The 72089-nt window shown below is 45.4% G+C and overlaps 1 non-coding gene and 1 pseudogene across 1 annotated transcript; one reads left to right on the top strand and one right to left on the bottom strand.

Annotated features, from left to right (window-relative positions):
* Positions 1 to 35839: 35839 nt before the first annotated feature.
* Positions 35840 to 36003, bottom strand: LOC142435715 (U1 spliceosomal RNA). The gene has a single exon (XR_012781600.1). It is a non-coding gene; the product is annotated as a U1 spliceosomal RNA (small nuclear RNA).
* A 20135-nt stretch (positions 36004 to 56138) lies between these two features.
* LOC142435641 (glyceraldehyde-3-phosphate dehydrogenase-like) lies at positions 56139 to 57291 on the top strand (annotated as a pseudogene).
* The last annotated feature ends 14798 nt before the right edge of the window (positions 57292 to 72089 follow it).

The raw sequence follows: 72089 nt of genomic DNA, 5'->3' as shown, positions 1-72089 counted from the left end.
GGTTAGCAAAAAGTTCACAAACATTCAAAATGCTCAGTCATTCACCATCTGGGAGCTGCAAATCCAAGCAACCATGAGGTATCCCCTTGCACCAACAACGACAACCTGATTATAAAACATGGGAGCAACAAATGCTGGGGAATGCAGGATGAGATTGGAACTCTCATCTGTGTCCATATTTATATACGCTGTAAAGATGTACAGCCACTGTGGAAAGTGGTGTGGAGACACCTCAAATGAGGTAGTTAGTTTATTGTGCCAACCTGGACGATAAACACACGTGGGATTAATTGAAGGGCAGAGAGATAAATGGCTTGGCGAGCCTCGCCTCTTTTGTGTGTCGCTCTTTGATCATCGGACCAGTGTGAGGCTGCCTTGCTTGTTCTTTCCCTCAATTTGCAAGCTACACTTCCTGTGGGACACCAAACCCGTGGCCTGTGTCGCTGTAATCTAAGGTTCCTTCAAGACCTGCTTCGCGACATCACTGGAATTTACATCTCTTGAGCTATAGATTGTCGGATGCTGTCATCTGGCTGACCGCTGGTGACCTGCCTTGCTGTTTGCTGCCTGTGTCCAAATAGTCTGAATTGCTCTACAGAGGACTACCCAACGGCCCTTAAGACTCGAAGGACTGCCAGTGTCTCACAACTGTCTTACAGGAGAGAGTTTACCTGAGCCATTTGTATTGCTTTATAATTTAATTAACTTTTAATTTCTTATGTCATACATCTATCTGCATGAATATATAAAAATTATTAGCATTCTGGTTTTGTTTCTCTAGAGAAGCCAGTCTAACACATCAAATTATTGGGTTAGATTCTCCATAGGAACCAGCAATACCTCTGCTGAGTATATACCCTAAACAACTAAGAGTGATCACATGCACCAGACAGTATGCACTCAAATGATAACTTCAGCATTGTTCACTGAGCAAGACGATGCAACAGGCCAAATGACTATCAGTAAAGAATGATCCAAAATAACCTCTGGTACATGCACAATAGAATACTGAAAAAAAGGAGGTACCTCATTATTTCAGCGGACCAAGAGAACATGAGGCTGAATAAAGGCAGTCAGTGATGAAAAGAAAGATAATGTATGAGAACACTAGTACAAGATAACACCCAAGACAGAGACTGTCAATCCAAAGAGAACAGGCTGTAGAGGTTTCCAGGGACAGGAAGGGAAAGATGGAAAGATGAAGCAATGCACAGGAGGTTGACAGGGACTGATGGGGTGAAAGGGTGACTAGAGGCACCTAAGAGGGAGAAGAGACGATGGCGAGGGTGGTAGCATCTCAGTGGACTGAGGGATGGTTTAAACTGTTATATGCAGAGCGGATGGTCGAAAATGAAAACCACCCCTCACCTAAATCACAATAGAAAAATCATTTCAAAGTTAGTCATCTGAAGGAGGAATCGATTACAAGGATCTACATACATGTAACTGCCTCCATGGGGGGTGGACAATAGAAAAGTGGGTAAAGGAAGACACCAGACAGGGTAAGATATGATGAAAAAATAACAATTTATAAAGTATCAAGGGTTCATGAAGGAAGGGGAACGGGGACAGAGGGTGGAAAACGAGGAGCTCATACCAAGGGCTTAAGTAGAAAGCAAATGTTTTGAGAATGATGATGGCAACAAATGTACAAATGTGCTTGACACAGTGGATGTATGTATGGATTGTGCTAAGAGTCTTACGAGCCCCCAATAAAATGATTTTAAAACATTAGTCATCAGGGCTTATAAACATATTTCTCAAGAATCGTTTATGCTTAAGTATTGCCGACTCTTCCATGATAATAATTTACTTTAAAAACCAAAGAATATGAACGAACTACAAGCCTTTCTTCTATGAAAAAAAACAAAACAAAAAACCAAAGAATAACACCGGGAAATCAAACATCATTTTTGATGCTAAATGCAATTCCTCTCTTCTGAATCGCTTCATTCCTATGAAAAATGAAGGTTTTCATAAAGGATGTCTATGTAGCACAGGTCTAGTCAGAACTATGGTTTTCCTGTGAGTCAAAATCAACTGAGGACGACATTTTGGGATTGTGTTATAGAACCATGGTCCTTGTCTTCAAAATACAACCAAATAGCTTTTCACACTTTGCTGCTGCTCACGTGGTCTTTGAATCAACTCTGACTCAGGTTTGACACTAGGTGTGCGGCACACAAGATGATAACCATGGAATTGTTAAGGCAGTGAATTGTCGAAAGTAGATTGTCAGCCTTACAGCACAAGACATGGTATTTTCAGTCACTTTAAATACATGTATAAGTTGTATACTGAATAAGGAAGACCAAAAAAAAAGAAGGTAATACATTTGATAATGGTATTGATCAACAGTATTGAACACTATGGACTGGCAAACGAACAAACAATCTGTGTGGAAGAAGGGAAGACATACTGCTCCCCGGAGGTGAGACGTTGCAGAGTAGTGATCCGGAAAGACCAGTCTCTGGAGAAGGACATCATGCTGGGTGACGTGCAGGGGAAGCGAGAAAGGAGGAAGACCCTTGATGAAACAGGCCGACACAGTGGCGGCAACAATGGCTCAGGAATAAGAACAAGTGTCTGACAGGGCAGGACTGGGAAGTGTTTCCTTCTGTTGTGCACCAGGTCCCCAGGAGTCAAAACTGGCACCTGAGAACAACAACATGGTGATAAAGCAGACAACAAGGTCCATTGTCTGCCATGCTTCCATTGAGACTCACAATAGCCTGGTAGTTCTCTCCATATTGTGAGCGAGAGAGCGAGAGCGAGAGCGAGAGCGAGAGCGAGAGCGAGAGCGAGAGAGAGAGAGAGAGAGAGAGAGAGAGCGAGTGGTGAAGGAGGAGGGGAGGAGGGGGAGGAAGAGGAGGGGAAGAAGAGGAAGAGGAAGGCAAAGGGTACAGGGAAAGGAAAAAGAAGTCAGTCAGGAAGGGGAGCAATGAGAGAGCGGGAAACAAGTACCTGAAGTCACCCCTTGTCTAAAGATTCACAGGTATTTACGTGACTTGTGAGACCAGATGGTCTCTGACATTACTCACATCTCATGTGTTTATTCTCCACGGTAAACACCCTCAAGATATTTGTCTCAAAGGGAACATCAATGTTTTCAGTTCTGATTTAATGGACAGATGAGTGTAATTCATAGGCCATCTTGTTGACTCATGGGTCTAGGCTCCAGGGAATCCCACAGCCTCACATCTACTATCAAGATTTGACCAAGAAAACTTAAAGGGGGCACAGTTCTACCCTCCAATCAATCAACATTAGGATACGCACACACATGGTCCTGTCTGCCCCCTCAGATGTGCCTCTCAGCTCCCTGAAGCTTCCCTCCATAAATGTCCTGAAGGTATTTACTCAAGTCAACCTCAATACCTGGAAATGTTTGGCCTTCAAGTGTGTTTACTTAAGATATTCTTTCCCAGTTTTCTCTCAAGCAGGTCTACCAGTCCCTAGCCAACTAGGAAAGCTCTCCACCGAGAAAGCTTCAGTTGCACGTATTGTATAACCTTTGATTTTTTTATTCTGTTCGCCTTTAGGTCCAACTATGAATGAGGAACCCCACAGGTTTTCTTCTTCCATAAAGACTGACACACTCTGAAACCCAAAGGGGCAGTTCTGCTGTCGTACGGGGCTATGAGTCAGAATTGACTAGGTAGCTGCAACGAGTTTGCCCCTCTTTATTTTCAGATGCAGGTCTCTGGTCATGCGATGGGTTCAGTATGTTTCTCTCCTCTATAATCACCTTGTGGAACTAGAGAGTTTTGTTTGTTTTTTAATTGATTCTATTGTTTTGTTGTACATAGTTTAAATTTAAAGGGTTAGTCAAGGACGCCAAGCCACTCTGTTCTAAAGAGACAGAGACCAAATAACCAATGATAGTCTAGAAGGTCAAGCATTTCAGCAAAAATAGAGGTCAGAACTGGACATCCCTTGCAGAGGGGTAGTGGGGAGATGAGTCTCCCAGGGTTCAGTGTAGCAATAATGAAACTCACAACCTTCCTCTAGTTCTTAAACGCTTCCTCCCGTCAATTATCACGATCCCAAATCTACCTTGCAAACCTGGTTAGACCAGAGGATGCACAGCGGTACAGTTGGGATCTGGAAACACAGGGAACCGAGGACAGATGAACCACTCAGGACCAGCAGTGAGAGTGGCGATACTGGGAGGGAAGGGGGTGTAGAAATGGGAACCGATCTCCAGGATCTACATATAACCTCCTCTCTGGGGGATGGGCAGCAGGAAAAGTGGGTGAAGGAAGACACCGGGCATTGTAAGATAAGATAAAATCATAATGTATAAATTATTAAGGGTTCATGAGGGAGGGGGGAGCGGGGAGGGAGGGGGAAGGAAAAAGGAACCTGAGCTGATTCCAGGAACCCAAGTGGAAGGCGGATTTTGAGAATGTGGGCAGCAAATGTATCAGGGTGCTTTACTCAATTGATATATGTATGGATTGTGATAAGAGTAGCATGAGCCCCAATAAAATGATGTATAAGAAAAAACAGAGGTCAGAAGGAAGAAGAACTTCTAAGCAGAGGGGCAAAGTGCTGTTGTGTTTTGAGGATTGTCATCCAAGTCACCAAATGTATAGTGTTTGTTGGCTGGTAATCCACTTTATTCTTTCCACAGCGAATCCTTGATTTGGTTTCTAATTCTATTATTTTAGTTATAGAAAGGCATCATGCAAAAAAAAAGATATAAGTGTGTGTATGTATGTGTATATGTATATATATACCATATTAAATGAAGGGGGAAGTGCAGAGTGGAGACCCAAGGCCCAAGTGTCGGCCAATGGAGATCCCCTCATACAGGGGTTTAGGAGAGGAGATGGGTTAATTAGGGTGTGAGGTAGTACCGACGAAGAGCACAGCTTTCCCCCAGATCCTGGTTGCTTCCTCGCCCCAACTACCATGATCCGAATTCTACCTTGCAGGGCTGGATAGGGCAGAGGCTATACACTGGTACATATGAGGGCTGGAGGCACAGGGAATCCAGGGTGGATGATACCTTCAGGACCAAGGGTGTGAGGGGCGATGCTGGGAGAGTGTAGGGTGAGTGGGTTGGAAAGGGGGAACTGATTACAGGGATCCACATGTGACTTCCTCCCTGGGAGAGGGACGGCAGAGAAGGGGGGAAGGGAGACTCCGGATAGGGCAAGATATGACAAAATAACGATGTATAAATTACCAAGGGCACATGAGGGAGGGGGGAGAGGGGAGGGAGGGGAAAAAAAAGAGAACCTGATGCAAAGGGCTTAAGTGGAGAGCAAATGCTTTGAGAATGATTGGGGCAGGGAATGTGCAGATGTGCTTTATACAATTGATGTATGTATATGTATGGATAGTGATAAGAGTTGTATGAGTCCCTAATAAAATGTAAAAAAAGAAAAGAGAAAAAATGATTAGGGCAAAGACTGTACAGATGTGCTTTATACAATTGATGTATGTATATGTATGAACTGTGATAAGAATTGTATGAGCCCCAATAAATTGATTAAAAAAAAAAAGAAATATTTCAAGAATCTCCTGGTGTAGGCCGAACGCTCTTGCGGTAACAGGTCTCAGTGAACTAGGAGGAGGAGACCAGGAATTAAGGAGTGGGTGCAAATGGGGGATCAGCTCAGGGGAGGAGAGTGAGACTGGTTCCACAATTTGAACAACAGCATCATTGTCCCTCAGTGGGTTATAAATAATTTGTGTCGTTGGCATATGATCTACTGGGTACGTTCTCAAGAACAATGAGAACAGACAAAAAGTGCATAAAAGCACACTCAAGCTCTTGATGCATATATATTCCCAAGGATTAAGAGACATTATTACAAAAGAGTGAAAGAGTTAGCTTGTTGTTCATCAAAATACTTATAGTAAAATTAAGACTTAGCTGTTGGGAAACCAAGTAAAAAGAATAAAGGCACCCACCATCTCTTTGCTGCATAACCGCCCACCAGATGTAAGGGACATAATCACAGGAGGGTGGAAGACGTAACATGCTCTTGATAAAAATACCCAGTATTTAATAAAATTAAGCTGTAGTTAGATGTTGTAATCCCTAAGTGTAGTCACCCCTTCCAGTGCAGGAAGAAAATATTTTGTGACTTATGTCAGCGATGTCCTAACTCAGGAAGGGGGTGGGCAATGCCATTGAGATGAAGCTCCAGTGATTTCTCATGATCCAGAACAGAGGGATGTGAAGATCCTGGTTACCAAACAAAGTGCTTTGGGAAGATGAGTACAGGTAATGCGAGGGATAAGCCTGACTGGCATGGCTAAAACCTTGTCAGTTGATCCCCACTATGATCCAACTGGGACTGATCTAGTTATTTTCATTTTCTGTATTTCTTTGTTCATGTTGGGGTTCACAACAGATGTGTTTAGTCATTGGGGGCTGACCCTGCTGAATTTGTGTTATGTGTTTCTCTGATGGTCAGTATACGATACCCAGGACTACGGGGAAAGCAAGTAGGATAATGGTGTCTGGGGAGGGGGTGGGGCGGTGTACAGAAGGGGGAGGAACGGGGCTGGTAAAAGGCACCTGATGTCAAGGAGTTCCAGAACACAAAGAATGTCTTAAAACTGACCGTAGTATTAATTGTATAATACTGCCTGATGTGATTAAACTGTGGAATGATATGATATCTGCATTCACATCCAACAAAACAGTTTAGAGAGAAAAAAGAAAAGTCAGATCCAAAGCCTCCTCCATTTAGATCAACAAGAGACTACAGGGCTTCAGGGATGGTGTGATAACCACTGGGGACACAAGCTGCTGTTCCTGGGACATGGCATTGAGAAGGTTACAATCCATAGCAACTCCCTGCACCAGAACAACAAACATGGGCCCTCCTGCACCCTCCTCACATTGTTCCCGTGTCTTAGCCTATTATTACAGCCAGTGAGGATTCAGCTTGTCGGGGGTCTTCCTCTCCTTCACGGCCCCTCTACTTCACCAAGCCTGATGCCCTTCTCCAGGGACTTGTCCCTCCCGACAGCAAGTCCAGAGTATATGAGACAAAATCTGACCATCCTTCTAGCTAAAGTACCCTCTGTCCCTACTTCCAACTCAGATCTGTGTCCTCTTCTCAATCAATGTTACTTGCAATATTCTTTGACGATTCAAACAAATCTGTTCTTCTTCAGTTTTCTTTACTTAATGCCCAAGTTTCACAGGCACCCGAGGCAGTTAGGAGTCCTAGTGGCAGGATGGTTTTACATTCGCTTGTGATCCGAAAGGTCCACAGGTTGCAATCACCAACCACTCCTCAGAACAAAGGCAGGACTTTCTGGCCCACAGAGAGTTGCAGGCTGAGAAAGTCACAGCGGTTATTTTCCCCCCAGCTGATAAGGGTCGCTAGGAGTAGCATTGACTCCATGGCAGTTAGTAGGAGACACTGAAAGTAACGTGACTGGGGTGAGGCCATGAGAGAGCTACGTATGGGTAACTGTTTCCTAGGTTAGCAGCTAAACCTGCTCTTTGTCACACTCTTAGGGGTATCAAGAGTCTCCTGTTTTATTTATGTTGTATTTTTGCCAGGAACAAGGATCCTAACGTCCTTGTCACAGTTTGAGCTGTAACAAAGATCAGGTTGATTAAATAAACTCAAAAGTTTCCTCTGCAAGCACGAGGCAGAAGGAAACTTAGGTTTGCTTCCTCCAAACTACTCAGAAAAAGCAAGGGAAAATCAATTTATAGACCTTAAATTAAGTGTCAAAGTGTCATGGTCATTTCCAAATGAATCTTCACCAACAGTGCTGTCTGTGAAAGGATTATATTCATCCACCATCAAGGTAATCTAATCAAGGTACCTATTATTCAAATTTACGCACCAACCACAAAGGCTGTTCCTGAAGAAGTTGGAGAATTGTATCAACATCCTCAATCAGAGGCACTGATAATTATTAGTGACTGGAATGCAAAAAGTCAAAACAAAGAAAAAGGAACAGTAGTTGGGAAATATGGACCTGGTGACAGGAACTAAACCGAAGGTCCCATAATAGAATTTTGGAAGTGTGAGGGTTTGTTCATCGCAAATGTGTTCTCTTAACTACAAATATGTTCTTTTAACACTATACACATGGAATTCTCCTGACAGAATGCACACAAACTAGACTGAGGACGTCTGTGGAAAGTGATGACGCAGAATCTCAGCATCAGCAGCTGAAACCTGGCCAGGGGCTGAATGTGAACAGGAACCTCAATTGCTCATATGCAAGTTCAAGGTGAAGCCAAAGAAAAGTCACAGCAATCCAGGCGAGCCAAAATTCGACTTTAAGTCTGTCCTTTCTGAATATCAAGAACATCTCGAGCAGAGATTAGCTGCACTGGAAGCTAATTCCAACAGCTCATGCTGAGATGTGGAAGGACTTGAAGAACATCATTCATGGAAAAATGAAAGTTCATTAAAAAAGACAAGAAAGAAAATATCACAGGGGATGTCAGAAGAGACTCGGGAAATTACACTCAATAGTGGAGCAGCCACACAAATGGACGAAAGGATGAATGAAGTCACAGTGTGAGAGAGAACATTGCAAAGGGTAGCTCGAAAAGACAATGGAAAATCTTGTAATGAAATGTGCAAGACCTTTGCTACACTGCACCCTGACTGACTCATCTCCTCCCTGAGACCCCTGTACTAGGGCATCTCCAGTGGCCTACAAATGGGCTTTTTTGAGTCTCCACTCCGCACTCTCCCCCTCATTCACTATGGTAAGATATTTTGTTCTGATGATGCCTGATACTTGGTCCCTCTGACACCTAGTGATTGCACAGGCTGGTGTTCTTCTTCCATGTGGGCTTTGTTGCTTCTGAGCTACATGGCTGCTTGTTTACCTTCAAGCCTTTAAGACCCCAGATGCTGTATCTTCTGACAGCCGGGCACCATCAGCTTTCTTTGCCACAATTCCTTATGTGCTGAATTGTCTTCAGCAATTCTATCATGGAGGTGAGTACACAGTGATATGATTTTTCTTTCTCTGATGCCTCATTAACTGATCCCTTCGGACCCTCGTGAACACACAGGCTTTTGTGCTTCTTCCATGTGGGCTTTGTTGCTTCTGAGCTAGATGGCTGCTTGTTTACCTTCAAGCTTTTAAGACCCCAGATGCTGTATCATTTGATAGCCGGGCACCATCAGCTTTCTTCACCGCATTTGCTTACTCATCCGCTTTGCCTTCAGCAGTTGTGTCGGGAAGGTGAGCATCATAGAATGCCAATTTAATAGAAGAAAATATTCTTGCATTGAGGGAGTGCTTGAGTGGAGGCCCAATGTCCTTCTGCTACCTTAATACTAAACCTATAAACATAGATATTGTATTTTTATCTCTAGATGTATAGATGGGAAAACAAAGATGTATTTCCCCATCCTCATACACAAATATATTTGCATATGTAATGTCTTTATCTAGACCTCTATAAATGCCCTTTGCCTCCCAGCTCTTTCCTCTATTTCCCTTGACTTCCCTCCTGGTTCACTATCACGCTCAGTCCCCACCAGGGTTTCAGCAATTCCTCTTGGTTACATTACCCTTGATCATGCCCTATCAGGCCTCCCACACCCACCTCACCATCAATTTGGATCACTTGTTGTTCCCTTGTCCCTGGGTTTGTTAACAATACTTCCTTTCTCCCCTCCCCCTCTCCCCTGCCCCCCCAGAACTGTTGGTCCCGTTGTTTTCTCCTCCAGATTGTGCATCCAGCCTATTTTCCTTAGACAGACCTGCAGAGATAATAACATGCACAAAAACAAGACAGAGAAAAACCAAGTAACAATATACAACTAAACAAAAGCAATGCAAAAAAACCCAAAACACAAGAAAGAAAAGCTTGCAGTTAAAGAGCGTTTGTTGGCCTTAAGAGTGTTTTTCAGTCTAGTCTGTGGGGGCACCATGCCCTGGCCCCAAAGTCCACATTCAGCATTCCCTTAGGACCTCGCCGCTCCATTCCCTTGCTGTTCTGTTCCACCCTCTTAAGTGTTTTGCCTCGGTGAGGCGGGATAGGGACCACCCCCCACTATCATGATCCGAATTCTCCCTTGCCAGTCTGGCTAGACCAGAGGATGTACACTGGTACAGATAGGAACTGGAAATACAGGGAATCCAGGGCAGATGATCCCCTTAGGACGAGTGGTGTGACTGGTGATACTGGGAGTAAAGATAGAGGGTGGACTGGAATGGAGGAACCCATAACAAGGATCTATATGTGACCTCCTCCCTGGGGGACTGACAACAAAAAAGTGGGGGAAGGGATACGTCGGACAGGGCAAGATATGACAAAATAATAATTTATAAATTATCAAGGGTTCACGAGGGAGGGGGATCAGGAATGGAGGGGGGAAAATAAGAATCTGATGCCAGAGACTTAAGTGGAGAGCAAATGTTTTGAGAATGATGAGGGCAATGAATGTACAAATGTGCTTTACACAATTGATGTATGATAGATTGTGATAAGAATCATATGAACTCTTAATAAAATGATTAAAAAAAGAAGAAATACAAAAGACCTAAAGTTAGAAAACCAAAAGGGAAGAATACACGCAGCACAACTTAAACTGAAAGAATTCACAAAAAAGTTCAAGACTTGAGTTACAATGTTGACAGATTCTATAAGGAAAATACTGAATGGTGCAGGAACCCTGAAAAGAAGATGGAAACACTATACGAAGTCACTGTACCAAAAAGTATTCGTCCTTTACCTACCATTTCCAGAGGGAGTAGGAACCAACGGAACTGAAGGAAACCCTTCAAGCTGCACTAAAAGCATTAGCTCGTAACCGGTCTCCAGGAATGGGTAGAATACCAACTGAAATGTTTCAACAAGTTCGTGAGACATTGAAGACTTATTCATCAATGGCAGGAAATTTGGGAGGCAGCAACCTGGCCAACTTACTGGAAGGCAACCAATATCGTTCCCATCCCCAAGAAAGGTGACCCAACAGAAGGCTCCCATTCAAGAACAATGTCCTTTAAAAAGCACATGCATGTAAGGTTTTGCTGAAGATCATCCAACAATGGTTGCAGCAATGCAGTGACAGGGGAGCTGCCATGGGATTCAGAAGAGGGTGTGAAACAAGGGATATCACTGCTGACACCAAATGATCCTTGCGTCAAAGCAGATAATCCCAGAAAGATGTTTATTTGTGTACCCATGACTATGCAAAGGCATTCAAGTGCAAGGACCTTAACAAGGTGAGTAGCCTTGAGAAGAATGGGAATTCCAGAACTCCTGGTTGTGTTCCCACAGCCCAAGGGCATGCTGCACCTGCCTGGCATTCACGAAAGGTGTATGTCTCTGTTGTGTGCCATCACCATACATTTCCATACGAATGTCAAGCAAGTCATCAGAGGAGCAAGATTATATGAGGAAGAATGAAGCATCAGAACTGAAGAAAAGCTTATGAACCACTTGGCTTGCTAAAAGTGAGCAGGAGTTGAAATACTGGCTTATGAAGATCAAGGATTGCATCCTCCATAACAGGTTACAACTCTGTCAAGAAGACCAACGTCTTCACAGGTAGTCCAATAGGTGACACCATGAAAAACCCAGCGTAAAAAGTTGAAGTGCGGAATTATTTTGTTACGCATGGATACATAATCGATGACATGGAAGCGGCAGAAAGTTATGAAAAGATGTATTAGGCATATTTTCGAAACAAGCTGTTGAAAGCAAAGATGATACTTTGTGAACGAAGGTACACCTGACCCAAGCCATGGTATTTCCAATGTCTTCATTTGTATGTGAACATTTCACAAAGGAAGCCCACAGAAGAAGTCATGCATTTGAATCATGTTACAAGAAAGCACCTCCGACTTCCAGAGGACAAGTGTATCTTGCAAGAATTAAGGCCAGTGTGCTACTTAAAGAACAGGATGGCAATGATTCCTCTTACAGACTTTGGACATGTTTTCAGGAGCGACCCATCCTTGGAGACGGATGACATGTTTGGAAAGTAGAAGGGCAGAGAGAGAGGGGAAGGCCCTCGATACGATGGACTGACACAGAGGCTTCAACACTGGATACACGAAAGAATAACTGTGAATGGCACAGGGCCAGTGCTGCTGCCTTCTCTTACGCACAGGATCATTGTGGGTCGGAACTGACTGGCGGGCCCTAACATCTGTATGAAAATGCACTGTGGGCCATGGTCACAGGACCAATGATTAACTTATTCCAGTGGCTGATTAACTCTAGTCTGGAAGCCAGAGTGACAAGAGGGACTCCTGTCTCCATATGAAGTCATGTTGTAGGAGCTTTACACAAAGAAGGCATCTGTGGTTCTCCATGAATGGCTCAGAGGAGACACTGAGAAGACAGTGACAAGTGCAGGTTCTCCTCCCCAACACCGAGTCACACCCACAGACAACACTCCAGATCCTACAGACGGTGACCATGAGCAAGTCCCTCACTGGCTTTGAGGCAAAAGTGACCCCAAAGACCAAGGTTTTCCTCCTCAGAGTTGGCACTTCCATCACTCTCTCTCAGGAATCACGGAACAGACATTGCTGCCCTTTCACAAGAAACCTGGGGGAACAGATCTTGAGCTAAAAGGGTTTTTGTTTTGTTTTGTTAGAGAAATAGAGTGGAAAAAATGAACTGCAAAGAGTCTAAATGTCCTTAAAGAATTGCCAACCAGGATGTTTACGATTGCTGTTTCAAGATGATGTCTTCGGGAACCCCATGATAAAGAGTCACATGGAAACACAGGAGGCATAATAGGAGGGAAGAATACACAACCTCTACAGCAGGTTACCTTCTACTGGCTCTTCAGAAGGCAAGTGAACAACACAGCAAGATGAGGACTCTACTCCTGATGCTGGGACTCGCCCTCACCTGCGCTGCACTGGACACTGCCTAAAGAAAAACTCTCAATGGTAATGAGGAAATCCCAGCACAGGGGAGGGGGGGGTCTTCTTTTGTGCACGTGCATGTAGCTTTGAGGGATTGTATTGGTGTTTCCAAATGTGTGCACCTGGGTCTACACCTGTAACTCCCCAAAGCACAGTCTTTTGATTTATTGGGTAATGATAAGTTTCTAAGACCAAGCCCCACGAGAGAATGCTGATGCAGGACACTTTGATGCCTTGCTCGGCAGAAATATGCTCCATATGGTTTTGCGTGGCTGGTTTTTCAGAAATAGGTAACTGGAACTTTCTGGTGGGGTCTCTTCTGGGCAGAGTCTGTCCGGCAACTCTCTGGTTTGAATGGAGTGCTGAAACACAGACACCATGAGCAACATGCTGCGTTTCTACTTTCTCCCTCTGTACTTCACATGAAATAACACAGTGGATGTGAGTTGGAACCGCAAACAACATCAAGGGCATGCTGCATTTCTACCTGTCTCCCTCTGTACTTGCCCTAGAAATAGACACTGGTTGTCAGGTGGATAAGTAGGTGATGAAATGGCGAAAACTGCTGCAGAGATTTCTTACTTTTGTTTCCTATGTTGGCATTTGTTGTTTTTATTGTTATAAGCTTTTTATATTCAACACATGCAGTGTTTGCTCTAATGCAAACAATGGGCAGCATTACTGTAGATGATGTTCAAGAAAAAATAAGTCCTGTGCCAACATTTCTTACCTAAAAGTCACTTTCAGGTCAAAGGAAATTATAAACACCTGTACGTTGCCTCCACCATCCCAAAGAAGTCAATGGAAGGTGGTGAATTCAGTTCTTTTATCCGTCAGATTGACTATTTCCTGGTCAATCAGCTCATCAGTTTTGGATTCTATATCAAGTAAGTAGACATTTCATGGAATGAAAATGAACACAACAATCTGGTTACCAAGGGAGAATCCACCTTCCTTGGTTGCAGAGAAATCTCAGGGTTCTGGGCGGTGGGTTTGGAAGACTCTGTACAGTCGGAGATTTAGGACCCAAAGCCTTACCAAATATTAGAGTGAGACAAATGAAGAGTCCCCTCAAATCCTGACGTTTCCAATGGAATCCTTCATGTATCACTTTCGAGACACCTATCAAATTTCACAGAACCTGAGGTAGTTTTAAAAGCTGAGGGCAGAGCATAAAAACACAACATAACCTCTCTCAACAAAACCGACTCCTGGCTACTTTGAATACATTGCTGTGTGCGTGGGCGGGTTGAGGTGGAATTGTGGGTAGGACAGGTAGCCTAGAGAAATCAATCCAGTGGCACTCACATGTCTGTGAGACAGAGCTTGAGATCAACAAGCAATCTCACACCCACAGAACGCATCCCAGCCCAGTCCTACTCAGACCAACAATGAGAGGCAAACCAGGGCCCCCTTCACCTGCAAGTAGCTGCAGGGTGTGGATGCAGAAATGTGATGTGGACTGTAGCAGGATCACAGGCCAGTAGGTGTAGTCAGTCGCCTAGATCCAAGGTCAGTAGAGATATGACAGACGACTGTCAGCAAACAGTGACCCAGATGGGCCACCCTTAAAAACAGAATCCCACCAAACAGAAAGCTGAAGTCGTGGGGTGAGGGTTATGTAGGTTCTCAGCTTCCCCTGCTTATCAGAATCTGGTGTGCAGAAAGCTATGGATGACAGTGGGAGCCCAACATCCACTTGTGGAACAAATCTCCTCTATTGACAACTGACAGATTAGAGGAAGGGGGTTCCCAAATAGAGTGCTTTGGAGGAATGAGTATAGAAGATTAAAGGCACAGATCTGACTTGAACAGCTAATATTTTGTCCGTTGATTTCCTCTCCCACCACCCCCCTTGATACATGCTATATCTAATTTATTTTCTAAAACTTTTGCTATCTTTGGTTTGTATTCTCACGTTTGTTTTTGGCTTTCAAATCAGGGTGTATCTCAGAGGTGTTATGTCATTGAAGTTGTGTTAAGTTTTTCCTTTTTATTTTCCTTTTGTATATGAAACCCAGGATTGATGTACCTACAGACACAGGAAGTAGACTATCGGTTTGGGGAGGAGGGAGTTACAGTGGTCAGGAGAAGGGGAGAGGCAGTAACAGAGTCCATGAACAGAAAGAATGCTTGGAAACTGAGGGAGCAATTGTACAATTCTGCTTGGCTTGACTGAATTATGGAATGCTGTGATATATGCGTTAAATTTAAAAAAAGAAAGTCACACTGTAAGGAAGCAACTTAAGGCTTTGACCCATTTGACAGCGGGAATTCCACCTTGGATGTAACATAGCCTACATGATATAAAGTCTCACTCCCATGAGGTGGAAAAGGTTTCATTACCTCAAGGATTATTGATATGACTGGTATTTTGCACACCTTTGGTAAGAACTCAAGTCAATAATGAAAGAAGTGGAAATATTTTTCGCTTCTTTGGATTCCTAGTTCAGATTCATAAAGAGATAATGGAATTTGGGTGGATTATACCTGGGTTTCTACAGGTATGGAAGGCCTTTGGAGGAGGAATTGAATTTGGAAGTTAGGAATTAAGAAGCAGGGAAAGGATTCTGTTCTGAAACACTCAAGTCTATTAAAAAAAATACTTAACACTTCTGTGTTCAAAAAATGTGCGTGGAAGAGTGGGATGGAGGGGTCCAGGGAACTGTATACAGGAAGTAGGGTGATGGCAGCAGAAGATCAAAGTTCTCAAAAAGGAGGAGGTAGCATTTATTCTGTAGACGATTGTCTGTTGGTGATTTGATTTGAACTCAGCACCTCCAGGCCCCAGTTCTCCACAGAAGGTGACAGGTGGCTACATTCTCTCCTTCCTGATCATGTCACTTCTGTGAAGACTGGGGCAGAGAAGGCAGACGAACACCCAATAAAAGACAATTTCTGAAAATTGATTGCGTAAGTCAGAAACAATGAGGTCTTAAGTCTAACATAGAGAAATAGATCTACTGAAAAAGATTTGGACTTGTGCTGGGGATATACAATGACCCAAGTTGTCAACTTGAAATTAACTTGTGAAATTTTTATTTGACTGTAGAACTTTGTCTTTATTTTTCTCTGTATCTGTGGTAGACAGACGTACAGTCACAAACATTCCAATACCATAGCCGTATGTCGAGAGCCATTCCTTTTGCTTAAATTTAAAAAAAAAAGGATGAACAGGGTATTAGTTGCCTTGTCGTGTTGAGAATGTAAGGTTTGTACTATATTTAACTCCTCCGTACGTGTGGACACATGCTTTTAGTCAGATTTACTGAGGATCAATTTTCTCTCCATTGATCAGAATTGGCTCACATTTCAGTTGTGACAATTGTCTGTCTGCCTGTAAATACCATCCTACTAAACATGCAGAAGAGTGTCTACAACCCACAGAGGAAGGCGGTCCTTTGTGTTGATCCATGGAGCCACTGGTGACGATGCTGATGGTGTGACTCAGCGGTTCTACAGTTGTCACATAATGGAACAGGCCTGCAGAGTCACACCTTGTTTGATTTCACTCGGTCTTGCTGCATCTCACCAGTTGCTTTTTATTCCGAACGGAAGGTCTTTGGTAACTCCATGAAGTAAAGTGTACAGATGCTGTTTTGTAGATAAGGGGGCTATGCGGATATTGTTGATGCATGCAAGGCCAGGCACAAAATCCTTGTCATCCGGGTTATGTATTGAATGGTTTTATTGCATTCACTAAATCAACTGACCATGTTTTCCGTTCTAGGTTTAAAGGGAAATGCCTTCCCCATTATTCATACACACAGAAAAAAGTAGCCAATGAATTTGTTCTTGTTGGTAAGTACTAAGGTGTTTCTGTTGGCAATGGGCGTGTTCAGATTGGATAGATGGCCACAGCTTCAAAGACTGTTGATCTGAACTCTGCTTCTGCTAAGCATCACAGGTCAAGCCGGGTAGAATCCCAGGTATTTTTCTAGCATGTTAACGTGTTATGCAAGGAGATAAGTGATATTACAGGAAGTGCCTCTTGCAACTTTAAATATTCTGAGGAGAAACTGAAAACAAATGCTCAGAGCATCTCCTTCATGTCAGCGCCAGGCAAAGGGCAAGGTCCTGGGCTCCTTAACAACAACCTAAATGGAGCTGTGGAGGACCCGTGGCTGCAGACCTGGGGACCTTGGGGGACTTCGCGCCTCTCCCAGGAAGCATGGAGCCACGCAGACACCTGGGACGTAGAGGTCAAAGGGAAGCGTGGGCGCAGGGCCCGGCCCCGCCCGCTCGGAGCACCAGAGACAGAGGAGCCTCCTGGATTCCGAGGATCGGCCCCAGGTGCTCCTCACCTGCCAGGGCGGCGCTTCAGCGCGCAGCGACTCCAGAGCTCGGTCCACGCGCCTCGCGGACCACAGGAGTCAATGGAAGCGCCTGCGCAGCCAAGTCCCCGCCAGAGCCAGAGCCCCGCCCCCGCAGCGCTGCCCCAGCGCGGCGACGTCGCCACGTGCACGTCGGCACGACGCACGGCGGCAGCCTCGGCGCGCGCATGCGCCAAAGCGGCTCCTCCTCCCGCCGCGCGACCCCGGGCCTGCGTGGCCTCTGAGGGCGCGCTGAGGTAAAAGGCGCGGCGGGGCGCCCGTCCGTCCGCCGGAGCAGCAGGTGGGCCGCGCGGCTGCAGGCGGGGAGCGGGGCGCCGGGAGGCCGCGGGGGCTGCGCTCGCGCCCCGCCGAGCACCCTGCGGCCGGCGGCCCGGCCTCCTCACGCCGCGCTGGACCCGCCGCCGTCCCGACGCGCCGCCCCGGCCCCGACCCCGGAGACGACCCGTTACCGGCTGCGACGTCGTCGGGGGTCCCGGAGAACCGGACCCACGGGACCTCCAGGCCCGCGCTGAGGCCTGAACACGGCCCCGCTGCCGCCACCGTCGCCCGCCGGCCGCGTAAGTTCACTTGCGCTTTCCGGAAGTCCCGCCCCACGACCCCGGTGACCCGGAAGTGCCCACATACCTGCTACTGCAGCCAATGGTGCCCTGGAGGCCTTGGCTGGGCTGGCTTCTGACCTGCCCGAGGGGCGTGGCTTCTGGAGGCCCTGCAGACTGATGGCTTGTGGTGAGATGGGGAACCCGCTCTGGGCCCCGAGGTCTTCCCGTGCAGCCTTTACCTGGGAGCGGTGCCCCGGAGACGTGCGCGACCCGATCTGGAACAGGCAGCGTGCACCCCCACAGGGGCTTTCCTTCTGCCCCCTGCCCGGCCTTGGATCCCCTGGAATGGGCAGTAGCTGCTTCCTTGGGAGTTTTGGGAGGCCGGGTTGTTTCCTGGTTCTGTCTCTGCCACCTGGGTTTTGATTTGGGGGCCGGGTGTGCAAGGCATTCTGAAGCGCTTCTAACCTAAAGCCATGTTGAAAATGTCCCTCCTCTGTTCCCCAACCCAATGCAAACTCAACTCAAACGATGCACTAACTAGGTTTTTTGTTCCCCTCTCCTGAGGTAAATCGACTTGTTTTTTCCTTCCTACTTGGGCCCTTTGTTTTCATTTACTGACTGCATGAGCCAGTAGCTTGCATTAATTTCAGTTCAAGTCACTGGTAAAAACTTCGTCCAAAAGAGCTGCCCAAGCTGACGGAAGTCGTCTTGCCTATTCGCTGTGAAATTCAAGTCCTCTTTCAAAGTTGGGGGATGCACCCTCATGACAACTATGCACGTAGAAGACAAGATTTCTGTCGTCACCCACCCAGTAGCCACTTGTGGTTTGCACCAGCAGCGTCTTAGAAATGTCAGCACCTGTGACAAATGGTATCTCAAAGCTTGTCTTTCCTGTCAATCCCCAGATCTGTGAGTTGAGCAAATAGGCTTCAGATTCACCTTTAATGCAAAGACTGTTATCCTCAAATGATGTTTTCTCCTTTTAGAGTAGTTGTTTTAATCATTTTATTGGGGGCTCGTACACTTATCACAATCCTTACATACATCCATTGTGTCAAGCACATATGTACATTTGTTGCCATCATCATTCTCAAAACATTTGCCTTCTACTGGAGCCCTTAATATCCGCTCCTAAGAGGCTATGGGGTAGTTCGATTTTCTAACCGGAGATTCAGAGATGCTGACTCCGTAATGCTTCCATATACCCGAATGTAGAATCCCCCTAGCCAGCTGTGGAACTTGATAGCCCAATGCTTCCAGTATATCCTGCAAAAAAATAAGTTGAGGGATGTTTCATATTCTCTCGGGAATGCTGATGTTCCACAGCGCTGATGGTTGCAGCACAACTGTTGCTGTCAGTGGTAGCTTAGAACCTCAAGCTTGAAGACGTGAGGGCTGGCATCATCTGAGGTGATTTGCTGTGAGAAGAGAAGGCACAGATGACTGAGCCCAGAAACTTGAAAATTAGCTCTGGTTGCGGTCATTCAGGCATCTCAACTTGGAAGTAAACACTTCCCACCCTATCCTTGAGGTTAGCGGTTTTGTTGTCTGTGACTACTTTTATTTTTGCCCTTTAAGTAGGCGGAGCACCCTCACCTGGTTTACAGATGTATTGACACCCATCTGCTTCAAGCATGGGAGCACTAACAGTTTCCCCCTTTTTACTATTTATAGGATTTCCTTCTTCACAAAACTTCTGTTGAAGACAAACTGTAGCCATAAACACTTGAAAGTGTTTCCTGCTATCAAACAAATAAAAACCAACCTTAAGAACTAAAGCCTAAGGGATCCAGCTAGAGTATCGATACCAAGGCCATCTTGTCATGAGCAGTGTAGATTTTCAAAGCAATCCCAATCAATCATTTGAGGTATAAGCTGATAAGACTGGAGGAAACTATGCCAGTCTCCATGGTCCTTTCTCCACGTCAGATATTTGGTTACAAATCAGGTGTGGGTTCAGATTTCTTGTCCACATTTTGCTTGTTTTTGCTTAATGTTTTAATGTTCCTGAAGAATATTCTGAATTTTCAGTGGCTCAGCATAGAATATCTGATGAAAATTGAGTAGCAGCACAGTGAAATGGAAATAACAAACTAGTAACTGAACTGATGCGCCCCATTGGGTGCCCTACATATCAAGTTTACCTCTGCCCTCTGTAACCCTTATCCTTTTCAAATACTCCCACTCAAATCTTCAAATCAAACAGACAAGCAAATCACCAGGAAACCAACATGCTGCCATTGAGTCATCGCTGACTCCTAGTGACCTTGTACAGGATGTCTGAGTCTTTGGAAACCTTTCTAAGAGCAGATGGCTTTATTCATCTCAAAAGGAGGGCAGGAATAGGTGGAACCACCAACTTTGCAATTAGCAGACCCAAACTCACTTAGCATCACCATACTGGGAAAACGGGGGAACCAATCACAATGATATACATATAATTCCCTCTCTGGGAGATAGACAGCAGAAAAAAAATGGGTGAAGGGAGACAATGGTCAGTGTAAGACATTAAAAATTTCTTTTTAAATTAATAATTTCTAAATTATCGGGGGTTCATGAGGGAGGGTGGGGGAGGGAACAGATGAGGAGTTCCCTTCACCCACATTTCTGTTATTGGTCCCCTTTGGGGGGATGGGGAGAGGTTATATACCCAACCTTGTGATGGGTTCCCCTTTTTTTCTCCCCCTTCCTCAACCATACTCCTCTCCTCATGGTATCGCTACTCTCAGTACTGTTCCTGAGGGGTTTATCTGTCCTGAATTCCATGTGCTGAGAACTCCTATCTGTACCAATGTGTGTTCTCTGGCCTAGCCAGCTTTATAACGTAGAGGTGGGTCACGGTAGGGGTGCATGTGTGAGAAAGCATGCAGGAACTTGAGGAACGATGTGTGTTTGTTGGTGCTGTGCAGCACCCTGGTTGAATCTCCCCTTCCTTGTAACACTTCTGTGGGGGGGTGGGGGGTGTCCAGTTAGAAGGGAGAATTGGCCTTTGAAGCAAAAAAGGAAGAGGAGGGGGCATTTGTTCAGAATCATCCAGTTACCTTTATAGAACCTATATTCAACCAGGTGAGATTGTTCCAGGAAGTTTCCTAGACAGGTGGTTGGACAAGATAGAGGGTTGGTTTTGGGAGTAAATAGCATACTCTAGGATATCACCTCTGGGTATATTAAGTCTGACCCTGCACTACCCAGCACTTGTTACTTCATCTCCGCCCTGCCTCTTCTAAGAACCCTTGGGCGGAGCGTGTTCAAACACTCAGTAGGAGACCCCTGGGGAAAGTAAGAAGTAACAAGTTCTACCATCTAAAGTGCATGGAGATCCTTACATTTTATGTGGCATTTAAGGGTGTGCTGTGGGTGTAGAAGAAGCAGCATTTCCAGGGTGGATTTTAATTCAAAAGTTTCCACTTGAGCGTTTCTATCCTTGGAAACGCACTCAAATGAAATGAAGTAATTTCATGGACTCCACTATCTGCATCTTCCCTCTCTGTTTCTCACTCTCTTTCCTCCTTCTCTGTTTCTCTCTCTTACAGATAGCAAAACACACACACACAAGCACACACGTACGTGCACACACACACATCTAAATAAACACAGAATTGGAAGGAATGAAAAACTCAGCCCACATGGGCGACATGCCTAACCCAGTCTCTGACAGTGAATGATGGTGACCAGGAGACCAAGGCCTATTCAGCTTGGCGAGCATCAATTAGCCCTCCTCCAATGGAATGGCCATCAGTTGTCTTTTTTCTTTTAAGCAGAAGGTTATCTTTCTCTGTCAGGACAATTTTACTTCCTTCTATTGTTAAATGCCCTCAGAAGTCGACATACCTTAAGTACTAAACCACCCTTACTGGGGAAGAATTTCCATATACTAAGAAACACGCATCTGAAGTACACAGTTGAGATTTCACCAGTACATAATCCTGTGCCAACACCCCCACATTCAAGATGTAGAGCATCCTCTGCAGCCCCCAAAGCAACTTTTATTACAGTTCCTCATGTTGTGTTGACCCCCCCAACCGTAAAATTATTTTCTCTGCTTCTTCATCACTGTAATTTTTCTACTGTTATGAATCAGGTGACCCCTGTGAAAGGGTCGTTCAACCCCCAAAGGGGTCACGACCCACAGGTTTGAGAACTGGTCTAGAATTTCTGGGACCATGAAGGCTGGATGTGCCCTTGAACCTATTGCCAGATATCCTCTTTGAACCTAAATTCTTAAAAAGACAATAACTCCTGAAGTCTTGCTGAAAATCAAACTCGTGTGTAGCTTACCTGCAAAAGACTCCCTGCCTTGAACATTGTGCTCTTTCAAAGACCTAGCCCTGTGGGATCCAACTGACCATGGCAACCGGAGAGGCGTGATGAAAATGAGGAGCTAATGCCAAGGGCTGAAGTAGAAAGAAAATGCTTTGAGAATGATGATGGCAACAAATGTCCAAATGTGATTGACACGATGGATTGATTGATGGACTGTGATAAGAGTTGTACAAGCCCCCAATAAAAGGATGTTTAAAAAAGTAACAAAAAACACAGTACCTTAAAGGAGGGAAAGATTTCTTATATGTGCGACAAATGTACTAATCATAAAATAAGTTATTGGAAAATTCATCTCTGTTATATACTAAAACTCTTTTTCATTCAAAAGAGAATTTTTAAAAAGGTTAAGGAGGAAAGACTATGTTTAGGAGGAAGAACTCAGGTCAGGAGGAGTAGATTGCAGCACCATGTGAAGTGAAACATCTGTGTAAAAGTTTTTTACTTGCTTTGCTTTCATCTGTGTGCATTCTCAAGAACAATGCAAATAGAACTCATTACTTAAGAAAGAGGGAAGGGCAGAGGGTGCTGGGAAGTGAATGAGCCAAGGGATGCTTTGTTATCTGTTTTCAAGAATGGCTGGTGGATGCTTCCAGGTTTCAGTCTGGAGAATAAGGTCTGAGATCAATGAGGTATGTAACTGACCGCGGATGCCTTCTCTCCAGGTGCCTGTGAGTCCTTACCAACCCCCACCATGAAAGGGTCGTGCAGTTGGCTCTGACCAGGTGAAACCCAGAGGTCTGTAATTCATCAGAACCCCTGTTCCTCATTGCAAAAATCCCCAGAAAACCACGGGAATAACAAAATCCTTTGTTTTGTTCTCAAAGACCATCCAATTTAGCGTTACCACAGTCAGTTTCAATTCTGGGTGCCCGCAGGTGTTTCTGTGTACAACTATGATGATATGGTTGTTTTAAATTTTATGTTTTCTAAATTAAAGCACCACATCTTCCTTCAAAGCAATTGTGGGCGAGCAGACACTTCCAAATTTTTATTTAGTAGTCAAGGGACACTATAAAATGACCGTGTTGACAGATGCAAAAGTATGAATGGATGGGGGAAAATAGTCTGATTGACAGGAAGTTAAACATTAGGACTTACTTCCTAGGTACCCACTGATGTTCTGGAAACACCAACCTCTCAGTGCACAGAGGAGTGCCTGACCTGTGAGTGACACTCATGGTCTGGAAGGCACCAGTGTGAAATACTAGTGATTAATGCAGTGTGTTAGACCAGGTAGACTAGAGCAAGAAATCCAGGACACTCAGCTATGTGTAAGAGAGAGCTTTACATCCAGAAATAATTACGTATCCAGCAAACATCCCAGCCTGGTGCCGAACAAGTCTATACTAATCCATAAGTCTGATACTAGACCAATCCCTCTTCAGGCCCCTGCAGCCAGGGTCAGTGATTCAGAATGCAGGCACGTCACAGGCTGAAGGATGTAGAGTTGTGTGAGTCCAATGACATGGTCTCTCAGCTCTCCGAGGGACGTGACAGCAGGCAGGTGAAGCCATAGAGACTGGGGGAGGTTCTCAGGACCCTCCTATGGGAGGTCACGCACACCAGGAGGCACCATCCAGCCGTGACCTGATTGACAGGCTAAACTCCACCCCTACACTTCAAGTTGGTACGAGATCATGTAACTCCAATATGCACCGAAGAATACAAGCAACTACATTACTCTAGCACATCTCTCAGGATTACGGAAATGGTTACAATTCCTTTCAATGATACCCATTCCTCACAAACCGGCTCCTCTTTTACTAGACCAGCATGACTGTTGTCTTATATCTACTCTGTAAATATCAGAGGTTACTTTTCAGATATGCATTCAACATTTAAAAAAGTAATTTTATTGGGAGCTTATACAATGCTTATCACAATCTATAAATACATCCTTTGTGTCAAGCACATTTGTACATTTGTTGACATCATTGTCTTTCTACTTGAGCTTTTGGTATCAACTCATTTACCCCCCTCTCCCCTACCTTCCCTCCTTCCTAACCCTTGATAGTTCATAAATTATTACTATTATTTCGTGTCTTACACTGTCCGATGCCTCCCTTCACCCACTTTTCTCTTGTCCATCCCCCAGCGAGGGGTTTGTATGTAGATCCTTGGGATCAGTTCCCCCTTTCTTCCCCACCTCATCCTTAGCCTCCTGGTATCACTTTGGAGTTTTCAGTCCTGTCCTTACATCCTATTGTTTCTTCCATTTCCCTTAGCTACTCCTGCTGATAGCAAATGTCAGAGTCTCTTCTTTATTTTCTTTTTTGTCTCTTGAACGACCTTCTACTTTCTACAGATATGATGATCTTCAAAGAAAGAAGAAGAAGAAAATTATGATGTTCTTGGTGTCATAACACAGCTCCCGAGGTCTTCTACCAGCACTGTTAAGTGCATCCAATCTGCTCTTGCAATTCAGGTGGGATAGAATTCAGGTACTGTTTTGGATCTTAGGCAATAATTTTCATTTTCTTCAACTTCAACTGGAGCTTACATAGGAACAATTGATGGTCTGTTCCACAATCAGCTCCCGGTGTCATGTTAGGTGCTGATATCGGTCTTCTCTATCATCTCTTCCCACAAATATAGCCCATTTCATTTCTGTGGATTCAACTGGAGGAATGCATGTGTACAGACAGCTGAGTGCTCCCTCAGGCAAGGCAGGAAGGGTGCCACCAATGGGCAGCAACCAGCAGGGTGAGTCACCAACAGTCAGCAGCTCAGGAGTTTAGGGAAACAGGCTCAGGTGGGATATCGAACACAAGCAATGCAAGAAGACAGGATCCACCAACCTCAAGTTCAACCAATGTACAAATCAGCAGCATGGCAAAGCAGATCTGTACAGAGCCTTAAGCTCTAGCGACATGATCCACAGGTTGAGGCAGAAAACTAGCTAAAGCAACAGCACACTAGTCTGATCACCAGAGAGCAAGAGAGAAGGGGCCAGGCCTTGCCCATCAACCTGCCTGCGACCTTGATTAATCCCACATGTTCCTATTGGCCAGGTTGGCACAATAAACCTACCTATTTCAGCGTCCCTGTTGGTATTTGAAATACTTGTGTCTAGGGGTGGGATACAATTAATTTAACAGCTCGTTTGCTGCCCTAATGACGGTTTTAAGGATTCGAAAACAATATACTGAAAGGTAGTTTCTTATTTCATTCAGTTAGTACTTAAATAAGAACAACATAAGAGGTAGAGAAAATTAGATTGTTGTAAGAAATAGTTTAAAAATATTAATGAAAAATATTAAATCATATCGGACCCCAAACCAATAGACTGTTATTAAAGGTGTTTCATATTTCCCTGGATTGGCATTCTCACTTGCAATATTCTTCAGTTTCATTTGAGCTTCATCATCTGTGTGATTCATCCTTAACCATCGTTTAGTGATAGGTCAGTGAGACAATAGTCATTATGTTTGGTATCTTAGAAATCGTTATAAAAAAAAAAGAAATCGTTAGACGACCTCTTTCATCTGAACATTTTACGTTTGTCTTTGGAAAGAAACCTTTCTGCTTCTTCTGAAGTGATTCAATTGCTCTGACAGGAATTTTAGCTCATTGAACACATTCAGGAACAGTATGATTCACTCATACCATTTGTGGGGATTTGGGGCAAAACACAAAGCTGAAGTGCATGGCAGCACGTCACCCTCGGGTTGTCTGCCACCTTTCCTCTTTACATTCTATATCCATTAACTGAATTAACAAACAGGAGGTAATGGAAATGTACAGTTTCATCCAAAGTATGAATAAAAGATGTGATACATACTGTTCTATCTAGTTGATCTAGACCTGTGGATACAATGGACATTATCAGTATGGGCCCTTAGAAGATGCTGTTTCCCAAATGAATGGCAAAAAAAAAAAAGTAAGGCAAGCCCTCCCTCAATGCAAGCGCACTTTGTTGTCATAACTCAACATTCTGTGATGCTCACCTTCCCGACACAATTGCATAATGAAGACAAAATAAGTATAGAAGCAAATGTGGTGAAGAAAGGTGATAGTGCCTGACCATCAAAAGATGGTCTTGGGTCTTGAAGACTTGAAGATAAACAAACGACCATCTAGCTGAGAAGCAAGAAAGCCCACATGGAAGAAGCATATCAGCCTGTGTGACCACGAGGTGTCGATGGCATCAGGTATCATGCATCAAAGACCCAGAACAAAAAAATCATATTGATGTGAATGAGGGGGAGTGCGCAGACAAGTGGACATCCCCTTACAGAGGGATCACAAGGAAGAGAAGAGGCCATTAGCGTGGAGTATAGCACCTATGAAACGTACAAATTTCCTCTAGTTCTTTAATGCTCCCTCCCCACCCACCCACTATCATGATCCCAATTCTACCTTACAAACCCGGCTAGACCAGCACATGTACAGTGGTATAGATAAGAGCTGGAAACACGGGGAATCCAGGACAGATAAGCCCCTCAGGACCAATATTAAGAGTAGTGATACCAGGAAGGTAAGGGGAAAGTAGGGGGATAAAGGGTGAACTGAATACAATGATCGACATAAACACCCTTCCAGGGCATATGGACAGTAGAAAAGTGGGTGGAGGGAGACAACAGTTGGTGTAAGCCATGAACATTTTTTTTTTTTTTACAAATAAGGGTTCAAGAGAGTGGTGGAGGTAGGGGAGGAAAATGAGCTGATACCACGTGCTCAAGTAGAGAAATGATGACAACCTATGTACAAACGTGCTTGACGATGGATTGTGATAAGAGCTATTCTTAGAGCTTATCCCCCAATGAATATGATTAAAAAACAAATAGAGTAAGGAATATGAATTCGTGTCTTTTACACTGAGCAGCTACCCAGCCATCCAGCTGACAAGAGAACCCTGATTACCAGGGCCATTCTAACAACCTGTTTGTTGACTCAATAAAACTCTAGGCATGAGTTCTGGAGGTGGGAATGGGCTGAAACCCACTGCTACCTGTGAACACATAGTTTTTAGAGTCGCAAAACCCCAGCCAGCACAGGAACACAAACTGAAAGACCAGTAGTGGCAAGTTTAGGCTGTCACATACAAAGTAGAATGATACTGTGGTGGAAGGAGTAAGAATTTCTGCTTTGGGGACATTGAATTTATGTCAATGATAGTGAAATGATTGGGAAAAGGTTGTGCAAGGGTATAATCCAGGGCACTGAATTACACATGGAGACGTTGAATTGGAGAATGTTTTGTGTGTATTTTCCCGATATTTAAACAAAATTAATAATTGCATGAAAAACAATGAGTACTAGGAAGAGCGAAATGTTCTAAAATAGAGTATGGTAGCCATTGTACAACTTGATATGATTGAGCTGTGAATTTTTCACTGAGTGCTACCTTGGCTGCATCCTCTAAGTTTGCTGGATTTTCTTGATTTCATTGGATTTTGTTGTTGAACGGCAAATATTTATATAATGTTTATAGTTGGTGGGGAGCCCTGGTGGCATCTTGTGCTGGGATCTCCAGAGTCCACAGTTCAGAACCCCAGGCGACTTCAAGGGAGAAAGACAGGCTTCTCTGCTCCAGTAAACAGTGACTGTCTCAGAAACTGCTCACAGTAGTAGTTTGACTCGCCCTACAGTTGGCATCAGCTTGATGGAAGTGAATATCACAGTGTTGAAGGGGAGCCACTGATTAAGTGCTCAGGTGCTAACTGCAAGGGTCAGAGGGTCAAGTCCACCCGAGTCTCCACAAGAGAATGACCGGGCCAATCTCTTCCCATAAAGATCACTGCTTGGGGGATCCCGTGGAGCAGTTCTGCTTGGTCACATGGGTCACGGGCCCCTAACAACAGCAACGAGACAAGGACAAAAGAAGGTTCACGGTACGATTCAGCAGACATGGCATTGCATGTATCCCTCTCTCATGACCACCACTGCAGAAAGTCTGCTCACTCCAAATGACGAGATCGATCGCCGAGTCACAGACACCATTTCATAGAGATCTGCATGCAAATAGATATTTTGATGCACTGCTCATTATATGTTAGTATGTGTTCTATGAACTCTGGCAGTGGTGCCTAGGAAGCATTGATTGCTAACTGCAAGGTCGGTGGTTCAAAATAACCAGCCTCTTCAAGGGAGAAAGAGGAGGCTCTCTGCTTCCATCAATATGAGAGTCAGAATCCCTACACTACATGGGGGTCGCTGTAAGAGCAAATTGACTCTGTGGCAGTGTGTTTATTCTTTAAAGAGCCCTGGCAGTACCGGGTGAAAGCACTTGGATCCTAACCACAATGTCAGTGGTCAGACCCACCATTATCTTCTAGGGAGAAACCTGCAATAGTCTGCTTCCATAAACAGATACAGTGTGGGAAACCCACTGGAGCCATGCTGCCCTGTCCTACAGGATGGCTATGGATTCTAATCTGTCCGGAGCCATGAGGCCCGGCCATTGCTTGGAATTTATTAGGACCTGCTTGGAGCCCTGAGGCCTGGCCATTACTTGGAATTTATTAGCCTGAGCTCTGGGCATTCTTCTACCCCAGCCTACGTGATAGAGCACTGTAGCTGTAAAGCTTGTGCAAACAAGGGGTGATGCTCTTTAGATAAGCACCCGTGCCCTGCATCCCCTTGATTGGGCAAAAGATCGTCTTCCCCTATGCTTGATTTGCGTGTACATGCCACTCCTCTGCGTACCTAATTGAAGACTGTAAGCCCTTGCTGACTCACAGGCAGGGCCCGCTCCCCTGAACTCCCTGACTGGCCTGTTGCCAAGATAGCCTAATCTGCATGTGCGGCTGAGGCTCCCCCCTTTGGCTGGCCGTTATAAGCTGTAACTCTTTGTTCATTAAAACAGGACTTGATCAGGATATTGTCTTGTCCTCGTTCTCCGTGCCTCTTGTACCCCCCCCCCCCAATTCCCACTCTCTCCTCCAGGATCCACGTTGAATGTCCCACGGAACGGGACACGAATCAGGTCCAAGGCATCGGATTAGGGCTTGTATGGCAGTTACATCATCTTCTGTCAACTTGAGTGAAGGGATGGAGTCTAGCCTGTCAACAAGATCCTAGCCAATGAGGCCTCTGTGTGGGCATGGCCTTCTACCGAGGATTCTGAAAACTCCTGTCTTCCTCACTGGAGGCGGGACACACACTCTCCCTGCTTCTTATTCTGTTGACAAGCCACATGAATCTCTGCTGAGGAGAGCCAGAGGCCTGAAGCTAGAGCAGCCACACAGAGACCGCGCTAGCACTGAGAGCCTTCCACAAACTTTCCACACACTGGCCTGTGATCTTCCTGCTTTCCGCATCATTGCATGTGCTGTGTGAGCCTGAAGAGGATTTCATGGCTTTATATCAGACCTATGGGCCTATATCAGACTTATGGCCTAAAACTGGACTGGGCTGGGTTAGATTCTTAATGTAAAATTGCTCTTTGATATAAAGCACTCATACATAGATAAGGGTCTCTGGATTTGTTTCTCTGGTCAACTCAGACTGACGCATCTTAGGATCATATCAGTAGAGATGGAATCAATAGACGGAATGAGTTAGGAATCAATAACATTGAAAAAGCAACATAGTTGCCAGGAAGAAAATCTATTTATTAAAGATCGTGCATTCATAGGATGGGAGAGAAAGTATGATTTGAGGGCAAAGAGACTTTTATCTTCAGATTGATGATGATTCTGTTGCCATGGAGAGGGGATCATGCTTGCATTCCTGATGCCAACTTCTTCTTTAAGACATGCAACAATATAGAGACATACATCACTGAAATGGCTTAGACATTTCCAGGATGATAGAGGGGAGGTAGCAGAGGGGTGCAGAGAAAAGACATTGTTAAGATGAGCGTGGGTGTTCACATGAGAAATTCACACACACCAAATTCATAGGAGTGTGTACTTGTCAAGGGTTAAGAGTAGGCTTCTTTGTTTCCTGTGTCTAGTTTTGAAAAGCCCAAGTGAGACTCAACATTAGGAGTTTCCTGGCTGCCAAACATGAGATTACAGAACACAGCTGTTTTCTAGGCGTGTCTGCATCATAGGTCCCTTCTGTAAATCATGTGCAGAAGTAGACCGGCATAAGATCTTCAAGATACATATTCAAAACAGAATCCCCCAGAGATGAATAGCACACATCCCAGAAGTCCCCCCCCCCCCGCCCCGTGTGATTCTGAAGCTGCTCATTGAAAGGTCAGCAGATCAAAGCTGCCACCCATTCCAGTGGACGGCAATATCGCGGTGTGCTTCCTCCAAGATGCACAGCCTTGGAAACGTGATGCGGAAGCTCAACTTCCTCTCTGTGGGCCACTTCCATAGCGACTGAAATCTGGGGGACTTTTGTCTTGTTTTAGTTGGTTTCTGTTTGAGTTGTTCTGCTCATGAGGCCGAATTCACCAGGGGTGTTCCCTCAGTCCATGTCTTCTGACCTGATTTAATGTGTTCTGGCCTCCTCACTGCCATGTTCGAAGTTCAAAATACCCAATGGCTTAGCCATCTGCTCCTGAAAGGTCCAAGTCCTTGGAAGAGGGAAAACCCTCTAGGGCCCGGTTCTTCCTGACACACGAGGGCCCCGCATGTCAGCCCAGTGTCCGAGGAAATGAGCCCTCGTTCCCATTGGAGGATTCTACCCACCTTCCTCCTTCGGTGCCCAAGTTATTTTTAGTTTGCTTTTTGTCTTAACTCTCCTCCGTTAAAGAAGCCCTGCATTTCTCCCACCCACCAAGTAGCATATATGAACTCCAAAGATATTGCGATTGTTGTCAATGTTCAACCTTTTAACGTCGTAACTATAAATATTGTTTTAAAAGTCTTACCTACAGGAAAAACAACTATCAGAGGGAAGAAGGGTCTCCTAATTGATATTCCCAGGACAGTCATCTGAAAGCAAACGGGAATGACAAGGAAGGAAATAGAAGACATGCAATGAACACACAGCCGGTCATTGTCGTGCGTCCCTATTGATGCACCCTTCAAGTGACAGCTTTCCGAAAGATGGGTGTGAGGAGGACATTGGAACACCCTTCCCCCCCCCCATCCTCTGAGGTGAGCCTCGGAGTGGTAACTCCGGTAAACGGTAAAAGATTCTTCCTATGGGTTGGGGAAAGGAGTGACTTTACCTGAATCCATGGCATTCACTATGTTCTCTAGAGGGATGTCATTCTCATTAAGCAATTCCACAAAAGTCTCATAATCTTCCTTGGGGATCGTACGGCCTTTTGCTGCATATCAGGGAGGGCGTAAGGCAAGAGGAAGAAGCATCAGTGCCCGTCAGAACTACCGCACTTTCAAGACGACAAAACTCAACTGTGGGGGCCTCACTGGGTCATATTTGGTGGAGTCCAAATAGTGAGAGTCCCCTCCTTGTGCCTCTCCTTGAGATGATGGAGTAGGCTGAGCCTTCAAAGAGGAACAACCTGGGCTGCTAATCACTGCAAGCCAGTGGTAATGAGTTTGGTTTATGTGGCTATTTGATTAGGTTTACTGAGACAATGAAGGACTCCTGGGGATGCCGTGAGGGCCCTGGGGGGATACGAGATGAGCTGGGTGTGATCCACAGGGTAAGTATTTCAACACCAACAGCAGCTCTGAGGGATTTAAGATAAAAAAAGATGGGACTCTTACTCCCATAAAGAGTTACTGCCTTTGAAACCCAAAGAACTCATGTCCTCTGTCCTATAAGGTTGCTGTGAGTCAGCATCGACTCCATGGCTGTGAGGTTTTGGTTTTGAAGTTTTCTTAATGACTTCACAGTCCCGAGTGAGACGGGAGCATAGAAATACAACAACGACTGCAACACTTCATTGATCAATCTGGGAAACCCCAGATTCAATCTGCAGCCATGCCCAACGTGGGTCTGCCCCTCAAAAGGTTCACGTGTATCTGTTATGGACGGAAAATACATATTGTCCATGCTAACTCCCATCACTGTGATTAGAGACCCTTTGGGACATGAGTGTCCTCGGTTCTGTGACTGAGGTTGTGTGAGTGAAGGATGTGCTTTCAGTCAATCTCTTGACATAATCAAGGGGCGATAACTCACAAACACAGCAAGAAAACAGATGTGATAAAACCACATAGATGTTACATGAACAACAACACGGAATCCAGGGCTCCAAAAGAAAACTTTCACCGTTGCAGTTAGAGACCATCAAGTAGTTTCTGATTCATATCAACATTAGGTTAGATCCGAGCAAAATAAGCAAAGAAATGAACATAGGAAAGCAAATAACAATCCTCACAGATGGATGCATAGACCACATCACGCACGGTAAACAGGGTAAAGATCGGAGCTGTCAAAGATTTCATATTTCTCGGATCCACAATCAAAGATCATGGGAGCAGAGGTAAGAAATCAGGCCCCTATAATGTAAACAAGTATACTGCATGGGAAACTGTAAAGTGTGGTGGAACAAGGATGTCGCTTGGTTTATGGTGCTGACACTAGGAGTCTAGACTTCTAGCTTCCTGAAAATTGACAAAATTAATTTCTGCTTCCAAGAGCCGCCCTGCTGGTATGTTTCTGGTACGGAGGTGCTGGGGAAGTCAGACAGCACCTGTCCGTGCCTCTGCAGAGTTGGCCCACAGAGGATTTGTTGGGTTCTGTGAGAACACGGAGATTTTGAGCTAAAACCTGAGCGTGTGGTGCTGTGCCAAGCAAGAGACTCAAGTCTGATCCAGCACCAGTCGCCCTGAGTGGCATCTGACCCTTGGACACTCTCATGTGTGTGACACAGTTGATGTTGGGGCTGACACGATGACAGTGATATACCCCCAAACCTGTCAGTCTGTTGAAATGGAAGCGTAAATTCCAGGTAACTTGTGGGACATGGTCAGTGTCAATACCTGCTGGCCACATTGCAACACGTATTGGATTTTAGGGATAGAAGTTCACAGGTCTCAAGTCAGTCTGAGCTGTGTTTTCCACCACACCTAACAGACTAATCGACATCCCATAAACCCAGACTCAGTTCCCAGAGGTTGACCCTCTTCCACAGGAATATTGGGGCTGTGAATACTGGAAACTCCCCTGAGAGCCTATTGGGATACATACAAAAGACTTCCACCATTTTTGTTCTGTTGCCTTCTTCATCCGTGTTGAAAACAACTATGGAAATGCTCTTGTCAGTGATATTCGCAAAATAGAAGCTGTTGTCTCCTGAATCTGTGAAAGACAGAAAGTAGTATTTGAATCCTCTCAATAATCAGTATGCTGTGCCTTCTTTGCCCTGGGTGATGTGTCCTTCCTTACAGGACCGTTTCCATCTCACTGACTTTGTTCAGAACACAGAGGTCTCTTAATGGCTGCCTTACCCACCAGCGTCTCCTTCAGCTGATCCTGATGCCCGTCTCCTATGATGTCAACAGAACCTGACTGCTCTAGGGTGCCATGGCGTGGACTCAGACTCTTGGCCACTGCATGTGAGAGTAGGATTGCTCCAGAGGGCTTGAAAAACTGCCCTCTGTAGGAAGTCAGACTGCCAGGCCTGTGTCCCTCAGAACAGCTGAGGGTTCAAATGACCTGTCTCCTGCCAAGGTGCAAGCCCCGTGTCCCCAGGGCTCCCTTGTCCCCACAAGGGCAAGCTGACAGTGAAAAGACTTCTTCAGTCACAAGAAGCTTCTATTTTCGAGTGAGTGGTGAGACTGAGCCATACTGTGGGTGCACAGAACCTTGTAACAATCGATTGTTCACATCGGGGAAAATAAGCGTCAGTTTTCCAGGAAAGTTATTATTAAAAACAGAACTTTATAATCTACTTACTAGATTATTGATGAATGGATGGATGCTGCATGGATACATAAATAGAGTCTAATAATGGATACATGGATGAATAGTAAATAGATAAATTAAACATAGATGGTGAATGGTCCATTATCCATGGTTGGTTGGATTAATGCATGAATGGATGGATGATGGTTTCATGGAGAAGTAGATAGATATTTAGATAATGGATAGATGACTATGGGGGTGGATGAATGGATGATGGGATAGATGTATATATGATTAGATGGATACATGATGGATGGATGGATGAATAGATGGCTGGATAGGTGGATACATATATAGATAAATGATGGATAATTCAATGGGTGGATGGATAAACAAACAGATGGATAAATGCATGGATAGATGGATAAATATATAGATATATATATAGATATGGATTAATGATGGCTAAATCAATGGATGGATGGATAGATGGTTGAATGGGTAGACAGATGGATACATATATATAGATTAATGATGTACAAATCAATGGATAGATGGATGAACAGATAGATAGATGATAGATAATTAGTGAATAGTTAGATTATGCATGGTTGGGTAGATGAATACATGAACTGAAGGTTTGATGGATAGGTAGCTAGTATCCACTGTATGTGGATAAATAAACGTATGAGGGGTTGGTTGTATGGATGGGCAGATAGGTAGACAGATCTAGGGATAGATGGATAGAATAGATCTAATAGTCTTAACTCAAAGTGGGATCATGTACAACAGAGTGAACTAAGGCTTGACCCTGGGCCGACATCACAATTTGTTGATATGCTCAAGTCAATCCTTGCCAGAATGATATCAATCCATCCCCCCAGGGTTTCCCTCACTATCACTGTTCCTCTACTTCATCCCAAAGATAAGTCCTCCAGCTCTCCTTCCCTCCTGATGATAATCCAGAGGCAACCAGTGGGACAACGCTCTCTTTGAATGCAAGTCAATTCCAGTGGCTGATTTCAGAGGATGCTCAGCAGACCTTCGTTTCTGCTCTGCCTTCACCTGGAGGCTCCTCTGTCCACCACGGATGACCCTGCTGGTGTTTGAAATCTTGTTGGCAAAGCTTCCAGCAGTACAGCAATGGGCAAACCATGCAAGTAAGGCACACTGACACGTAGGTGGTAGACCTTTACAGCTAAGCAACGTCTACAACATTAAGGACAGTAAGCACCCAAACTCACCACTGCCTACCTGTCTTACTCTTCTTGACCCTGATCTGTTCATCTGTGCTTTGGGGGCTGTTAAATCTATTGGCTCTCTAAGCTGCACAGGATGCGTAATGGTGACTTCCTGTCATCTGTTCTCAACTCATTGTTGATTGCCATCAGCCTGGAAGCTTGCAGTGGGTCACGGTGTGATCATTTTCACCATGGAAATCAGCACACATTGTGGCTGGGGCTCGGTGCCTTCTTTAGCTGAAAACGATGAGCAGGTTCAGCTGCTCACGTTCACAGGCACCCCAGAAGAAATGCCTGGTGATGTACTGCCAAACAAAACAAAGCAACAAAGGATGCCAGAAAACCATAAGCAGTGCAGTTCTCATGGCCACAGATGGGGGCGCCGGCAGTGGGACTCAACTGCACTACAGTACGCATTGTTTGCTTCCATGCACTAGTGTTCTACCATGGTGCAGTGGATGAACGTGGCTACCTGAAGATTGGGGTTCCTGTCCAAGCAGAAACCCTGTACAAGGAAGGCATTGTAATCCACCAAAGAGGAGAAATAAAATGAACACCAGGCTTTGGAAGCTCCATGTGTGTGGCTCTACTCTGAAATGCATGGAAGCTCCAGGTGGCAGGAATGCCTCAATCAGTACCAGTGTATAGAGCTGAGATGGTTAACCATTGACCTGTCACTGCAGACAAAGGCAAGGATGGTGCAATCCTCGTGGTGCTTCTGAGGAATTTGCAATAAGTAGCAGGGGCTCTCATGAATTCCAGAGTTCTGGGAACATGGTACTCACAGTCAATTTGGTAACGACCATCTGCTACTTTTTCCCCTGTGTATGTGACGATCTGGCATATGCCATTAACCCTGCAGAACAAACAGCAAAAAATTATTATTTTCTTTCAGGGGAGGGTGCGAACTCAGCCCCCCACTACCACAAACTCTGCAGTCGAGTTTCCCGCATTTGGGGAGATCACAATGGTCAGCATCCCCGCAGTGCAAAGGATGAGACTCGCCCCGGGAAAACTACCTTTCTGATCATGGTGTCTCCCCTGCTAGGTTAGTATGACAAATTATTCTTTAGGGATCATGTACTTCACAACACATTCCACCTGAGCTCTTAAAATATGTCATTTTATTGTAGAGTTTATTCTATGAGTGCGTTACTGAGAATAGAGAGAAAAGAAGGCACAGCGGTTCCATGATTCCTGTGCATATGGTCTGGAGACACGGCGGGGGGCCTCCTTGGAGTTGTGTAAGCATTCTTCCCTTCCTGCTCCATGTTGCTTGTTCTCATGAATGTAAAGCCACTGTCTGCTACGTTTCCTAGGAAACTCACCCAACTTCTCTGTCCAGTTTGATCACATAGAGGCACTTCTTCAAGAGAAGCCCTGTTCAAAGCAGGCGTTTTTCATCAGTGGAACAAAACATAGCTATCTCATTTTAAACAAGAATTCCGGGGATATTTGCTGTAAGTATTATGACACAGAGGTGAACCCAGGTGTTCCCCTGCCGACCTGACTAAAAGAGATCCACGTTTGTAGGGACGTCAAAGAAAAGGGACTCAGCACATTGTAAATATTAATGACCAACATCTTTAACGTCACCTGCAAGTAAGGTATGTGTTTTGTTTTTCTTTGCAAGGCAATTTAAAACCGATGGCAAGTACAGCATCAACAGGGGACTACCAAAAACTCCAGCCAGATTCAGAGAAGATGTGAGGTGTGCCACCATCACTGACATCAGGTTAACACGAGAGAATACCATGAAGATGCTTATTTCTGTTTCATTGACGAAGCAAAGCAATTCAGCTCGTGCATCATAACAGACTACGAACATCTTTGCAAAGAATGGGAATTCCAGAGCACTGTATTGTGCTCGTGCAGAACTTGTACATCCACCAACAGGAAGTCCTTTGGGCGGAACAGGTGTAAAATCTGGAAGCGATACAGTGAGGGGATGTGTCTCTTAGCTCTTGCTGAGTGCATCCTTCATGGAGGGTACCATACTGAACACAGTGCATGGGGTCACATGGTCATGATTCATGTCTTATCACTCTCAACTTGCTATTTTGGTCAGAGGATTCTGGACCAATCTTGTGAACCATTCAAGTGTAATGTACCTCCTGCTGGACCCACCCCAGTGGTCCTGTTCCTGTTTCAACTCTAAACTGTAATGTATTGATTTGCCACCCATCAGGAATTTGGAGCACGTCCTTGTTCCCTACTCTATCTGGGCAGGTTCCTAACTGTGACTCCTTGGATGCTGTTTTGAAGTCATCCTCATGTCCTCCCTCATTTGGATATTGTGTCTGTCTTGTCATTGTATTTTTCTCATTGAACAATTTTTAAAAATTAAAATAAAATCAGGAAAGGTGTGTGTCAGGGTTATAGCCTTTTAGCCTACTTATTCAATCTGCATCCTAAGCCCATCATCCAAAACCTGGGCTCTATGAAGCCCAACATGTCAACGGAATTAGATAAAGGTTCAAAGAGAACCCACAATACTCAGGCAACACAACCTGGCTTGCTGAAACAAAGAGGACTTCGGGCACTTGAACAGCAAAGACTGGTACCTCCAGTAAGGATTCCACATGCGGAAGAAGTCAAGTTACAGAAAACCCCAATGCTCACTACCACACCACTAGAGGTTAACCTTGTGGCTGAAGAGAAGCACCCGGGGAGTTGAATGAATCCTCTAACTCTGATCCCGGTGTCATGGAATCAGTGCAGAGATGACATGATGTGCTGCACTGGATCAACTGCTGTACAAGAACCCTTCAACATGCTGAAGAGCAAAGATGTAATGTTCAAGACTAACAAAAAGCCAACCCGTGGTCTTTTTCATCTTCTCATTTGCAAACCTGAGATCAGATGCAGGTTGTTTGTTTGCATTTTTATTGGGTCAATTTTAGGTAGATTTTACTTACTTGACATAAAATTCAAAGGATACTGAGTTGCCTCCGTCAGAGACAGTAATGTTTCGGACATATCCTAGCAGTGATCCGCCCTCCTCAGCCTTCTCTTTGATACTCGCTGCTGCGTACACGGTGTACCACTCCCCTGTGATCTGCAAGGTGTTCACAAGAAATGTGAGTCCTCTTATCCACCCATTTCAGAAGAAAAACAGGGAACAGGTCTGATCTTGTGGACAAAAGCAAAATGAATCCAGGCCCACAATGCAACCATCAACCGGAGCTCAGAGTGCCTCTGGAGAGAGCAACCACAGCGCCACCCCACACCAAGGAAATAAAATCCAAAGGGAACAGAAGCAAAGCCGTTGTCGTGGAGTTGGCTCAGAAGCCTGACGACCCCACGGGGGTCGCCGAGTCTCTTCACTGTGAGACAAACACACAACCCAACCCACTGGTACTGAGGAGCTGCTAACTCTCGGCAACCCATTATAGGACCTCTGAGACACTCCAACTTCATGGGAGCAGACAGCCTCTCTTTCTCCCTGAGACAAGCAGAGTGGGGAATTATGAAGAGCTGTCAGACAGCAGCATGACTTTAGGGACACACACATGGGTAGACCAAACCGCATATACACTTTAATACAAACTCATCTAGACGAACATTGACACACACACACACACATACCTCCGGTGACACCTCAGTCTCCAACTGTGGTTCTGATTCGGCATAAACCAGACCAAGGACCAGGGTCAAGAGAAGGGTCTTCATGCTGAAGGTCATCGTTGGTCCCTTCGTGAAAGGAGCTTAGGTCAGATCGAAAGTGAGAAGCTCCCAACGTGACCACACCTTTATATCATTTCTGATTCCAGGAACTGATAGTCCTCAGTCAAAATACTATGCCTAATAAAAAGTCTCAGCTTCACATCTGGCATGGCAGGTGAGTCCTTTCTTTGCCTTGGGGAGTTACATGCATGAGACTAATCTTCAGAGATTAGAGAAGGTTGAGTGGAAATGGAAAATTGACCTTTCAGGGAACAGCAGGAAGAGGACACATTTGAAACTGTGTCAAGGAGAGTCACAGGCAACCCTCACCATCGTGGTTATGTTTGATTTCGTTGTTGCAGTCAGAGTTCCTCCATCTCCTGCAGCGTCTTCCTCTTTTTAAATGACCCTATACTTTACCATGAACTACATCCTTCTGTAGGGACTGATCCCCACTGAGAGCATGCCTGACGTCAGTGAGACCAAGTTTTACTCTCTGGGCTTCTAAGGAGCCTTGTGACCATACTTTTCCAATGTAGATGTACCTCTGCTGGTCGTCCAGTGTTGTCCAGCTGACTGAGGTTGGGTGCATCAGCGCATTCCCTAGAATGCAGCGAGCGACGCGATGCTTCCAAAAAAGTTGAAAGACCTCCCTTGGACTATCAGCTAAGCCACTGGACAAACATGGAAGATGTCTTCGACTTGAACGTGACTCACATCAGGGGCCTTCACTGTGTTAGGATTTCCCTGGCACTTCTCAGAGTTTTCAAAATTCTAGTTTTTCGGAGGGAATGTGTCTGGCCTCATTATTGTGGGAGACAGACCAGCTACCCTGCACCAAGCTGCATCTGAAATGAGGCGTGCGGATGAAAGGAAAAAAACAGACATGTACAAAGTGTGGGGTTGGGAGGACAGCAGTCTGATAGACTGTAGCACCGAGTATATTCAAAGCTTGGTTTTTATACGATTCATACAAGGGAATGGTTACTAGAAAAAGGTTAAAGCACTTGCTCTAAAAAACATTGTGAACCTCTTGTCTGTGCAAACTACTTAACTGAGCACACTGTCTGAACACTTGAATAATAAAAGCTCTGCATTCTAAGATAAGCACAAGGACATGCAAGGTTCAAAAGAATCTCAAGGAGGTCTTAAGGAACTGAGTTATCTCGCAGTTTATTTATCTGCAAGGTAAACGGAGGCACAGGGGCCTAATTAGTCACCCACCAAGAAACACCTGGACCAGCCGACCACCTCCTACATCTCCCCCTTCTTTATTTACTAAAAATGAGCAAAGCGGGACTGGGTCTGTCTTAGGTTGGGATAGCTTCTGATGATCCCACCTGTCATTGTGGCTATTTTTATTTAAAAACAGTTTCCTGTCTTAGGTTGATGCCTCTGAACTCAATCCTCTTACCCATCATTGAGTGCCAGTTCTTCAGACTTTGTGTAGGGGATAACTCCATGAACTCGATTCAACTGAAGGCTGTTCAGATGAACTTGTGCCGTAATTTGTGCCAGAATGGTTTGAAGACATTGCATATAAGAAGGTAATAACATGCAAAAATTCCCAAAATGACACACACAAAAAATATATTCCTTATGTCCATGCATACACAACCTGGGTTTAATGATCTCTTTGTTAAACAAACACATTTGATACACACAGCAACTCTATCTTCTGCCAAACCAGACATCCTTGAGAACATTAAACAACCTGTTTTTCCAGACCTTGCATACTTTCTTGTCCTTGACAGTCTGTTCAAAACGTAAAGTCACAGAAGAAATCGGCAAACATTGACACATAGGTCATGAGAATTCTCAGCCATTTCAAGGCTGAGACTTAATGGCCTTCAACATCTCTCCCCCTCTTTTAGTTACTGAAAACGTTTTTACTCAAAACGTCAGCAGATGACTGTTCCTTTCTTAGCTTGTCGAGTCCTGAAATCTCCCTCACCCATCATCAGTGTCAGTCCTCCAGGCGACTATGACCTGTCTTAGCTTGAGAAACGCAGACTCGATCTTACCCGTCTTTGACTAACCATCCTTACACCCCTGTTTGGGGAGGGGGCAAAGTGCACATGTGCACTTCATGAAGCTTTGTTCTTAAGGCCAATAATTCAATCATAACCTTGTGCAGTATCATAGGGAGTATGCATAAGATCAACCATACACGCACTCCTGCTGAGACCATGGACATATGCATGTGGGGCAGGCCTCCGAGATTTCCCAAGGGAGGGAAAGCATCTTGAAAATGCTGGAGCCAATCCTCAGCAACCTTAGCGGCATCACAATTAAGAGACTGAGCATCTTTTATGGCTAATATTTCTTGATGGAGTTTTAATAAAACTAAAGACTCATTAGCATTGTGCCAAATACCTTGAAGATGATTCTTCACTTTAATCCAGCTATGCTGACTGCCATTGTACTGTTTAGGTGTAACACAGATCTATGTATGTACAGCATGGCACTGTAGACTAGACCTGGCCGTAAGCCCCTGTATATCATCTCCTAAATAGATGGTCATGTCATAAAGAGCATTTACTTTTTTGTTCTAACTTCCTGTCTATATCTTCTTGAGTACCCAACACATTAGTCACATTTTTGGATAATTCATTTACAAAGTGGGCAGTTTGTAATTCACTGGCAGCATAACAAAAGAAGGTTCATACAGAATGGCAGTGGCAGTACCTTCAGGGGTTCAGGTAATACAATTAGACAAATTATAATTATTACAAGACATGTTAAACGTCCGAAGCTGTGAAAGTAGAGGGAAGTATACATGCAGTGTTAATTCACTCATTTCATAAAACTTGTTGTACTTTTGATGAAATAGTTTTTATTCCCTTGCATTTGTCACTTCAGTAAACAAACATAGAACATGGAAAGAAAATGTTTCAGACTACCAGAGGGTGACACACTATTCATCTGTTCAGCTTTGCGTTTCCCCCAAATCCCACTGGATATGATATGAGTGCATTATGCCATTCCTGAGAGTTTCCAAAGAGCTAAAAATCATGTTCAAGCAATGGCTGTAAGTTCAACATAAGCTGAGGGTTTTCCAAAGGTGAACAGGACATGTCCAGAGAAGAGAAGTCTCTGAACTGTCTCTAACCTGTCAAACGCTACGACTCTTGTCTGATTGGCCTGCCTTTAAGGAGTGGGATCCTACTACTGTGAAAAATGCTTAAGAAACAATCACGCAGCTGATGATGCCCAAAGGATATTGCAAATGAGGAAGCCAATCAAGAAGCAATAGGGAAATATCCTACGAAACATTTTTATTGGGTTTCGTCAGGTACAACTTAATTTTTAATTAATATTTTTACACACTTTCTTATAACAATCTAGCTTTGTATGACTTACATTCTTATTCAGGTATTAACTTTATGGAATAATATACCACCTTTCTCTACACCTTTTGTAAATATTTAAAACTGCCCTTTGGTTGGCGAACCAGCTGTTGAATTATGTGACTCTCACCACTGCCTTAGAAAGAAGGTCCTTTTGGTGATGGGAAGGGTAAGAAAAAGGTGAGTAACATCAGCACGATTTGAATGAGGAGCCCAGAGACACCATGGGAGGAAACAGACAATGTCTGCAAATTGTACTTAACATGCATTTGATGAGACCAGCACAGACAAGTCATGGTCGTGGGTGTGGTGATGGAGACAAACACGGATGTCCTCAGGTGAATATACGAAGGCATGTGGGAGTCAATGCAGGTGCACGTATCGGGGTTTCTCTGTGCATGACTGGATGCATGTTATAAACTCTGCATGCAGTGTTGTTGCTAGTTGCCATTAAGTCATGTCTAACCCTTAGCGACCCCATACTCATCCCCATGAAACATGTGGGTTCTGTGCCACGCTCACATTTGCTTCTATGCTGCAACCCATGGGGGCATCCATTGTGTGCCCCCATCTCATCGAGGGCTTTCCTCTAATTGTCCCTTTACTTTACAAAACATGATGTCCTTCTCTATAGATAGGTTACTCTTGACAACATGTCCGAAAAAGTCTCAATTCCTTGACATAAGGAGAACTCTGGCCTTCTGTTTCCAAGACAGATGAATTTTTCCTCTTGGCAATGCATGCTACTTTGATTATTCCGACAGCACCACAATTCAAGTGCATTGACTCTTGTTCGCTCTTCATTATTCAATGCCCAACTTTCTCATGCACATGAGGCCACTGAAAAGACCATGTCTTGGATCAGGCACACCTTATCACACAAGGTGACAACCTTGCTCTGCTGTACTCTAAAGAGGTCTTGTGGCTTGCATGCATATCCACATAAATATTCAACTATTTTACAACATAGTGTAAGAGATTAAATTTTCATCTTCATTGAAGGCCATGGTCTTTGATGTCCCTCATCAAGTCCTTCAAGTCTTCTTGCCTTTCAAGAAGCAAGGTTGTATTACCTGATGTCTTCATTGACACAGCCCAGCACCACCTGGTCTCCACATTCAATCTGCAGGTTAAGCCAACATTCTGGGAAGCTGGATGACATGAAGAAAGCATGTGCACAAGGATGGGAGGAAGACTCAAGAACAACATACCATGTCCATACGACCACCTTTGTGTCAACCACATTTGTACATTTGCTCACATCATCATTCTCAAAACATTGTCTTTCTACTTGAGCTTTTGGCACCAGCTTCTCATTTCACACACCCCCCACCCCTGTCCTCCTCCCTCTTTCATGGCTCTTATCACCAAGGCCATATTTTCCAACTACTGTTCCTTCTTTGTTTCCAGTTTTTCCATTCTTATTGCCAATAAAAATCCATATATCTCGATTGCACATTTGATCAAAATCAGACAGGACATTGGGGAATTCTTCATTTTCTGCATGACTAGCTTCAGTGGTGTGTTTATCATTTTGTATACTAGTTGTATTCGCTGGCTTTCCTTGTGTGTGGATAGATAATGCCTACAGTATTGATCTTGAAATATCCTTTGTGATGATGAATTCAACTCCATTTCTTTTGAATCTGTCATTGCCAGCAGAGTACAGCACATTATTTGTTAATACGAGTCAATTTCAGCTCACGAATGCCTGGAACGTTGATCCTTCTTTTTTTGTTTTGTTTTTAAGATCACTTTGTCGGGGGCTTTTACACCTTGTAAAAATCCATACATCAATTGTATCAGAAGGGAAAGGTATGGTGAGAAAGGGGGAAGTGGCCACAATGATTGACATAAAACCCCCTTCCAGGGGGACAGACAGAGAAGTGGGTGGAGGGAAACAGCATTTGGTGTAAGTCATGAAAAAAATTTTTAATAATCAAGGGCTAAAGAGGGAGGGGGAAGAAATAAGGAGCTGATACCAAGTGGTCAAGTAGAGAGAAAAGGATTTGCAAATGATGATGGCAACAAATGTATAAATGTGCTTGACACGATGGATGGAAGATCTATTCTTACAGCTTATCCCCCAATAAAATGATTTGAAAAAAACACACAAAGGAAGGAATATAAATTCGTGTCTTTTACACTGCGCGGCTGCCCAGGCATCCACCTGACAGAGAACCCTGATTAACAGGGCCATTTTAACAAGTTTGCTGACTCAACAAAGCCTTAGGCATGAGTTCTCCTGAAGGTGGGAATGCGTGAACCCCACTGCTACCTGGGACATAGTTTCCAGCATCACAGCAACGCAAGCTGCCACAGGAAGCCAAACTGACCGACCATTATTGTGAAGTGTAGGTTGTCGCGTACAATGTAGAATGATGCCATTGGGGAAGGAGGAAGAATTTCTCTTTTACGGACATTGAATTATGTCAATGGTAATGGAATGCTAGGGAAAAGGTTGTACAAGAGTATCACCAAGGGCACCGAATTAAACATGGAGACATTGAATTTTAAAATGTCTCATGTATATTTTCCCCACATTAAAAAAATAATTGCACAAAAAATAGTGACTACAAGGAAGAGTAAAATGCTCTAAAATGGATGGCAGTAGTGATTTTACAACTTGATATGATTCAATTATGAGTTTTTCTCCAAGCATTGCCTTGGCTGCATCCTCTAAGTTTGCTGGATTTTCTTTGTTTCATTGGAATTGCATTTTTTGGTTGTTGTACTGGGAAAAAATGCATATATATATATATGTATATATATATATATATATATATAATGTAGTTGGTGGGGAGCCCTGGTGGCATCCTGTGCTGTGATCGCCAGAGTCCACAGTTCAGAACCCCAGGTGAGTCCAAGAGAGAAAGACAGGCTTCTCTACTCCCGTAAACAGTGACTGTCTCAGAAACTGCTCACAGAGGTAGTTTGACCCGCCCTACAGTTGGCATCAGCTTGATAGAAGTGAGTATCATGGTGGTGAAGGGGAGCCACTGATTAAGTACTCAAGTGCTAACTGTAAAGGTCAGAGGTTCAAATCCACCCGCATCTCCACAAGAGAATGACCTAGCCGATCTCTTCCCATAAAGATCTCAGCTTGGAGGATCCGATGGAGCAGTTCCGTTTGGTCACATGGGTCACGGACCCTTAACAACAGCAACTAGACAAGGACAGAGAAGGTTCACGGTGCGTTTCAGCAGACATGGCATCGCATGTATCCCTCTCGCGTGACCACCACTGCAGAAAGTCTGCTCACTCTGACGAGGTCTCTCATCGAGTCACAGATACCATTTCATGGAGATCTGCGTGGAAATAGATATTTTGGTGCACTGCGAATTATATGTAAGTATGTATTCTATGAGCTCTGGCAGTAGCGCCTGGGAAGCATCGATTTCTAACTGCAAGGTTGGTGGTTCAAGTTCACCAGCCGCTCCAAGGCAGAAAGAGGAGCCTCTCTGCTCCCATCAACGTGGGAGCTTCAGAATCCCTACATGGAGGTTGCTGTGGGATGGAATTGACTCTGTGGCAGTGTGTTTATTCTTTAAAGAGCCCTGGCAGTACCGGGGTGAAAGCACTTGGATCCTAACCATAATGTCAAAGGTCAAACCCATCATTATTTTCTAGGGAGAAACCTACAATAATCTGACTTCCATAAAGAGATAGTGTGGGAAACTCACTGGAGCCATGCTGCACTGTCCTACAGGAGGGCTATGGATTCGAATCGGCATTCGGTTAGGGTTTGTATGGCAGTTACATCATCTTCTGTCAACTTGAGTGAAGGGTGGAGCCTAGCCTGTCAACCAGGTCCTAGCCAATGAGGCCTCTGTGTGGGCGTGGCCTTCTACTGAGGATTCTGGAAACTCCTGTCTTCCTCACTGGAGGCGGGACACACACTCCCTGCTTCACATTCTGTTGACAAGCACATGAATCTCTGCTGAGGAAAGCTGGAGCTAGAGCAGCCACACGGAGTGCCACGCTAGCATTAAGAGTCTTCCACAAGACTTTCCACACACTGGCCTGTGATCTTCCTGCTTTTGGGATCATTGCATGCGATGCGTGAGTCTGAAGAGGAATTTATGGATCTGTGTCAGACATATGGGCTAATATCAGACTTATGGACGTAAACTGGACCGGGCTGGGTTAGATTCTTAATATAAAATTGCTCTTTGATATTAAGCTCTCTCATACACATATGAGTGTCTCTGGATTTGTTTCTCTGGTCAACTCAGACTGCACCGCTTAGGATCATATCAGTAGAGATGGATTCAATAGACAGAATCAGTTAGGAATCAGTAACTTGAAAGAGCAACATAGATGCCTGGAAGAAAAATCATTTATTAACGATCGTGCATTCGTAGAATGGGAGAGAAAGTGTGATTTGAGGGCAAAGAGACTATTATCTTCAGATTGATGATGATTCCGTTGCCATGGAGAAGGGATGATGCCTGCATTCGTGATGCGAACTTCTTTAAGACATGCAACAATATAGAGACGGACATCACTGGACTGGTTTAGACATTTCCAGGAGAATAGAAGGGAGGTGGCAGAGGGGGACAGAGAAAAGACATTGTTAATATGAATGTGGGTGTTCGCATGAGAAATTCACACCTCAAATTCATAGGAGCCTGTACCTGTCAAGGGTTAAGAGTAGGCTTCTCTGTGTCCTGTGTCTAGTCATGAAACGCCCAAGGGAGACTCAACACTAGGAGTTACCTGGCTGCCAAACAGGAGGTTACACAGCACAGCTGTTTCCTAGGCGTGTCTGCATCATAAGTCCCTTTTATAAGTCATGTGCAGAAGTGGAAAGGTATAAGACCTTCAAGATAACGTATTCACACAGATTCCTCCAGAGATGAATTGTACACATCCCAGAGGCCCCCGGCGTGATTCTGTAAGCTGCTCATTGAAAGGTCAGCAGATCAAAGCTGCCACCCATTCCAGTGGACGGCAATATCGCGGTGTGCTTCTTCCAAGATGCAAAGCCTTGGAAACGTGATGCGGAAGCTCAACTTCCTCTCTGTGGGCCACCTCCATAGCGACTGAAATCTGGGGGAGTTTTGTCTTGTTTTGGTTGGGTTCCGTTTGAGTTATTCTGCTCACATGGCAAAATTCACCTAGGGTGTGTCCTCAGGCCATGCCTTCTGATCTCTGATTTACTGTCTTCTGGCCTCACTGCAAGGTTCGAGGGTCAAAATACCCCGTGACCCAGCGATCTGCTCCTGAAAGGTCCAAGTCTTTGGAAGAGGGAAAACCCTCTAGAGCCCAGTTCTCCCCGACACGTGAGGACCCCTCGTGTCAGCCAAGTCTCCGAGGAAATGAACCCTCGTTCCTTTTAGAGAATTCTACCCACCTTCCTCCCGCAGTCCCCAAAGTTATCTTAGATTGCTTTCTTCTTAACTCTCCAACCTTAAAGAAGCCCTGCCCTTCTCCCACCCAACAAAGAACATGTTTGAATTCCAAAGATATTACTATTGTAGTTGTTACTGTTCAACCTTTAAAATTGTAGCTACAGATATTGTTTTTAAACTCCTACTTACCGGAAAGATGACTATCAGAGGGCAGAAGTGTCACCTAATTGATATTCCCAGGACAGTCATCTGAAAGAGAATGGGAAGGACAAGGAAGGAAAGAGAAGACATGAAATGAACAAACAGCTGGTCATTGTCGTGCATCCCCATTGATCGCCCTTAAAGTGATAGCTTTCCAAAAAGATGAGCGTGAGGAGGACATTGGAAACCCCACCCCCCCACCCCCGTCATCTGAGGCGAGGCTCGCAGGAGTGACTTTACCTGAATCCATGGCATTCACTATGTTCTCTACAGGGATGTCATTCTCTTTGACCACGTCCACAAAAGCTTCATAGTCTTCCTTGGGGACCTCACCGTCTCTTGCTGCATATCATGGAGGGTGTAAGGCAAGAGGAAGAAGCATCAGTGCCCGTCAGAACTACCACACTTTCAAGATGACAAAGCTCGACTCTGGGGGCCTCACTGGGTCATATTTGGTGGAATCCAAATAGTGAGAGTCCCCTCCTTGTGCCTCTCCTTTAGAAGACAGAGGAGCCTGAGCCTTCAAAGAGGAACAACCTGGGCTGCTAATCAGTGCCAGCCAGTGGCAATGAGTTTGGTTTATGTGGCTATTTCATTGGCTCTACTGAGACAATGAAGGACTCCTGGGGATGCCTTGAGGGCCCTGGTGGGATACAGGGGATGAGCCTGGTGTGGTCCAAAAGGTCATTAGTTCAACATCAATAGCAGGTCTGAGGGATTTAAGATAAAAAAAATGGGACTCTCTACTCCCATAAAGAGTTACTGTCTTAGAAACATCAGGAACTCATGTCCTCTTTCCAATAGGGTTGCTGTGAGTCTTCATCAACTCCATGGCTGTTAGGTTTGGTTTTGAGGTTTTCTTAATGACTTCACAGTCCCAAGTGAGTCTCAGCAATAGAAACCCAACAATGACCACAAAGCCTCACATCAATTTGGGAAACCCCAGATTCAATCTGCAGCCATGCCCAACGTGGGTCTACCCCTCAAAAGGTTCCTATGTATCTGTTATTGACGGAAAATACATGTCATCTAGGCTAAGTCCATCCCTGTGATTAGAGCCCCATTGGGACATGAGTGTCCTCGGTTTTGTGAGTGAGGTTCTGTGAGTGAAGGGTGCTACTTCAGTCAATCTCTTGAGATACTCAAGGGACGATAACTAACGAACGAACACAGCAAGAAAATAGAGATGAGATGAAACCCAACAAACCACATAGATGTTACATGAGGAACAGCACGGAATCCAAGACTCAGAACGAGAACTTTCCTTAACGCTATCACCGTTGCGGTTAGAGCCCATCAAGTAGTTTCTGATTCATATCAACATTAGGTCAAAACCGAGCAAAATAAACAGAAGAACGAACAGAGCAAGCAAATAACAATCCTCACAGATGGATCCATAGACCACATCATGCTTGGTAAACAGGGTAAAGATTCGAGTTGTCAAAGATTTCATATAGCTTGGTTCCACAATCAAAGCTGATAGGAGCTCAGTTAATAAATCAGGCCTGTACAATAGTAGACAAGTATACTGCTTCGGAAACTCTGTAAACTGTGGTGGAACAAGGATGTTGCCTTTAGCACAAAGCAGCACAAGCTTCAACCAGGATGGGCAGTGTGTAAGGAAGATTAGAGAATGGAGTCATTTGGTTTATGGTTCTGACACTTGTAGTCCATATTTCTAGCTTCCTGAATGTTGACAGAATAAATTTCTGGTCCCGAAAGCCGCCCTGCTGGTATGTCTCTGGTATGGAGGTGTAGGGGAACTCAGAAGGCTCCAGTCCGTGCCTCTGCTGAGTTGGCCCACAGAGGATTTGTTGGTTTGTGTGAGAACATGTAGATTGTGAGCGCAAACCTGAGCGAGTGGTGCTGTGCCGAGCAGCAGGTTCATCTGATCCAACACCAGCTGCCCTGAGTGGCATCTGACCTTGGGGACCCTCATGTGTGTGTGTCACAATTGATGTTGGGGGCTGACACGACGACAGTGATACCCCCAAGCCAGTCAGTCTGTTGAAATAGAAGCCCAGAGGGTGAATGGGTTGGAAAGGGGGGACTGATTACAAGGATCCACATGTGACCTCCTCGTGGGAGACGGATGGCAGAGAAGGGGGGCGCGAAGGGATACTCCGGATAGGGAAAGATATGACAAAATAACAATCTATAAATTATCAAGGGCTCATGAGGGAGGGGGGAGCAGGGAGGGAGGGGAAAAAAAGAAGACCTGATGCAAAGGGCTTAAGTGGAGAGCAAATGCTTTGAAAATGATTAAGGCAAAATATGTACGGATGTGCTTTATACAATCGATGTATGTATATGTATGGATTGTGATAAGAGTTGTATGAGCCCCTAATAAAAGGAAAAAAATGGGAGAGGGAGAGCAAATACAAAAAATCTTTTATGTAGACAAACAGAAATAGAAGCATAAATTCCAGGACATATGGGGGACACGGTCAGTGTCAGTGACTTCTTGGACCGCACTGCAACACGTATTGGATCTTAGGGATGGAAGTTCACAGGTCTCAAGTCATTCTGTGGTGTGTTTTCCACCACACCTAACAGACTACTCCTCGCCCCATAAACCCAAAGACTCATTTCCCACAGGTTGACCCACTTCCACAGGAATATATGGGGCTGTGAATACTGGAAACTCTCCAGAGAGCTTATTGAGATACATACAAAAGATTTCCACCATTTTTGTTCTGTTGCCTGCTTCATCCTTGTTGAAAATAACTACACAGATGGTCTTGTCACTAATCTTCGCAAAGTAGAAGGTGTTTTCTCCCAAATCTGTGATAGACAGAAAGTAGTATTTCAATCCTCTCAATCATCAACTTACAGTACCTTCTTTGGCCTGGTGATCTGTCCTTCCTTACAGGACCATCGACATCTCATGGACTTTGTTCAGAACAGAGATCTGGGTCTCTGCATGGCTGCCTTACCCACCAGCACCTCCTTCAGCTGATCTTGAGGCTTGTGTCTCCAGTGATGTCTAAGTGCCAACAGAACCTGGCGGTTCTTGGGTGCCATGGCGTGGATTCAGACTCTCGGCCACCGCATGTGAGAGTAGGATTGCTCCAGAGGGTTTGAAAAACTGCCCTCTCTAGGAGATCAGACTGCCAGGCCTGTGTCCCTCAGAACAGCTGAGAGAGGGTTCAAATGACCTGTCTCTTGCCAAGGTGCAACCCCTGTGCCCTCAGGGCTTACTTGACCCCACAGGGCTTCGTGACAGAGAAAAACCTTCTTAAGTCACAAGAATCTTCTATTTTCCAGTCAGTGGTGACACTGAGCCATATCATGGGTGCACAGGACCTTGTACCAGTCAATTGTTCATATCAGGGGAATTAAACTGTGTCAGTTTTTCAAGAAAGTTATTATTAAATAAAAACAACTTTGTAACCTACTTGGTAGATAGATTATGAATGATGGATCCATACATAAATTCAGTTTAATGATGGACAAATGGGCGAATAGTAAATAGATAAATTATAGATGGATAGATGGTGAATAGGTAGATTATGCATGGTTGAGTGGATGAAAGCATGGATGGATTGTTTGATGGATAGGTAGCTAGTATCCACTGTATGTGGATAAGTAAACATATGAGGGGTTGGTTGCATGGATGGGCAGATAGGTAGACAGATCTAGGGATAGATGGATAGAGTAGACCTAATGGTCTTAACTCAAAGTGGGATCATGTACAACAGAGTGAACTAGGGCTTCACCCTGGGCCATAATCACAATTTGTTAAAATGCTCAAGTCAATCCTTGCCAGAATGATGTCAATCCATCCCACCCAGGGTTTCCCTCAATATCGCTGTGCCTCTACTTCATCCCAAAGATAAGTCCTCCAGCTCTCCTTCCCTCCTGATGATAATCCAGAGTCAACAAGTGGGACAACGCTCTCTTTGAATGCAAGTCAATTCCAGTGGCTGATATTCAGAGGATGCTCAGCAGACCTTCCTTTCTGCTCTGCCTTCACCTGGAAACTCCTCTGAAACCAGTCCACCACGGATGACCCTGCTGGTATTTGAAATCTCGGTGGCAAATCTTCCAGCATGACAGCAACGGGCAAGCCATGCAAGTGGGGCACACTGACACGTAGGTGGTAGACCTTTACAGCTGAGCAAAGTCTACAACATTGAAGACAGTAAACACCCCAACTCACCACTGCCTACCTGTCTTACTCCTCCTGACCCTGATCTGTTCATCTGTGCTTTGGGGGCCGTTAAATCTATTGGCTCTCTAAGCTGCCCAGGATGCGTAATGGTGGCTTCCTGTCATCTGTTCTCAACTCACTGTGGATTGGCATCAGACTGGGAGCTTGCAATGGGTCACGGTGATTATTTTCACCATGGAAATTAGCACACACTGGGGGTGGGCTTAAGTGCCTTTTTTAGCTGCAAACGTTAAACAGGTTTGCTTCCATGCATTAGAGTGATTCCATGGTGCAGTGGATGAGCACTGCTACCTGAAGATTGGGGTTCAAGTCTAAGCAGGACCCTGCAGAAGGAAGGCATTGTAATCCACAAAGAGGAGAAATAAAATGAACACCAGGCTTTGGAAGCTCCACGTGTGCGGCTCTACTCTGAAATGCACGGAAGCTCCAGGAGCGAGGGTTTCCTCAATCAGAACCGGTGTATAGAGCTGAGTTGGTGACCATTGACCTGACACTGAGCTCAAAGGAAGGAAGGTTCTTCTCAGGGCATTTGCAATAAGTAGCTGGGGCTCTCGAGAATTCCAGACCTCTCGGGCCAAGGTACTCATAGTCGCCTTGAAAAACACCATGTACTGCTCTTAACCCAGTTAATGTGGTCTTCTGGCATTTGCCTTCAAACCTGAAGAACAAACAAAACAAAAAATTATTCTTTATGGATCATATTCTTCTCAACATATTCCCCTGTGATCTTAAAATATATCATTTTTAAACGATTTATTTTGTGAGAATAGAGAGAAAAGAAGCCACAGCGGTTGAATTATTCCTGTGCATATGGTCTGGAGACACTGTGGGGGGCATCCTTGGAGTTGTGTAAGCATTCTTCCCTACCTGTTCCATGTTGCTTGTTCTCATGACCATAAAGCCAGTGCCCCCTAAGTTTCCGAGGAAAACCCACCCAACTTCTCTGTCCAGTTTGATTCCATAGAGGCAGTTCTTCAAGAGGAGCCCAGTTCAAAGCAGGAATTCTTCATCAGTGAAACGAAACAGAGCGATCTGATTTTAAACAAGACTGCCGGGGATATTTGCTTGGAGGGTTAAGGCACAGAGATGGACCCAGGTCAACCCCTGCTCACCTGACTGAAAGAGAAGTACATGTGGAGGGATGTCAAAGAAATGGGACTCAGCACAATGTGGGCGTTAACGACCAACATGTTTAACGTCACCTGCAAGTAAGGTGTGTGTGTGTGTGTTTTGTTTTTGTTTGCAAGACAATTTAAAAGCGATTACAAGCATGGCATCAACAGGGGGCTACCAAAAATTCCAGCCAGATTCAGAGAATATGTCAGGAGTGCCATCATCACTGATATCAGGTTAACACGAGAGAATACCAGGAAGATGCTTATTTCTGTTTCACTGATGATGCAAAGCAATTCAACTCGGTGCATCATAACAGACTATGAACATCTTTGCAAAGAATGGGAATTCCAGAGCACTGTATTGTGCTCGTGCAGAACTGTACGTCCACCAACAGGCAGCCCTTCAGGCAGAACAAGGTGATACTGACAGGTGTAAAATCTGGAATGGGTGTAGTGAGGGGACGTGTTTCTTAGCCCTTGCTGAGTGCATCCTTCATGGAGGGTAGGACACTGAATGCAGTGCATGGGGTCACATGGTCATGAGTCAGGTCCCATCACTCTCAAGTGTAATGTACCTCCCGCTGGTCCCACCCCCGGCGGACCTGTACCTGCTTCTACACTTTCCACTCTTAACTGTGATGTATTGATTTGCCACCCACCAGGAATTTGTTCCCTACTCTATCTGTGCAACTTCCCAACTGTGACTCTTGAACTCATCCTCATGGCTGCACTCCGCTGGATACTGTGTCTGTATCTTCTCATTTTCTTAGTCTTGAGCAATATTTTAAAAATTAAAATAAAACCAGGAAAAGTGTGTGTCACTGTTGTAGCCTTTTAGCCTACTCATTCAATCTGCACGCTAAGGACATAATCCAAAACCTGGACTATATGAAGGAGAACATGTCACCGGGACTAGACGAAGGTTCGAAGAGAACCCACAATACTCAGGTAATGCAACCTGGCTTGCTGAAACAAAGAGGACTTGGAGCACTGGAAGATCAAAGACTGGTACCTCCAGTAAGGATTCAAGATGCAGAAGAAGTCAAGGTACAGAAAACCCCAATCTTCACCAGCGCACCACTAGAGGTTAACCTCTTGGCTGAAGCGAAGCGTCCAGAGAGATGGATGATTTCCTCTTGCTCTGATCTCGGTGTGCATGGAATCAGCCAAGACATGAAATGATGTGCTGCACTGGATCAACTGCTGAACAAGAACCCTTCAACATGCTGAGGAACAAAGATGTAATGTTCAAGACTAACAAAGAGACAACCCGTGGTCTTTTCCATCTTCTCATTTGCATACCTGAGATCAGATGTGGGTTATTTGCTTGCATTTTTATTGGGTCAATTTAGTTTGATTTTACTTACTTGTTATAAAAATCAAAGGATACTGCGTTGCCGTCTTCAAAAACAGTGGGGTTACGGAGGTATCCCAGCAGTGGTCCGCCCACCTGGGTCTTCTCCTTGTTAGTCGCTGCTGCATATGCAGTGAACCACGACCCTGTAATCTGCAAGGTTTTCATGAGAAATGTTACACCTCTTCTTCGCCCATTTCAGAAGGAAAACAAGGAACGGGTCTGATCTTGTGCACAAAACCAAAATTAACCCAGGCCCACAATGCAGCCATGAACCAGAGCTCAGAGTGCCTCTTGAGAGAGCAACAACAGCACCACCCCAAACTAAGGAAATAAAATCCAAAGAAAGCAGAAGCAAAGCCATTGTCATGGAGTTGGCTCAGAAGCCTGACAATCACACGGGAGTCGCTGAGTCTCTTCACTGTGAGACAAACCCACAACTCAACCCACTGACAAGGAGGAGTGCTGACTCTCGACAACCCATTATAGGACCTGAGACGCTCCATCTTCATGGGAGCAGACAGCCTCTCTTTCTCCCTGACACAAGCAGAGTGGGGAATCATGAAGAGCTGTCAGACAGCAGCATGGCTTTAGGGACACACTGATGGGTTGACCAAACCGCATATAGACTCTGATACAAACTCAACTAGACCAACATTCACACACACACACACACACACACACACACACACACACACACTCCTTTTCAACTTCCACCTTATACCTCAGGTGACACCTAAGTCTCCAACTGAGGTTCTGATTCGGCACAAACCAGACCAAGGACCAGTGTCAAGAGAAGGGTTTTCATGTTGCAGGTGATCGTTGGTCCCTTCGTGACAGGCCTTTAGGTCAGATGGCAGGTAAGACACCTGAACATGACCGGACCTTTATATCATTTCTGATGCAAGGAACTGATTGTCTTCAGTCAAAACGCCATGCCTAATAGAAAGTCTGAGTATCATATCCGACTTGGCAGGCGAGTCCTTCCTTTGCCTTGGGGAGTTGCATTCATGAGACTAATCTTCAGAGATTAGAGAAGGTTGAGTGGAAATGGAAAATTGACTTTTCGGGCGACAGTAGGAAGAGGACACAATTGAAACCACGTGTCAAAAAGACTCACGGGCCACCCTCACCAGCCTGGTTATGTTTGGTTCCATTGTTACAGTCAGAGTTCCTCCATCTGCTGCAGCATCTTCCTTTTTTTAAATGACCCTAAATCTTACCCGGAACTATGTCCTTCTGTAGGGACTGGCTCCCCCTGAGAACATGGCTGACGTAACATGAGACCAAGTTTTACTCTCTGGGCTTCAAAGGAGTATTGTGACCATACTTTCCCAAAATAGATATACTTTCCTGGTCGTCCTGTGTTTTCTCGTTGACTGAGGTTGGGTGCATCAGCGCATTCCCTAGAATGAAGCGAGCTGCTCCATGCTTCCCAAAGTGGAAAGACCTCACTTGGACTATCAGCTAAACTACTGGCGAAACATGGAAGATGTCTTAGACTTGAACATGACTCACAGTACAGACACTCACTGTGTCAGGATTTCACTGGAACTTCTCAGTTTTCAAAATTCTGGTTTTACAGAGGTAATGTGTCTGGCCTCATTATGAATGGCTACGTGGGTGGACTTGAACACACAATCTCTAGACATGCACCCAAGAACCTGAAGTAGATCCCTAAAACTACCCTCCTATCATATTTTGGCTGTTGAGAAAGAAACACACGACGCTACCACCACCACCACCAGCAGCAACAACAAGAGCAAAAGCAGATGGAAAGAATACACGGTTCTATACCGTAAAGAACCCGTCCTCAGTCCACCTTTTCAGGGGATTGTATGGGAGCAAGAGCGAATGGTGCTGGAGGAAGAGGTTCAAACTGCACTGAAAGAATAATCAGGCTCTCTGCTCTTCCTCGTGCGACAGATAGCCGCCTCTCCCGTTCCTGTGCAATCCCAGCCGCATCCCCGAGACCCGATGGTGAAGGTCGGAGTGAACGGATTCGCCGCATTGGGCGCCTGGTCACCAGGGCTTCTTCACTTCTGGCAAAGTGGAGATTGTTGCCATCAATGACCCCTTCATTGACCTGAACTACATGGTCTCCATGTTCCAGTATGATTCCACCCACGGCTAGCTCAACGGCACCGTCAAGGCTGAGAATGGGAAGCTTGTCGTCAATGGGAAGGCCGTCTCCAACTTCCAGGAGCGAGATGCCGCCAAAATCAAGTGGGGCGAGGCCGGTGCCGAGTATGTGGTGGAGTCCACGGGTGTCTTCACCACCATGGAGAAGGCCGGGGCTCACCTGAAGGGCGGTGCCAAAAGGGTGATCATCTCTGCCCCTTCTGTCGATGCCCCCATGTTTGTGATGGGCGTTGAATCATGAGAAGTACGACAACCCCCTCAAGATTGTCAGCAATGCCTCCTGCACCACCAACTGCTTAGCCCCCCTGGCCAAGGTCATCCAGGACAATCCACCAACTACTCAGCCCCCCTGGCCAAGGTCATCCAGGACAATGTTGGTATCGTGGAAGGACTCATGACCACAGCCCACACCATCACTGCCACCCAAAAGACTGTGGACGGCCCCTCTGGGAATCTCTGGCGCGATGGCCGTGGGGCTGCCCAGAACATCATCCCTGCATCTACTGACGCTGCCAAGGCGGTGGGCAAGGTTATCCCGGAGCTGAATGGGAAACTGACTGGCATGGCCTTCCGTGTCCCCACCCCCAATGTGTCCGTCGTGGATCTCACCTGCCGTCTGGAGAAAGCTGCCAAGTACGATGACATCAAGAAGGTGGTGAAGCAGGCGTCCGATGGTCCCCTAAAGGGCATACTGGGGTACACCGAGGACCAGGTGGTCTCCTGTGACTTCAACAGTGACACCCACTCTTCCACCTTTGATGCTGGGGCTGGCGTTGCCCTCAACCACCACTTTGTCAAGCTCATTTCCTGGGATGACAATGAATTTGACTATAGCAACAGGGTGGTGGGCCTCATGGTCCACATGGCCTCCAAGGAGCGAGAGCCCCCTGGACCAGCAGCCCCAGCAACAGCACTAGAGGAAGAGAGGCTCTCAGTTGCTGGGGAGTCTTTGCCTCTAATTCAATCCCTTAACATACTGAGAATATAACATCGGAAACCCCTGAAGGAAGGGGAGGGGCTTAGAGAGCCCGACCTTGTTATGCACCATCAATAAAGTACACTGTACCTAGAAAAAAAAGAATAATGAAAACACCAGGAATTGATGGGACACCCTCTCACCTATTGTCAGGACATTTGGAAGACAAATACTTGGACAAAAAACTGCAGGGACCCACATTTGTGTTCTTTCCAAAGAAGAGTGACCCCAAACCTGCCCAAACTAGCGAACAATAGCACTGACATCACATGCAAGGTACACTTTGCCGATGAGGTGCAAACATCGGTTGCAGCAGCCAATTGACAGGGCGTTCGTTGCCAGAGGTTCAGGCTGAATTCAAAAATCAAAGTGAACAAGAGATATCAGGGTTGATGCCACATCAATCTTAACTCAACGCTGGAGGATCAGAAACGACTCTGCTTGTGTTTTGTTGACTTTGCAAAGGCACTGGACCATGGGGACCATCACAAAATATCAACAGGTGTGAGAAGAATGAGGATTCCACAACATTCCATCGTGCTCCCACAGAGCTGCATATGGATCTGGAGGCAGTTGTGCAGACAGAGCAAGGACACACTGCATGGTTTAAAATCAAGACAAGTGCAGCAGAGGTACATGCTTTCCCACTACTGGTTCAGTGTGTTTGCTGAGCGAGTCATCAGAAAATGGCTTCTATGAAGAAGACTGTGGCATCCAGATTGGAGCAAGGCTTGTTGACAACCTGCAATATGCAGATGACACCACCCTACTTCCTGAAAGTGAGGAGAACTTGAAGCACTTGCTGATGACAATCAAGGATTTCAGCCTTCCGTGTGGATGACAATTCAGCATGAAGAAAACCCAAACCCTCACAACTGGACTGCAAGGTAAAGTTAAGATAAATGGAGACAATGTCGAGGTTGTTGATGACTTTGTCTTTCTTGGGGCCACCATCAAGGCTCCAGGAAGTAGCAGTCATGGGCTCAAAAGACGAGTTACACTAAGTAAATCTACACAAGACCACACAGATTATTGAAAAGCAATGCAGGTACTTTGAGGGCTAAGTTGTGCCTCACTCAAACCACGGTATTTCCAGTGGGCTCAGATGCATATGAAATGTGAATGATGGAAAAGGCCACAGAAGTACTGGTGATGCATCTGGATGGTGATGGTGGACAAGATGATTGGGATTGCACGAAGAAAGCAATCTGTCTCAGAAGCAGGATGAAACTGCTCTTGAGGGGCCAGGACGCCAAGACGTCACCTTAAATCCTTTGGAGGTATTGTCAGGACAACACAGTGCCTCCAGAAGACCATCTTCCTTGGTGCCGTGGAGGGATGCTGAAGAGAAGGAAGGGCCTCATGGAGATGGAGTGACACCATTGCTTCAACGATGGGCGCAGGCAATAGCAGGAGGGTGAGGATGGAGCAGGGCCAGGCAGTGTTTCGTTCTGTTGTGCACAAGGTGGCTATGGATTGGAACTCACTGGATGACTTCACATCCACAACAACAACATGCCAGTAGAAGTCGATAATGAAAACAAGCCAGCTGTCCCAGACCTGGACGTGGCACAGAGCTACGCTGGCCCTGTGAGGGCAACAGGGCCCTGACCTAAGTGCATGGTCTGTTTGCGGAATTCACATGTGTTTGAAGGCTGAGCAATGACGACAGAAACTCGGAGCGGATGACTTTGAATTACGATGAAGGCAAGGAATAGGAACTACACCAGGGACTCCCGACAAGGCGTCATGGTGATGCGGTGAGCACCACACTGGGCTGCCAGCCACAACCCTCCAGCCCCTCCACTGGAGTGAGATGAGGCTGTGTGCTGCTATAAAGATTTACCGACTCAGAAACCCACAGGGCCAGTTGGACTCCTGTCCCGAGGCTCTCATGAGTGAGAATGGACCCCGTGCCCAGTGAGTTTGCTTTAGAAAACATTTGAAGAACTGTGATAAAAATGAATCAAACTCTATTGTACGAAGATGTTTCATTGTGTACCTTAGACTCGAGGGTGCTGAGACATCAGCTTCTGCACATTGGATATGCTGTTTGGAGAAACCAGTCCCTGGACAAGACTAGAAGGTCCTCTGTTGGTGCAGTGGTTACGAGTGCATCTGCAATACGCACGGTCAGCAGTTTGAAACCACCAGGGGTCCTGGGGAGAAAAATGGGGCTATCTTCTCCCATGAAGTTAGCTCTCTCAGATCTGCACAGCGGCAGTTCGGGCCTGTGTTTGAGATCGCCGTGAGTCTGAGTGGACTCGATGGCAGTGAGTTAGAGTTACAGTCAGAGACAGAGTTAAAGTTAGAATCAGAGAGGGATCGATCGCATGCTTGGTGAAGCAGAGGCCCCGGACACAACGCATTATCGTCAGGGACACAGAGACAGGCTCCAACTGTCTTGTAAGCAAGTGCTGGGCGCGTCGGGTTTCTCTCCATTGTCCATTGGGTCTTGGTGAGATGGAGCCAACTGAACAACATGTAACCGCAAAAGATGGGGACAAAATCTTCATGGCACTACAATGTCTGTTGCTTATGAGCATCTAGCTTTTTATTCTTATTATTATTCTGGTCTAAATTCTACCTCCCACACATCAGAAAAAGCTTATCATTGCCCCACCCCAGCACTGCATGTTTCGGAAGGTCAAAACAAGATGAAGCACAACAAAAGCAAACGAAGTCCTTGTTCTCTCAGGACACATGGTTACATCCAGGAGGCAGACACAGCAAGACAGCTTCACCCGGGTGTTTCACCTCCATATTTCCATGCACATTTATTGTGTTTCTTAAGGTCTTACCCAGCAGGCACCCTTAAAGTTGTGTTGTTCGAGGAAGGAGAGGTCTGCTCTTAGTGAATCCCAGTTAGATGCATGAAGTATATGTGGTGTCCCCAGCTGTAACGTGTCCCAAGCACACACCAGGATCCCAGCGACTGTCCTCTGTGTCTGGACATGACCTTTGAGGAAGGCTTGGCAGAAACCCAGGGTCTCCACCTTTCTTCCACAGCTGCGAGATCCATATCATTGCCTTCCATACTTTCTGGTGTCTTTGCTTTCCCCTCAGCTGGGTTTTTGTTTCCTCCTCAGCTCTCTTTACCACAGACCTGTCTATATTTCAGTCACTATCAAGATGACTCAACCCAAGAGTTCTCCCCGACTCACAATGTGTCCCTTAGGACTGTGCTCTGCAGAGTTATCAGTTGCTGACTTGGGGGCAAGTAGATGGACAGGCCTTTCTTCTTCAGGGTGGAATCAACCCTCTCCGCTCTCAGACAGTGGGCTAGATAATCATCCGGACCTCCAACAATCAAACTGAACCGGTGGCCATGGAGTTGAGGAAGACATGGTAGCCACAACGGAACTGTGTTCCAATGGCGGCTTCTTCAGGGGTTGCATCTCCTGGAATTTTTCTGATGGATCCTGGGTGGAGCTGAACCTCTAATCCTTGCATTGTGAGATAGTTTATTGTGCCAGCCCATAAACACAAGTAGGATTTACTGAAGGGCAGAGGGATAACTGGCTCGGTGAGCCTCACCTTGGTTGTTATGTGCCTCAGTTTAAAGGGGAACACTACTGGTGGATGTCTAGCCTGTGGACTGTCGCTTTAAGTTGAGGTCCCTTTAAGCCCACACGATTGGAATGTTCATCTTTGGAGCTGGGGACCGACAGTTGATGACAGTTGGGGACCTGCCTTGCTGTTTGCTGCCTGGATATATATAGCCCAGCTCTCTCTACAGAAGGGGACTGGCAACTGGCAGCTCTCAAGCCTTAAAGGACTGCTAGTGTCTCACTGCTTTATACTTTAACTGTTAATTTCTTGTATTATCTATCTGTATATAATTTAACGGTTCATTTCTTGAATTATATATCTTTATAAATATATTTATATATGTAATTACTAGCAATCTGGTTTGTCTTTCTAGAGAACCCTGTCCAACACACATTGCTATCTGGACAGTATGCCCAGCAATTGTCCAGCTATGCCTATCACCCTGGAAAAGTCTCCTGTAGGTCACAACTAAGAAGATTGTGCTTTACCACCTGACAACGTCCCTACTCATTCCATCCAACACCAGGTCCCATATCTGGGTAATTTCCGTCCAGTTTGTAACCAATGTATTGATTAGGCAGCAACTCCCATCACGGTGGCATCCTGGATGCCTCCAGGGATACAGCACTCTGTCTTGCAGACTTGCCGTGAGTTATGATCATCTGCGTGAAGACCCACGGATGTTTTCTCAGTTGTGCTTTCATATGAGGCAGGTGGGGACTGTGAAAAAGAGGATTACCCAATTCCTTTGACTTTCTGTGACCTTTTCTAGTGTCCAGAAGCACTTCTGGAAGCATTCAGGACAAACAAGGAAACACGCAGGTTGGACTGTGACAACCTAGCAAGAGTACTGAGGGCAGCTCCAGACACAGAAGTCCCTTGTTCTTCGACACTGTGGGCCTTGGGTTTTAGGTGCTTGCTCTTGTGTTCCTGTCTCAGGACTCTGTGCTTGTTCTCGGTCTCTAATTTCAGAGTGTCTCTGAGTACATGTGTGCTTGTGTTTCTGATAAGTATTTTCCACGGGTGGTGTGAACGAGTTTCAAAACATTCCTGTGATACAGTCCATGATCTATCAGTTCCATCTTTCCCGCACCCTTTTTTCCCCCAAGTTAGTTGTTTCTTTTGTTTATCGTGATGGAAAAACTGGAAAATGTTCTCTCCATAATATGTGAAAGTCAGAAGTCGGTATGTTAGACCTCTTGATAAGCAACGACCCATTTCTAGTCTCCTGCTGTGATGTAGGGTGACCCCTCCTGCGTCACTGGACCGTCCCCATCTCACTGGCCTTGCTCAGAAACCTTTAGACTCCGGTATGAGGGCTGGGTCTCACTCGTCACCACCCCCGTAAGCTGGAAGGGATGCCTGTGTCTCCAGTGGTGTCTGAGCACCACTGGAGACACAGGCATCCCTTCCAGCTTGGTCAAGAGTGCAGGAGACCTTGGAGTGAGTGCAACCTACAGTGTCCCCTGACTGACAGGCTTTCAATGGCACTTCCTGCAGTTTCCAACTTTCTGGGTTGTCAGAGGTCAAGCGTCAGGTATCGCTCTGAAGGGGTATCTAAGTAGACATGAACCTACAACCTCTGGTTACCAGCCAAGGACCTGAAATCTGTTGTCCCAGGCCATCGGGTAGCTTCCAATGCTTAGCCGCCCTGTGCACCACGGAAAGGTACCCTGTCAGGTCCTGAGCCATCCTCACCATCGTTCCTCAACGTGAGCCCATTGTGGTAGCCACTGTGTCTGTCTGGTTCCTGTGCTGGGGTGGCTTGTTCACTGCAGGGCTGCTGGAGGCTGTCACTGGCAACTGAAGCGCTGGGAGGTTCAAGGGGACAGCTTCCAGAGTAAAGACAGAATGTGCAGGTGGATGCAGCTGTCCACTCCGTAGGGTGTAGCTGCTGAAAACCCCAAGCTCATCCCTATAAATGAGCTCCTGCCACCTTCCAGGAAGAGCAACTGGACAGAAGCGGACAAGAGAGAGATCAGGTGCACAAGACTGCTGGAACGTGGGATGGAGCTACTATGACCCTGTGAGGACAATGGGGCACCTGACCCAAGTACACGGTCTGTTCATGGGATTCACATGTGTGTGAAGGCTGAGCAATGACTATGGAAACCCAGAGAGGATGCCTCTCAATTACGATGTAGGCAAGGAATACGAACTACGTCAGGGACTCCCGTCAAGGAGTCATGGTGATGCACTGAGCACCACATTCGGCTGCCGGCCATAACCCACTAGCTTGTCCACTGGAGAAGGTCGAGGCCATGTGCCCCAGAAAAGATTTACAGCCTCAGAAACCCACAGGGCCAGATGCACTCCTGTCCAGAGGCTCTGCATGAGTCAGAATCGATACCATGGCCAGTGTGCTCCTCAGACGTGTTGTTGGTGAGACTTGATGTCACGTGTTGTGCACATCCTCTTCTGGGAAATGAGCCAGGAGTCAGAATTGGCTGAGTGGCAGTGAGTTTGGTTTGGTAAGAGGGGGATAGCCTGTTTGGCAATGTAGAGGGTCGGTGAAAAATAGATCATCCCTTCACACAGTGAGGTATTTTTGAGGCTACAGCGATGGGGCCATACATAATAAGGGGCTTCGATGATCTCACTGCACTAGGCAATGTTGCCCTGATCCTGTGCACACAGCTGGCTAGATGGCGCCCCACGCGGTAGATGGAAAAGATATCCTTACTGTTTCAGGTTGTCTGGAGCTTTATGGAAAGCAAACTTTTATGCATAGTGTTAGAATTTACTTCATTCTTCCTCAAAACTGCCAGGAATGTCAATTGGGCACCCAAGGTCAGAAGGGCCACAAGGGACAAACCACGCAGGGTGCAGTGTAGCCTCGAGGAAACACTTAATTTTCCTCTAGTTCAGTCGTTCTCCACCTTCCTCATGCCGCGACCCTTTCGTACATTTTCTCATATGGTCGTGACCGCCCAACCATCAAATTACCTTCGTTGCTACTTCATCTCTGTCATTTTGCTACTGTTATGAATCAGGCGACTCCTGTGAAAGGGCCATTTGACCCCCCAAAGGGGTTGCTACCAACAGGTTAGGAACCGCTGCTCTAGTTCTTTCATCCTTCCACCCCACCACAATATTGTGACCCCAATACTATCTCACAAATCTGGCCGGACCAGAACACGTTTACTGGTTGAGCGAAGAGCTCTCTGCTCTTTTCTTAAACATGCTCCTCTCCATATCCCAGTTAATGGTGCAGTTGATTCATGAAGTCCAGCCAAAGTGCCTCGGGGAAGCCTTGGGATCTGAAGGGTTTCCCCTGATGATCTGGAGGATGATGGGTCACTAGCCCTTTCTTCTTCAAGCGAGACTTGAACTTCCAAGCTTTCAGTCAGCAGCTGAGCTAGGTTAACATGTTAGCCTGGGTACATAACAGAAACAAATCCACAGGAACTCGTATGTATAATGAGTTTTATATAAAGGGGAATTTCACATTAAGAAAGCCTCCCAACTTACTGCTGTCCAAGCTCATAGGTCCAACACTAGCCCATATGTCCAACACCAATCCACAAAGTCCTCCTTAATCTCACAAAACACACACAATGAAGCCGACTGCAGGAGGAAAGCCGAGTGAGTGAGTGTGTGAGCATCTCATCGCTGGCAGGGGTCTCCACACGGCTGCTCCAGCACCCAGAGCTCCGTCAGGGTAGTTCCATGCAGCTTCTCCTCAGGGATGTCTTGCAGGAAGTGAGTCTTGCCAGGTGAAGGAGGGAACTGGCTGAGGCAGCTGCACCCTGGTCTGATCATCAGAGAGCAAGAGACCTGAGAACTAGAAAGGCAAGGCTCACCTAGCCATTTATCTAGGCTCTTCAATTACTCCCATGTGTTCATAAGCCAGGTGGACACAATAAACTTTCAGGATGTGGCCATCCCAACTCACACTAGGAATCCAAAACATGCATGTGACCATCCGTGTCCACTAGGATGACAACATCGGATGTGTTACGGAGCAATTCTCCTCCACCCTGTGGGGTGTCTAGGATGAAGAATCAGGTGCATGGGAACCCTTGCGGTTTTCTTTCTGACTCTGGGGATTTATGAGGGGAGCTAGTAGGTTACAAAACCCTAACAATTCCAAAGTTCTTTTGTCTGCAATGCCCCTCCTCGGCCACTCTGGAGAGCACGCCTCGCACTGCTCCTCAGCTTCTTGGCAGTGCGGTCCCTCAGCTTTGCTTGGTTCTGGGAAGCCTGTTCCTCCCAATGTCATGGCTGCTCCTCTGCTCTGTCTCATGGTCTTTGTGCCTTGACCTCGGTCGCCTCCCTTCAGAGTGAGGGGTCTCACAGGGGTTCCTGTGACAGTTCTTCTTTCTTGGCTGTCACAGGTTCTCTCTGTGATTCTGAAATAACTTTCTGAACCCTCACAATGCCAAGGAGGCTCCCCGGGATCTTTAAAACGTGTAACTTTAGCCAATTGACCCCTTAAGCTCTTACTTTGCGGGACACAGAGAACATTTTTCTCCCTTTGTCTCCTAATTCCGGGTACGGGCATGTTTTGTTACAATATTTTACATTTTCTCCAGCTGTTCTTTGAACTTCACTGTGCATGCATTCAAGTTGCTTTAGCTTTTATATTTTATGAAAAGATCACTTTATTGAGGGCTCACACAGCTCTGATTATAATCCACACATCAATTGTATCAGGCATATGTGTACATAGGCTGCCAGCCTTCTTTTCTAGACATTTACTTTCTATTGAGCACTCAGAAGCAACTGCTCTTTTCCCCCTCCCTCATCCCCACCCTCGTGGCCCCTTGATACATGATAAATTCTTATTATTTTCATGTCTCACCATGACCTGTCTCCCTTCCCCCATGGTTTCTGTTGTTCTCTCCCCTAGAGGGTATGTGTGTGTTGTTATGTGTTGATCAATCTGATTGGTTCCCTCTTCCTCCCCTCCCCGCCTTCCCCCTACCCTTTTGGTATCGCTTTTCCCATGCCTGTTCCTGGATTCCACGTGTAGCATTTAAACATGTAGAAGAAAGCGTCAGCATCTCCGCTGACATCCATGTTGTTCTCTTCTCCCTCCCCTTCCCCCCCTTTTAAGGACCTTTAGCTTTCTTCAAGTACAACAGGGCTTCGAAAATTCTGCACGAAAAAAACACAGAAAAAATAATTGGACATTTCCAAGAACTTTCTTATACTGTCCTTGATATCATTCCTGTCTGCCTTGTCTTCCGTCATTAGCGTTCAATGCAGCAAATCTATTCTATAAGTGGCCTCTAAATTCTAGTGGGATAAATTCAAGGTACTTTAGGGGGCGCTCTCTTGCATTTTTTTTTTCAGCTTCACCCTCCACATGCTGATGATTCATTAAAGGCGTGATCCACCTTTGGCCCATGCCCTTGTTGGCTGATGAGATGGAGTTTCTCAACAGTCTCTCCACACAAAATTTGACGCCTGTTGTCTTCCATCTTTTGAGTTCCAAATGTACAACCACTGGCTACATTGTTGAAAAAGCTTTTGTGTGAGGAAATCACAAATTTCCATCATGTCACCTCCGGTCTCATTTCTGTCACCAACGCTGTATTTTCCAATTCCCAATCCTTCCTGTTTGCAACCTATGAGGGGGTAATCCCTACCCCCAAAACATTTAATTTTTCTTTTTACAAAACAATCTAATCACCTTCAACATCCTCTGAATTATGACACTTACTATATTTCTCAAATCTGTGATTCCATACTTGGAAACCTTGTTCAAACTCATCTGTGTGTGTGGTGAACAGCACCTCCTTGTTATTTCCGTCACCTTTTCTACATCTCCAAATCGCTATCCTTTCATGTCCGTTTTCATTCGCAAAAACAAACAATAAAAACTCTCAAGGAGTGAGGTCCGGTGAGTCAGACTGACACAATGAGCCATCCTGTCAAGGTGGCAAAACCAATCCCTCCAGCGGTTGCCACAAATCAGGTCTTTGTTGTCACACGTTATTACACCATCTTTTCAGAACTTCTAAATGGAAAGTTTTATGAACACTCTGACCTGGTAGAACGAACTCGAAATGTACTACGATTCGACATTTTCATCCATGCGGCAGGCTGGAGGATGTCCAGAAGGAAGTTTGTCATCCATCAACATCTCACCTTTGAAACGAGACAACCACTCACACACTTGAGTTCTCCCCATAACGCTGCCCTGGCCAGCTGTGTTCAGCAACACAACAATTCCTCTGGCATTTTCCGGAGCAGGAAACAGCATTTCACAGCCGCTTGTTCACCTGCTTTGGCTACAGCAGTTCTGTCGGGAGGGTGAGCATCATAGAATGCCAATTTAATAGAGGACAGTATTCTTGCATTGAGGGAGTACTTGAGTAGAGGCCCAATATCCTTCCGCCACCATAATATTAAACCTATAGATATAGGCACATACATCTATTTCCGAGTTTTGAGGTTTTTTGGCTTCAGTTCCTGTCTCAGAGACTCACATCATTGATTGGTGTTGAACCCACAGTAGAGGATTATCCATTCTCCCACACCATTTCTGGGTTCCTCGAGCGAGGGTGGCATGACAGCAGGATGGTTACTTACGACACTCTGAGGGGTCATACACTGCTCTTCTCTCATGTCCTGCACGTGATCATGAAGACGGTGCTTCTAAGGGATTTGCAGGCAGACACCTGATCACTAAACCACACCCCTGAACAATAGAATGGCTCCCCATGATGGTTTAGACACCTCACCTCCTCTCTCCTTTCTCCTCTGTCAATTCACTCTTCAGCCTGATACAAACGTGGCTCAAAGAGGTCATCCATTTGAGGACAGACAGACAGACAGACATTTCTCCATAACTTGATTGCAAGTGGGCATTTGTTGGGGGTCAAAGCTCACCACTTATCTGCAGTGTCAGAGAAGAACAATACACCTGGGAGCTCCATTTGTTTAATTTTATGCTTGCATTTACTTATTTTATTTTTAAACATTTTACTATGGGATCTGACAGCTCTGGCAACAATCCACACATCAATTTTATCGAGCACATTTGTACATACATAGACATTTACTTTCTATTGAGATTTTGGTGTCGCCTCCTCCCTTACACCACCCTTGTCAGCCCTGGATAAATCATAAATTATCATTATTTGCATACCTTATACGCACTACCATCTACCTCCCCTACAGTTTCTAGCGTGCATCCTCTGGGGGGTAAGTGAGGGGTGGAGGGATGCTGGTCTGTATTGATCCAGGAGCTCAGTTTCTTTCACCATCTGTAAATCTACAGACACCACAGAAGGCGTGAGTGCAGACTGAGGAAGTCCCATGGAGTAGGGAACCTGGCTCCTTAGAGCAGCAGTTCTGAGCCTGTGGACCAAGAGCCCTCTGTGGGTCAAACGACCCTTTCACAGGGGTCGTGCCTGATTCATCAGAGGTGCAAAATGACAGGGATAGAGTAGCAATGAAAATGACTTTAGGGTTGGGGGCGGGGGGGTTCCCCAGCACGAGACAATGTATCAAAGGGTCGCTGTATTAGGAAGGTGGAGAATCCATAAGATGGACTGATACAGTGCCTGCAACTCTGGATTAACATGAAGAACTAGCCGTGTGAATGGCACAGGGCCAGTGCTGATGCCTTCTCTTACGCACAGAATCACTGTGGGTCGGAACCGACTGACGGTCCCGAACAACATCTGTATGACAATGGATTGTGGGCCATGGTCACGGGACCAAATGTAATAACTTATCCAAGTGGCTGACTAACTCTTGTCTGGAAGTCAAAGAAACACAAGGGACTCATGTCTCCATATGAAGCCATGTTGTAGGAGCTTTACACAGGGAAGACATCTCTGGTTCTGCATGAATGGCTCAGAGGAGACACAGAGAAGACAGTGACAAGTGCAGGATCTCCTTCCCACCAGAGGTCAGACACACAGACAACACTGCAGATCCACAGAGGGACGCCAAGACGATGACCACCAGCAAGTCCCTCACTGGCTTTGAGGCAAAAGTGACCCCAAAGACCAGGGTTTTCCTCCTCAGAGTCGGCACTTCGATCACTCGATCTCTCTCAGGATTCACGGAACAGACATTGCTGCCCTTTCACAAGAAACCTGGGGGAACAGATCTTGAGCTAAAATGGTTTTTGTTTTGTTTTGTTAGAGAAATAGAGTGGAAAAAATGAACTGCAAAGTCTAAATGTCCTTAAAGAACTGCCAGCCAGGATGTTTACTATTGCTATTTTAGGAAACTCTCTAGGGAACCACACGATAGAGTCACATGGAAACACAGGAGGCATAATAGGAGGGAAGAATACAGAACCTCTACAGCAGGTTACCTTCTACTGGCTCTTCAGAAGGCAAGTGAACAACACAGCAAGATGAAGACTCTACTCCTGATGCTGGGACTCGCCCCCACCTGCGCTGCCCTGGACACTCTTCCTAAAGAAAAACTCTCCGTGGTAATGAGGAAATCCCATCACAGAGGGGTCTTCTTTTGTGCACGTGCATGTAGCTTTGAGGGATTGTATTGGTGTTTCCAAATGTGTGCACCTGGGTCTAAACCTGTAACTCCCCAAAGCACAGTCTTTTGATTTATTGGGTAATGATAAGTTTCTACGACCAAGCCCCACGAGAGAATGCTGATGCAGGACACCTTGATGCCTTGCTCGGCAGAAATATGCTCCATATGGTTTTGCGTGGCTGGTTTTTCAGAAATAGGTAACTGGAACTTTCTGGTGGGGTCTCTTCTGGGCAGTCTGTCCGGCAACTCTCTGGTTTGAATGGAGTGCTGAAACAGACACCATGAGCAACATGCTGCGTTTCTACTTTCTCCCTCTGTACTTCACATGAAATGACACAGTGGATGTGAGTTGGAACCACAAACAACATCAATGGCATGCTGCATTTCTACCTGTCTCCCTCTGTACTTGCCCTAGAAATACACACTGGATGTCAGGTGGAAATAGTAGATGATGTCAGGTGGAAATAGTAGAAATCCTGCAGGGATTTCTCACTTACATTTCCTATCTTGCCATTGTGTTTGGTGTTATTGTTGTTAAATGCTTTTTATATTAAACACAAGCACTTACTGTTCTTATGCAAATGTGTGGCATTCTTGTCGAAGACGTTCAAGAAAAAGACAGTCCCGTGCCAATATTTCTCATGAATATGTTACTTTTAGATCAGAGAAAATTATAAACCACTCTACATTGCCTCCACCAACCCAAACAAGACAAAGGACGGTGGAGATTCCAGTGTTTTCATCCGCGATGTTGTGCATTTCCCGCTATATGGACTCATCAGATTAGGATTCTATATCAAGTAAGTAGTCATTTCATGGAATGAAAATGAACACGGAAATCTGGTTACCAAGGGAGAATCCACCTTCCTTGGTTGCAGAGAAATCTCAGGGCTCTGGGTGGTGGGCTTTGAACAGTCTCTAGATGTGCAGATTTAGGAGCCGAAGTCTGGTATATGAAACCCAGGATTGGTGTACGTAGAGAGACAGCAAGTAGAATTTCGGTTTTAGGAGGAGGGGTTTACAGTACTGGTGGTGGTCAGGAGAAAGGAAGATGAAATCTTGTAGTCCAAGTAGAGAAAGAGTGTTTGGAAATGGATCGTGGGAGCAACTGTCCAAATCTGATTGACATGGTAGAATATGGAATGCTACAGTGCGTGCATTAAATTAAAAAGTAATAGAGAGCCACACCTCCAAGGAAGCAACATCCGGCTGTGACCTGCTTCACAGCAGGAATTCCACCTTGGATGTCACATGTCCATGTTGACGTAAAATCACATAAACACACTGTGGAAACGCTTTCATTTCCCAAAGGGTAACTGATAATGTGGTTGGTATTTTGCACGCTTTTGGTAAAAACTCAAGTCAGGAAGAAAGAAGTAGAATTATTTTTGGCTCCTTTGGAATCCTCGTTCAGATCCAGAAACAGATGTTGGAATATGGTTGGGGTTTCTAAAGGAAAGTTAAGATGAGGGGCAGAGAGGGCAGTGATGTTTGGGGATTGTGGCAGTCTGGTAAGAATGAGCGGATTATACCTGGGATATCACAGGTGTGGAATGCATTTGGAGGAGGAAATGAGTTTTCAAGTTAGGGAGCAAGAAGAGGGGAAAGGATTGTGTTCTGAATTACTCAGGTATTTTAAAAAGAAATACTTTAACACTTCAGTGGTCAAGAAATGTGGAGGTTCCAGGGTGCTGAATACAGGAAGCAGGGTGATGGCATCATAAGGTCAGAGTTCTCAGAAAGGAGGAGGAAGCGATAACGCTGAAGACGATTTTCTGCTGTGGATATGGTTTGAACTCAGCATCTCCAGACCACCAACAGGTGCCAATGGAAGTTGGCAGTCGGCTACATTCTGTGCTTCCTTCTGATCATGCACCTTCTGGGAACTCTTGGGCACAGGATGCATTCAAATACCAAATAACAGACAGTTTTTGAAATTCTGTAAGTAAACAATAACGAGTTCTTAAATCTGACATAGAAAAGAGATCTAAAGAGAAAAGATTTTGGACCTGTGTTGGGGGTATATAACGAGCTAGGTTTTCAATTTGACATTAACTCCTAAAATATTTATTTGAGTGCAAATCTTTGTCTTTATCTTTCTTTGTATCTCTTCCTCTTTGTGTGAATCACGCGCACATGCAAGCACAAGCACACACACACACACACACACAGAGAGAGAGAGATTTTGAATGATGAAAGGAAACCAGCATTGAAAACATCATGAACAAAGGCGCTGTGACAATGGGTAAGGTGCCTATGGTTCCACATCTAGACGAGTGTCATAGAACCTTCCAGTAGAATAACCATGTTGCCAGCCTTTTCTTTTGTTTAAATTAGAAAAAAATGAACAGGGTATCATTTTCCTTATCATGTTGAGAATGTATGCTTCCTACTGTTTTTAACTCCTCCGTACATGTGGACACATGCTTTCAAGCAACTTTACCGAGATTCAATTTTCTTCCCATGAGAAGAATTGTCCTTCTGAGGTTCACATTTCAGTGGTGACAAATGTCTGTGCCCCTGTAAGCAAGAAAGCACTGAAAACGTATCAGTGTGTCTGTAGCCCAGAGAGGAAGGTGGTGCTCTTTCTGACTAACACCCATCCTTGGAGTCACTGGTGACAGTGATCAGGGTGTGACTCCGTGGTTCTACAGTTGTCACATGATGAACAGGCCCGCAGAGTCGCACCTTGTTTGATTTCACTCAGTCTTACTGCATTTCACCAGTTGCATTATATTCCAAATGGAAGGTCTTTGGAAACTGCCTCGAGTAAAGTGTACACATGCTGTTTT

The sequence above is a fragment of the Tenrec ecaudatus genome, chromosome Y (genome assembly GCF_050624435.1).
Source record: "Tenrec ecaudatus isolate mTenEca1 chromosome Y, mTenEca1.hap1, whole genome shotgun sequence".
In the NCBI taxonomy this organism is placed as follows: domain Eukaryota; kingdom Metazoa; phylum Chordata; class Mammalia; order Afrosoricida; family Tenrecidae; genus Tenrec; species Tenrec ecaudatus.
Note: the sequence above shows the minus strand (reverse complement) of the source record. Positions and strands in the feature narration are given on the sequence as shown.